Source organism: Silene latifolia, chromosome 11, assembly GCF_048544455.1.
Source record: "Silene latifolia isolate original U9 population chromosome 11, ASM4854445v1, whole genome shotgun sequence".
Classification (NCBI taxonomy): Eukaryota; Viridiplantae; Streptophyta; class Magnoliopsida; order Caryophyllales; family Caryophyllaceae; genus Silene; species Silene latifolia.
The window spans coordinates 21336126-21408214 of NC_133536.1; the positions used below are offsets into that span (position 1 = coordinate 21336126).

General features: G+C 36.9%; 5 protein-coding genes across 8 annotated transcripts; all 5 read left to right on the forward strand.

The window, feature by feature from the left end:
- Window positions 1-19407: 19407 nt before the first annotated feature.
- Window positions 19408-25976, forward strand: LOC141611350 (toMV susceptible protein tm-1(GCR26)-like). The gene is made up of 10 exons (XM_074429875.1): window positions 19408-19701; window positions 20350-21003; window positions 21373-21579; window positions 22245-22460; window positions 22780-23002; window positions 23323-23570; window positions 23920-24098; window positions 24218-24471; window positions 24772-24991; window positions 25853-25976. The coding sequence occupies exons 1-9, from the start codon at window positions 19570-19572 to the stop codon at window positions 24921-24923; spliced, it is 2265 nt and encodes a 754-aa protein (XP_074285976.1). The 5' UTR covers window positions 19408-19569; the 3' UTR covers window positions 24924-24991; window positions 25853-25976.
- Window positions 25977-30133: 4157 nt separating this feature from the next.
- LOC141611351 (ATP-dependent Clp protease proteolytic subunit 6, chloroplastic-like) lies at window positions 30134-38457 on the forward strand. Of its 4 annotated transcripts, XM_074429877.1 has the most exons (5): window positions 30134-30716; window positions 32238-33016; window positions 33135-33199; window positions 33617-33676; window positions 38235-38457. In XM_074429877.1, the coding sequence occupies exons 2-4, from the start codon at window positions 32741-32743 to the stop codon at window positions 33648-33650; spliced, it is 375 nt and encodes a 124-aa protein (XP_074285978.1). In that variant the 5' UTR covers window positions 30134-30716; window positions 32238-32740; the 3' UTR covers window positions 33651-33676; window positions 38235-38457. The 4 variants fall into 4 exon arrangements, 2 of the variants coding, with proteins under 2 accessions (XP_074285978.1, XP_074285977.1); XM_074429876.1 differs by lacking the exon at window positions 38235-38457 and having other exon boundaries at window positions 30135-30716; window positions 33617-33861; XR_012528597.1 differs by lacking the exon at window positions 38235-38457 and having other exon boundaries at window positions 30144-30716; window positions 32238-32302; window positions 32874-33199; window positions 33617-33861.
- Window positions 38458-48972: 10515 nt separating this feature from the next.
- LOC141611352 (elongation factor 1-alpha-like) lies at window positions 48973-51813 on the forward strand. Its single transcript, XM_074429878.1, has 3 exons — window positions 48973-49061; window positions 50001-50484; window positions 50587-51813. The coding sequence occupies exons 2-3, from the start codon at window positions 50023-50025 to the stop codon at window positions 51466-51468; spliced, it is 1344 nt and encodes a 447-aa protein (XP_074285979.1). The 5' UTR covers window positions 48973-49061; window positions 50001-50022; the 3' UTR covers window positions 51469-51813.
- A 5731-nt stretch (window positions 51814-57544) lies between these two features.
- LOC141611353 (elongation factor 1-alpha-like) lies at window positions 57545-60512 on the forward strand. The gene is made up of 3 exons (XM_074429879.1): window positions 57545-57634; window positions 58864-59345; window positions 59448-60512. Exons 2-3 carry the CDS (start codon window positions 58884-58886, stop codon window positions 60327-60329), a joined length of 1344 nt encoding a protein of 447 aa, XP_074285980.1. The 5' UTR covers window positions 57545-57634; window positions 58864-58883; the 3' UTR covers window positions 60330-60512.
- Window positions 60513-67690: 7178 nt separating this feature from the next.
- LOC141611354 (elongation factor 1-alpha-like) lies at window positions 67691-71114 on the forward strand. The gene is made up of 3 exons (XM_074429881.1): window positions 67691-67894; window positions 69338-69820; window positions 69923-71114. Exons 2-3 carry the CDS (start codon window positions 69359-69361, stop codon window positions 70802-70804), a joined length of 1344 nt encoding a protein of 447 aa, XP_074285982.1. The 5' UTR covers window positions 67691-67894; window positions 69338-69358; the 3' UTR covers window positions 70805-71114.
- The last annotated feature ends 975 nt before the right edge of the window (window positions 71115-72089 follow it).

Sequence of the window (72089 nt, forward strand, 5' to 3'; positions counted from 1 at the left end):
GCAGGTGACCAGGGCCCCATAAAGTGACCCCGAACAACTTGTCCGGGGCAATGCAAGGAGTGGAGCATACTAGGACGCCGGCGGTGCCCGTGGTGTCAGTGGCCGACCAAAGTCCTTCCCCCACGCGAGGGAGGACAGCGTCGCCGCGGCATCAAAGAGGCCACCCCCGAAGAAATGAAGACAGAAGTCCGACTCTCCAAAGTCGGACAACAAGAAGCCCTTCCCGTCACGGGGAGAGAAGCCGGACTAGGGCCACGAGGAGCCGATCGCCACGTGCTACTCGGCACGTGGTCAGACGGCCCCTCAAAGACCTATGTCCTCGAGGTCCCGGTGCCGACTAAACTAAAGCTGCCACCCCTATTCTACAAAGGGGATAGCGACCCGACCGACCACGCCGAGGCTTTCGAGTCTTACATGTCAGTGTGGGAGCAACCTGATGAGGTTTGGTGCCGAATATTCCCAACAAACCTTCATGGGATGGCCCAAAGTTGGTACAAGGGGCTACCCAATGGCTCAGTATATTACTACGCCGACCTAAGAGACAACTTCATAGCCCAGTACTCTTGCAACAAGAGAAGGGCCGTGGAGACATCCGATCTCCTCACTATCCGACAGGGGGAGGACGAGTCCCTCCGGAGCTATGTGAAGAGGTTCGACGCGAAAGCTCAGTAGATCCGTGAGCTGAATGCCGAGCTGGCGGCTTCGCACTGATGAAGGGCCTCCCGAAAGGCGAGCTCAAAGATGAGCTGATCAAATGCGAGGACCTCAACCTGGACTCCGCCAGAAGGATGGCCGACCAAGCCATAAAGGTGGAGGACTACCACAAGACCTGGGTAAGCCACAGTGAATATGGGCACTCAGGAAGGAGGAGCCGCCGAGACAACGAGGATGAAGGACGCCGTGATGCAATAATAGGCCACGGCGGAAAGATCCAACAGAAGCAAAACTCGGCGGGCGCGGGGAGTTTGGGACCATACACCCATAAGCGGTACAAATGGTCCCACCCCTCTGGTCAAATCACCGGCAGAGGTCTTCGCCCTGAGCAAGAGCGAAGGGCAGAAGTGGACAAGACCCCCCAAGATGAAGAGGGAAGGCGACGCAAGCCAATTTTGCGATTACCACGGCCAGCCCGACCATAAGACCGACGACTGTCGGCAACTGAAGAACGCCATTGAGGAGCTGATCCAAAAGGGGGCCCTCAGCAAGTACGTAGCTGGGAACCCAGAATCCAGCTCCGGCGGGGAGAAGAGAAAATCAGTATTCCACAGGATGGGAGTGATCCAAGTTGTCATCGGAGGGAACGAGAACGGTGGGTCGGCTAATGGGCACAAACGGCACCTAAATGAGCTTTACCAAGCCATCAACTTTGTGCCCACCACAGCGATCCCCGCTCACACCGTCCCCGATATAACCATCGGAAGGAAAGACTACGAAGGAGTCGTAGCCCCACACAGCGACCCGCTGGTGGTCCACCTGGACATAGCCAACCACTTAGTCAAGAGGTGCCTAATTGATACAGGCGCCTATACAAACATCATGTTCGGGAATGCTTTCTCAATCTCGGTGCAAGATTGAGGACCCGAGCCCCCGCGCCAACCCACCGTACGGCTTCTCCGGGGCCGGCTGGTACCCCGGGGTCTATCGATCACGGTGATGTTTGGTCAAGCCGATGCGGCCAAGAATGTTTTATCTGAGTTCGTGGTCATTGATGGTTCGTCTGCCTACAACGTCCTCATAGACCGAGTCACCGTGAGCGAGGCCGATGCTGTGATGTCCATCCGGGCCCTGACATTGATGTATGTCTCGGACCGGGGGGAGGCGCAAAAGCTCGTCTCAAAGGACGAAAGGGACGAGATTGTCAATGTCCAAGTATCTGCCAGAGGGTGCAACATGCAGTCCCTCAAAGTGGCGAAAAAGTCAGAGAAAGGGAAGAGCCCATCCTTACGACAGGAGGGTGATCCGATGAGCACCAACCACATCGGCGTGGTCGAAGGTGCCGAGACCGAGCAGATAGAGATTGACCCAGGGCACACCGTAACTATCGGTGTCGGCCTGGAGCCAAAGTTCAGAGCCAATCTCCTAGACCTGCTGAGGAAGAACAAAGACGGCTTCGCGTACTCGGCCGAGATGCCAGTGTGAGCCGAGAGGTTATCGTTCACAAGTGAACGTACTCCCAGCGCTTGCCCCGTGAAGCGAAGAAGATGAGAACTCCTCGGCGAGAAAGATGATGCCATCAAGGCCGAGGTAGATAAATTATTAGAGGCGGGCTTTATCATGCCTTGTACTTACCCTGAGTGGCTAGCAAATGTTGTAATGGTGAAGAAGTCATCAGGGGGTGGAGGATGTGTGTTGATTTTACAAATCTTAATAAAGCATGCCCCAAAGATTGCTATCCCTTGCCTCGAATAGATAGCTTAATAGACGCAACGGCAGGCTACTACACTATCTTTGAGCCTCGCTCGACGCCTTTTCAGGGTACCATCAGGTATTCATGGCCGAAGAAGACATGCCTAAGTGCGCATTCATCACCATACACGGCACGTACATGTACAAAATGATGCCGTTCGAATTGAAAAACGCTGGCGCAACTTACACTAGGCCGGTGGACAAAGTGTTTCAAGACCAAAAAGGGCGAAATATCGAGGCTTACGTCGACGATGCTATTGTAAAAAGCAAGTCTGACGGCGAGCACTTGGCCGACTTGAGCGAAACATTTTGTTCGCTAAGAAAATACAAGATGAAGCTTAACCCAATGAAATGCAACTTCGGTGTCCGGGCCGGCAAGTTCCTCGGCGTGCTTGTCAGCGCCAGGGGAATTGATGCCAATCCAGAGAAAATCAAAGCAATTCTAGACCTGCCGGAGCCGAGGAATCGAAAAGAGGTTATGATGCTGACCGGGAGGATGGCGGCTCTCGCCCGCTTCATTTCTCGGTCAGCCGACAAGAGCACCCCATTCTTCAAAGTGTTGAAGGGGAATAAAGACTTTTGCTGGGGGGAGGAACAGAGCACGCTTTCGTGCAACTGAAAGCTCATCTACAAACTCTCCCGACCCTGTCCAGACCGACGCTGGGGGAAACTCTATATCTATACTTAGCAGTTACCTCGGCCACGGTCAGTGCCGTAATCGTCAGAGAAGAAAACAAGCAGCAACACCCAATCTACTTTATCAGCCATACACTGTTGCCCGCCGAAAGAAATTACCCACTGATTGAAAAAGCAGCCTTTGCTGTCGTCGTTGCCGCAAGGAAACTAAAACCTTACTTCGACGCGCATCCCGTAACGGTCTTAACCGACCAGCCATTGGAGAAAGCATTGGAAAAATTTGAACAATCCGGCAGGCTCATCAAATGGGCAGTAGAGCTATCCGGCTTCGGCATTCAATACAAGCCGAGGCCCTCGATAAAGAGGCAGGCACTTGCAGACTTCCTTGCCGAATGCACTTACCAAGAAGAATCACACCCCGGTGTATGGGAAGTATACACCGACGGGTCCTCCACGACGAACAGCTCAGGAGCCGGCATCCTTATCATCAGCCCAAACGGGGACGAATTTGAGTACGCCTTGAAGTTTACCTTCTCGGCCTCAAACAACGAATCCGAATACGAGGCGGTGATAACCGGAGTCGAGTTAGCTAGAGCCGCCGGGGCAGAACACATTGTGTTGAAGACAGACTCACTATTGGTTACTAACCAAATCAGAGGAGAGTTTGAGGCTCGAGATGACGGGATGGTAAGATACCTGGAAAAGGTAGAAGCTGACACAGCAAAATTGGAATCTTTCCAAATCCAATGCATCCCCAGGTCCGAGAACAACCGAGCCGACGCTCTCTCAAAACTTGCCAGTTCAACCATCAAGAATGTCAGTCGAACCGTGCTGGTGGATATCAGGAATGCTAAAAGCATCACTGAGACCGTTGGCATGGTGGGCGACATAGAAGCCGAGATGACGTGGATGACTCCGATAAAGAAATATAAACTTACGTGGTAAACAAATCTGCTTACGTGGTAAACAAATCTGCTCTGGAATTACACTCGGAACAATAATTAAAACATTTTCCTGCTATATATAGGGAATTTGAGACACATATCAAACTCACATTTCCTGATGTCACGTCCTCTGATGATGTTTGGAGCAAACATGACAAAAGTTATCCGAAATGGTTCCGAAATGAAGTAAGTAATACGTTTGACTCATACTATCATATACCAATCCATTTATTTTGTTTGTCCATATCATTAGTTATGGAGATTATTAATATATATATATATATATATAACACCTTAACTAACATATTTTTTATTGATAGTCTTATAGATTAAATGACCCTTTAATAATAGCTCTAGCATTAGGTCCTAGTAGCAAGGTGAAGACATGGAGACGATATTCTATCAATGGCTATAAATTTCGAGCTTATAAGGAGGGAGTTGATCTTTCGAAAGCTACCTCAAGTAATGGGGTTTGTGTGAATTCTACAGAAGATTTGGACTATTATGGAATCCTAAATGAAGTAATTGAGCTTGCTTATTATACCGAGAAAAGGGTTTATAGGGTGATATTGTTTAAATGTGATTGGTTTGATAATTCCCAACTAGGACTTAATATCCATAAGGTGTACGGACTTGTTGATGTAAATGAGAAAAAGAAGTTTCGTGGACATAACCCATTCGTGGCAGCTTTTCAAGTCTTTCAAGTTTGTTATGCTCCTTATCCAACCACTAAGAAAGGTAATCAGCAATGATCCGCGGTTTTTAAAATCAAAGCAATATCACATGTTGATTCTCCTGTTGACACAATTGTCTTCCAAGAGGATGTGGTTGTCAATGATCACGCATCTTCACCAATTTTGGTGAAAGAGTCAGAAACTGAAGATGAATATGAAGTGGTTGTGGAAATGGGTGAAAGGGAATATGACGGGGATGTCGGAGAAGAAGAGGATAATGAAGTTGAAGTTGAAGAAAATAGAATAGAGGAAAATGGGGAAGAAGTCGGAATGCTTTTTTCAGATGATGAACCTTTTTTGATTCATAGTGATAGTGATAGTGATGAGTGATGAGAGTTGTTGTAATTCTACTATTTTAATGTACGAATTTTAATGAAATCATTTTTATGTATGAATTTTAATCATTGAATCAAATTGAAGCATTTTAATCACGACACTTCATTTTTGTTTTCATTTTTGTTGGACTACCAATTTGCGGTGTTAAATTATTTATTTATTATATTGTTCATGACACTCCAATTTTTTTGGACTAACAATTTGTACTAACGATTTTTATTGGACTGACAATTTCTGTTGTTTATAATTAGTATATGGCAGGTTTCATTCGAAAGTTGATAGGGAGCAGTAGTGGGAGAAGTCGCTGTAACGAGGAGAACAATGAGATTAATAATGATGATGACGAGGGTGTTGAGAATATAACACCGGAACATGATAATATGCCGATCATTCTCTCACAACAACAAGAAGGTGGTAAATGGTAAGTGTTCTAAAATTTATTTTTAGCTTTATGAAATATATATCATTCAAATCATTTTATTTGAATTTTCAATATATGTTTGTTTTAATTTTCAGGTGGAGTGACAAGTGTGTAAAACAATATGTCAGTTGGTCGTTCACAAATAACATTTCAGATGAAGAGTACTTCACCAAATGGAGTGAGGCGAGCCACGCGCAGCGCTTGAAGATGTGGAATTGGTTTAGGGTAATTTAAAAGTTACCTATTATTTACTTTACGTTAATAATTTTGATTTTATTTTTTTAAATTAAAGTCATCTCTTCTATTACTAATTAAACACTTGTTTTTGAAATAGAAACATGTGAGGTCCTTCGATAAAGAGTATGACCCTAAGCATGAATGGCAAAGGGCGGTCACGAGGCGGATTACCAAGTTTATTAATGGACTCAAGTATTTAAAGAACAAACCCGATTGGGTCCCGCTCTCTTGGTGGGTGAATCTGAAGGCTATAGAAGAAAAAGACGTTGAATTTGCAAAAAGTTCTAAGATAAATACGCAGATAGAATGTCGGGTGCTAAGGACGGGAAAGCACTAGGCACTCATACTCTAGGCTGTAAGAGTTGCTCCGATGCTTTCAAGGAATTGGTAAGTATTGTATTTATTATTTTTCACAAATTGGTTACAATTATTGATTGCCGAATATAATCAATTTACGTTTTTATGCTACTTTCAGGGTGAGTCGGCCACACCATACAAGTTGTTTACAAAGACCAAGAAAAACAAGAAGGGGGAGTGGGTTAATCCTCGAGCTGCTAAGACCGACGTAAGTTAATATTTATTGTATTTCTCTAATTCATAATGTTGATATTTATTATATTTTCCTCATTTTTAAATATAACATCATTTTTTCCTTATTTGTTTTTATTTTAGGTCGTTTATCAAGAAGAGATGAGTCGACCAACGCCCCCTGGAGAGGCTCCAGACGAGTACCGTTCGTTCTACACCCCTGTCGATGGTTTTGACCATCGTGGAAGATTTTTCGGGAACGGTGATGTAGCGGCCGAAATGTGGTATGAACGTCCGTCTAACAAAGGTACTCGTCGATCATTCTCTTACACTCCTACCCAACTTACTCAATTTGCCAGCCAAATAAACAATGAGCGAGCCGCACGACAAAGTCTTGAGGAAGAAATGTGCGCCACTCAAGAAACAGTCCGTCTCCAAGCTGAGCAAATGGCAGAAATGCAAAAAGCTTTGGCTGAGATGCGCCAATCTCAACCCCCTCCCTCGTGCTCAGGTTTCGCCCGCCCTTTCCGTAGAGACGATAATGCGGATGACGGGCATGGCTTTGGTAGTGACTATATTGAGCCTCTAGGTAATTATTAGTATCGTCGTCCTTATGTTAGTGGTTTAGTTAAGGCTACCTTAGGACACTTATGATTATGGATTAGTAGTTTAGTTGGTATGTAAAAGACATTATTTTATGAGACATGTAAAAATTTGACCTTTAGTTTTTATGTAACAACTTCGTTCTTCCAATCGTGTTCGGTTTTCTATCGATAATTTCGTTGTCTACTCTTGATTCCCGCTCATGCGGTCGACATGATAATGGATTCCCGCTTGACGGTCGACGGTTGTATTTGGTTTTTGCAGGTTTGGTGCGTAAAAACAATGCAAAATCCGCATTGTGTCTGGGCAGCAAGCTGCTGTTTCCAGCCACTGCCCAGATGAGTCCTGACGGAAATTCCGTCAGGAAAGTCAACAAAATGTTGACCATACTGACGGAAAAACCGTCAGGAATTTGCGATTTCTGACGGAAATTCCGTCAGGATAGTCAACAAGATGTTGACTATGTTGACGGATTTTCCGTCAGAAATTCCATATTCCTGACGGTTTTTCCGTCAGTATGGTCAACAAAATATTGACTTAAGTGACGGAATTTCCGTCAGAAAGGCCAAATTCCTGACGGTTTTTCCGTCACTATGGTCAACATCAGGTTGACTTGCTACGTCACCCTAAATGCTAATTTAGACGGAAGAACCGTAAGGATTTTACCTTCTGACGGAAAAACCGTCAGGAAATTATTTCTGTGACCAATTGTAGTGACGCTTTATTCCTGACGGTTTTTCCGTCAAGAATGCCTATTCCTGACGGAAAATAGGCCTTTCTGACGGGTTTTTTCCGTCAGTTTCCCGTGTTTTTTTGTAGTGATAGTTGTGGAAACAAAGCCTTTATTATGTTATCATTTCAAGAACAACATGTAACCATTTCAATAAGCAAACATTCAAATTTGTATGACCTCGTCCTTGTTTAATTATTTATTTTTGAGGAAAAGAAGCCGTAAACTTATTTCAATAATGATAAATCAAAGTTTACAGCAGTGTTCGCATCCGCCAGAGGGAGTAAATCTGACCACTCCACACGACCAAAACCATTAACCAAAACACGAGCTAAAGCATGAGCGACAGAATTGTTCACTCTATTAGTGTACGACCAAACAAACAAAATAAACGAAGAACATAAAGGAAAAATGTCATTTAAGACCAAATTAAAAATGCTCCTGCCATGCACATTCTTCCGAAGCGTGCTAATAACTTGCAAACAATCGCTCTCAATAATAACCTTGTCGTGCCCCTTTCGATCCGCCTCCTTCAAAGCTGCCACCGCTTCAGCAATATGAGGTTTCAACGTTTGCTCTTGCAAAATAAAAAGCCCCCACAGAACACGACCCCCTTCATCCCTACATACCCCGCCAATCCCTACACCGGAATCCTCCTTTACCCCTGCATCTACATTAATTTTGACAAAGCCTTCACGCGCTCCTTTCCAACCCTCCGCACCACTACGACCCTACCCCTTCCCTCCCTTCTCCCTCGGCTGCCCCTTGGAACCCACATAACCTTCACTCTCTATCTCATCCAAGGCATCATAGCTCCGTTGGATAACTCTCCTCGGGTCCACATCCCTCTCTTCAAAGATGACTTTATTTCGATGTTCCCGTAAAGCCCAACACCCGACCATAAACTTCTCGTGCTCCATTCCTCCCAAGACTCTCCATTTCGCCTCCACCCAATCACGCAGTCGTCCCCCATCTTCTTCCTCCTCTCTCTCTCTCTAGCCCCAACCCTTCCCACACCCGATGAGCAATCCAACAATCTCTAAATAAATGAAGACTCGATTCAAAACAGGAATTAAAAAAAGGACATAAAGAATTCTCACATCGAACTCAAGAAGCAATGTTCGCACTTGTAGCCAATGCTTCACTGAAAAGTTGCCAAAAGAACAGCTTGACACGGGGCCAAACCGGAACCTTCCACAGCCGATTCCACAACCATTTCTCCCTTTCCCACTCCGACATATCACCATAATTGACTGTCACCTGCAAGTAGTCGATATGACGTCCGCACCGAGTATAGACCATCACGCTCCGCCTTCCAGTACCACAAATCCCGAGGCCTACTTTCGCCAAGCCGAATATTCCAAATTTACACCCTTTCGAAAGGTAGGAAAGTAGCTGCCAAAAGATCATAATTCCAGCCCCTCCCATCTTCGCTCAAAAGATCCGACACTCTCATTTCCTCCTGCCCATGATGACACGGTGAAAGGACCCGCCCCAATTGTGTGCCCAGGATCCAGGCATCCCTCCAAACACTCGTATCGAGCCCGTTACCAATGCGACGCCTCAACCCATAATCCAACACCTTTCTCGCCTCGACAATACCTAGCCAAGTATAGCTAGGATTATGTCCCAAATTAGCCGATAGAAAAGTGCTTGTTCCCAAGTAACGCAAGATTGAAGAGCTTGAAATCACGAAACCCCATTCCTCCCACGCACTTCGGTTGACACAACTTCCTCCAAGCAACCCAAGAAATGCCTTTCTTTCCCTCTTCATGACTCCACCAGAAACGAGACACTATTGATTTAAGCTCGTCGCAAAAATTCGCCGAATTTTAAACACACTCATCACATAGGCAGGGAGTGAATTGGCTACCGCCTTTACAAGGACCTCCTTACCCGCTCTAGACAACATTTTCCCGCGCCAACCATTTAGTCTTTTGCTAAGCTTATCACGAATAATATCTGTCAGTCCCTTCTTCGATCTACCCACCACTGTAGGTAACCATAGGTACCTCGCCTTCTCTTGAACCTCGACAATGTCCAACCTAGTCGCCAAATTACTCCTCTTGTTTCGTGGTACACCCTTGCTAAAAGAAATAGTGGTCTTATCTAAATTTACCAGCTGACCCGACACACTTTTATATCTCCTAAGAATATTGTTAATCACATCAGCCTCAGCCTCTGTAGCTTTTGCGAAAAATAACTGTCATCATCAAATAAGAGATGAGAAACAGAAGGTGTAACAGCCGAAACCCGCACTGTGACACCCTTAAAAATAGCATTAAATAAACACGTAAAATCTACGGAAAAACTGACAGGATATGTTTGTAATTGGTTCAACTAGACAAAACCTGTAATTTTTAAAAATTTTCCTAAACCATTCACAAACATCTCCAACTTAAGAGTGCCAAAAACCTGCAAGAGCTAATAAACTAATTTACATAACCACGCTAAAGACACGGGGATATAATGATACAAACCAAAATAGAAGAGGGAGACATATGTCCCTTCAAAATATATACAAAACCAAAAGTTAAAGGTTTCTACAAAATAAAAACCAAACTAAGTCCAAGGTTCTCTTGCTCACTAGCTCGTCCGTGAACCCCAACTAAGCATCAAGTACCTGTCAATCGCATTTTATACAAACACGAAAGCCACAATTCAGTGGGGAGTAACTCCGAGTTCTCCCAGCCACGAAATGTCATAATTAATATAACATGTAAACATAAGAATATGAATACGAATCACACATAGCCTTAGCATATAGATGCTAGACAATCGTGCTTATCATGTGAACAACAATATAACAACACATAGTCCTAGCCTGTGAATACTAGACCGACTCATACTACACTATCATGTGAATCACATAACATCCAGGAATCCAAACTCTATCAACCATAGCCGGCTTGCATCTCACCTTCTATGATTCATAGAATCATCAAACAAGAAAGGGCAATATATCAAAGACAGGCATAAGTTCTTAGCACCGTCAATAGTCACTCTGTAACTCGAGTCTATACCACGAGGTACGGAAGGTAATCGAACCGGTATCTTGGCTCAGAGGTTCTATCAAAACATGGCCAAGACACAACACAACCCTAGCCTAAAATCTGCGCAGACCTAGACATGCGGATACACACCACCGCACCCAAGACCCACAATTTTTCTAAAACAAAGTGAGTACCCTAAGGAGTCCACCAAAGGGTTGGCTAGTACTTAAGCTGACCACTTACTATCAAAATAAGTAACGAGGTCATGCCCCAACTTGGATATAAACCCACTAGTCGAACACAAAGGCTATTAAGCGGTGAACATATACTCGTCGAGACTATAAAGACCTATCTATGACAAACACAACAACCTGCAAGAAGTATTCAATACCAATTCTAGCAATATTAACAATATTAAAGGCTTCAGGGAATCTAGGGCCATTTCTACAATATAAGAAACTATTAAATTCAACCAACTATACATGTGAACTTAAAAACTTGATAAATGGCCTAAAACAAGAAAAAGGCCGATTATCCAATTCATATAAAATTTCATCCAACCGAATTTTTACCCGCAACCCCAGTCCTGCGACAGGTACGGGTTAAATTGCGGCTGACCAATCACTCAATTAACTGACATCGAATCAGTCAAAGGGACTAAGGCTCAGTTTTCGGCACAATCATTAAAACATTACAATTATCGCTATAAAATTCATTTTGAGCCTAATCATTACATTTTCATTTTATAATCTACCCTATCATGTGATAACTATCAATATGAACATAATTTTACCAACCTCATTATCTTTACTACTAACATTATTCATTTCAAAGGTTTAACCATATGATCCTTATTCTAACTAGAACATTAATGAACCTAAAATGATGAACATAGCATGAAAAACCGCGAAACAAGCGACGATCGACCCGGCCAGCCGTGGCCTCGCCATGGGCTCGCCGCTTCGCCGCCGCCACCCCCACACCTCCATTTCTCCATTTTTGTTCAGTTTAACACCGTCTGAAACATAATTAATCGTTCCCAAAACTAACATGTTATCTTAAACTAACAAAAGACATGCATGCAACCCATTTTAAACATGTGAAAATTTACTACTCAACCAAAAATCACAAAAACATACAAAAAGCAAAGAATGTGACGATTATTCGTCGAGTAACTCGAAATATGTTACCTTAAGCTAGAAAATGAGCAATTAGCACCTTAAAAACCAAACCCTAACAAGCAACTAGCCGCTATCTTCGACAATATACGAGTCCCCAAACTCGTCTTCCAATTCTTCACCTAAATAAACAATAAAAACACAATAATAAGTATAAATACCGAAATTATGCCAAAATTCGTCTTAAAACAACTTCAAGAAAACTGAAATTAAAATATACCAGGAGGTAGATCTCGAAGAGAGGATTCCGAAAATATAAATTATGTGAAAATCCGTCAAGAAATGAAGAAATTATGGCGAAAACTAGCTTGGATTCTTAAGTTTTAATGGTGTTTTGGTTTTGGAAAGATAAAGAATGTAAAGGAAGGTGAGAAAATCAGAAAAAAGGAAGGGGGGAGGAGGTGTCCGCGGGAAAGGAAAGGAGGAAGGAAAGGAGCGGGTTTAAGTCGGGATTTTACGAGTCGGTTTTGGCTCGTCTCGATGATAATTAAAACCGTTTGTCAAACGCAAATTCCGACAAGACCAAAGTTCTTAAACACGAGATTACAAGAAAATTGAATACTCATACGACCCATTTCCAAAATCGTTTGCCCAATTTTCAATAGAATTGTCATTTTCCCCGATATGCCCTTATTTCGAAATAAAAAGTTTTTACACGGTTTAAACTATTTTTAAACATTTCGAAACTATCAAAATAAATACTTTTCTTCAAAATATAATAAAATTATATTTCTTTGAATTATTATTACTTCAAATACATTAATATCAAATTTTATTTGATTAATAAATTACTTCCGCAAAATATTAATGGTTCGAAATTACGGGGTGTTACACGCACCCCCATGTAGGACGCCATCCTCTACCACCCGTCGCATAAGATTAGATAACGCTTCCGCACAGAGAATGAACAAGTAAGGTTATAACGGGTCTCCTTGTCGCAAACCCCTCGACGGCCTAAACTCTCGTGATGGAGTCCCATTAATTAAGACCGAGAAGGACACCGTCGTAACACACTCCATCACTCTATCAATCCAAGCCCGGTCGAAACACATCGTATCCGGTACCTGCTCCAAAAACGTCCATTCGACTCTGTCATAGGCCTTGGCCATATCAATTTTGATGGCCATATGTCCCTCAGAGGATTTCGAATTTTTCATATAATGAAAAATTTCGAAAGCAATTAAAACATTATCAGAAATGATTCTTCCCAGTGTAAAGGCACTCTGGTTCACGGACACAATCGCGGTGATTTCTCCCCTCGTAAAATAGCAAGAACTGCGGCCACTACTTCCGACCCAATAATGTCCCAATAAGATTGATAAAATATCCCATTCATTTCATCCGGTCCCGGAGCTTTCAAGGGGTGCATTTGGTTTAAAGCCTCGACAATCTCCTCTTCCCCATAATCTCGCCTTAAGACCGTGTTCATGTGAGCCGTAATTTGATCCCCAAATCCGTGTAAAACATCATCGAAATCAACCGGATTAGACGAGGTGAATAAAGCTTGAAAATAGACATTAGCCACGGCCGAAATATCTTCCTCACCCAAATGTACAGTCCCATTATCATCAACAAGGTTTGCAATAAAATTCTTCCTTTTTCGATCACCGGCTCGTGAATGAAAGAAAATAGTATTTCTGTCACCATCTTTAAGCCATAATGCCCGAGACCGTTGTCGCCACTACTGCTCCTCTTGTTTCCTTAAACTCGCCAGTTCCGCAACCAATTTCTTTCTCTTCTTCACATTTTCCTCACGACGGTCTCCCTCATTTAGTTGTGCTAACCTTCTCATCTTACGTTCCATGTTTTTACCAATTTTATTAATATTAGTCTTATTTCATGCCCGTAGCTCACCCGCACAAGCCTGCAACATAGCCACCAAATCACCCCTTCCTCTATTAAAACCACGCTCAACAGCTTCCCCACAACCCTCATCTTCGGTCCAAATCTGTTCAATACGAAATTGATGATGCTTTGCTCCCTCTAACTCCCTTCTATTAAGGACAAGCTTCAGTGGAGAATGGTCTAACCACTCGCGATCAAAGTAAAATAATTTTTCAAACGGAAACAAGTCTAACCAAGGCCCCATACACATAGCTCTGTCAATCATGCTCTGTCTATTAGCATTCCCGGATTGCCCATTATCAAAAGAAAAATTATATCCTTCCCAAGAGACATCCCATAGCCCACATTCATCAACCGCTGCTTGGAAATTGTTCATCTGCCATTGAGGTTGACTCCCCCCCTTTCATCTCATTAGAGAACAAAATTTCATTGAAATCTCCAATACACACCCAAGGCAAAGAAGATTTCCTATTAACGACTCGTAACAGCTCCCAAGACAAGTGTCGGTCAGTAATAGCAGACCAGCCATAGAAACCCCTAAGTCTCCGCTCTCCTCTCTCCCCTTTAATAGTGAAATCCATATGATGTACAGTAGCCGACATAAACACACAATCAATCTCCTTCCTCCACATAAAAGCTAAACCTCCCCCCTTCCCCGACCTTCCCACATTATCCACTTCCATCCTGTAATAGCCATTCAGCTTCTCCCTCACCCTTCTCATTTCACGATCACTAAGTTTCATCTCACATAAAAACAAAATGGCTGGGGCCTCCCTCCGCACAAGATCACGGAGCGCAGATACCGTATCGGGGTTGCCCAAGCCCCGACAGTTAAAACTTAGAATATTCATTGGGCCCGGCGAGGTTAATCTCTGAGATCAACCTCCGCCTCAGGTATTAAGACGCCCCCGTCTAGTATCAACTTCAACCACATTAGCCCATCCTCTTCATCATTATCCTCCCTCCCACGCTTTCTAGTACTCCTCTCCAAACCGCCCGACGCCAGCTCTGGTGCACTCCTCCCAATCAGTTCCTCCCTCGCCACCCTCCTCTAACTCTTCCCTTTATAAGCAGACACCTCCCAATCCCTGCCCTTACCCAAACTCTCCGCTAGTCCAGCAGACCCTCTACCCTTCTCCTCCATATCCATCCCGCACCTTCCTTCTGCAACTGTAGCATCATCCATCAACTTACTTTCTCCACCCCTAACTAGCACACCCACTTCCCCTCCTCTCCCCCCCCTCTCACGTCACCATCCATCTGCCCAAGAACCCCATCACGTTCCTTCTGCCCTTCTCCCGCTACCCTTTCTCTTCCCTCCCCGTCCTTTTCAAAAAACTTCCCGCTACTATCTTTAGGAAGACTTGTCAAGTTGTCCGCAATAGCTTTCTTGCTACGAAGATTAAGAGCAATGCCCTGTAATTTCTCAATCATAATCGAAATGTCATCATTAGATTTTTCATTCCTCGCAGCATCGAAACTCGCCCTAAGGTCCCTAGCAGCCATCCCCGAGCCTTCATTTACTGTCTTGAAAACTTTCCAAGGAGAAGCACGAAGCCATTCACCGAATTTTAAATCCTCCTCCTCGTACGGCCCCTCCTCACAATCTTTTTCACTGTCTCCTGTAAGTCCACAGCCATAGCAATAGGTTGGGAGCCTTTCGTATTTGACATTAAATTCAGTTATAGAGCCCTCATGCATTCGAATTGGAACCACAACTTTAAGAGGTACCCTCACATCATAGAGATATCGGATACGAATAGCTCTGTCAACTTCGACATTAGGTCTTGTCTCCACACTAATAAAGGTCCCCAAACAATTTCCTATTCTCTGCGCATTCGAAGCACTTTGACGTCCCACAACAGAAAGATCATAAACCCTAGCCCAAATCGGAACATGAAAAAGCGGTACATCAGTGATTTTACCTGATTGGTTCGGTTCATTGAAGCACCACACAAACTTGTCGAAATGCCATGGTTGCCCTTCCAAAACCTTAGCTTTATCGCGCTCAAACCCGAAACGAAATACGAAGGTTTATCACGAGCATCGACCACGTTCCCCATCAAAGGTGTTGAAGGATTCCATAACTTAGTCATAGAATCGATAGCCGCTTTGACGTTAATTGCCCTAGATGCCCAAAGCTTCCCAACAAGCATTAACTCATTCTTATTTATCCCCTCCCCTTCCTTCCTCATCCCATTCAAGAGCCTGCACCCCTACATCATCATCCAGACTCACGACCTCTTTCCCCTTCCGGTGTTGGCCCCTTGTCGAACTATCCATTGGCACCTGCAAAGAGAAAACAGAAGCATACAAGAAACAAAACAAAGAAAGTCCCAACTCACGATCGAGATCGTGATAGAGAAGAGCCTCGAGAAAGAGGAGAAAACCAAGACAATTGGACGAAAAACCCTAGGAGACTCTAGACTATACTGACCTGTAAACATCATTAATTCGTCCTTGTTTATTAATTGTACACAAATAAGGTAAAAATGACAATAAAATACACAAACCATTTTTAAAATAGAAATAAAAAAGGAATAATCAAAGAAACTAAACAACAATAACATATCCATTATATGTCGACATGGATAATTTGTATGTGTCCATTATTAAATCCATTTGTGACCATTTAAAACCAAAAAAAACATAAACCCTAAGCCAATTTAAAAATCAGAATATTTAATTGCATGTGTCCCTCAACTAAACCCTAAACCAATTTAAAACAAAAAACTAATACAACAAAACAAATCAACTAAAAACACAAAAATAAGCGCCAGTAATCACTTGCATGTGCCCCTCTATTAAACCATCAACCAAAACTCACAAATACTAACTGAAAAATTACAAATATTTGGAAATGATAATACATGTCCCGACATCGTCACTTGCATTTATCCGACAAGTATTCTTCCTACTTTGCGCCTTTTTTTTACTAAAATGTTTTCTTTGACATGTTACCAATTTTTTTTGTTAATATATGAGTTTTTGGTTAATTTGTATAAAGTAGAAGAAAGATTATAATTAATGATTTTTGGAATATTAATATTTGAAATAAGAGAGAGAATTTAAAAAGAAGAAAATAAGAATGAGGTAGATGATACGTGAATTAGGTTCAATTTTGATTTTTGAGTTGTGTTATAAAAAACTGCCTTAGGAAAACAACAATAGTACTTCCCTATTTTTTTAATTCCAAAAGGTTTCATCTCCTCTTAAATGCGCGCACAGTAAAAAAGGTCTTCTCAGTTCTCTGCCGTTCTGCATGGAAGCGGCACTATTCGACCCGTCTTAAGCTTGCAACGGATCACCCTGTTACAAGCATGACTAATTATTTTTATTTAGGGAAACATTTTGAATATTATAGTAAGCTCTTTACAAATATTCTAACCTTTTATTTCTGTTTGTAAAATGATGTCGGCAAAGTTACCGTAATATCGTATTGCAAGAAACATATTGCTATTCACTATTCGTATTATTTTTTGAAAAAAATTCCATCACATATAAGTGTTATAAAATGACTTTTTTTTTTTTTTAAATAAAACAATTATTTTATAATTCAATATTTGAAAATAAAATAAATTGTAATCTTCATATATTAGTTTAAAAATGTCCGCCTCGATAAATAAACTCGAATAAATATTAAAAACGCTAAAATAGTGATGTAATAAACTCCGTTAGATTTTTGGTAACAAAAAATGCTATCATTAGAGTATAGATTTGCTCATTACTTGTATTAATCAATACATATATATATAAAGCAGAAACTTTTCAAGCGATATTAGAGAGTCCAATTTTTTTAGAAATCCTATAATTTAAAGAAAACTTTAATAAATTGTCCTAGCAAGAGCAGATTTCTAAAAAAATAATAATAATAAAATTAACCTAATAAGAGTAGATTTTTAAAAACAAGTAAATTTTATTTAATTTTATATCCTAATATAAGTAGATTAAAATTATTAAATTACACACATGTATATAGAATGTAGTGAGTATAAATTTCCAAGTAATTGTAAGTTTAACATCTCATTCTATCTACTTCTCATTCTATCTTAAGTTGAAAATGAACTAAAATGTTATCAAATGTATCATAACAATAGTAGATTTCTAAAAAAATGCGATATTAGAGAGTCCAACTTTTTTAGAAATCCTATAATTTAAACAAAAATTTAATAAATTGTCCTAACAAGAGCAGATTTCTAAAAAAAAAAAAATTAATAAAATTAACCTAATAAGAGTAGATTTTTAAAAACAAGTAAATTTTATTTAATTTTATATCCTAATATAAGTAGATTAAAATTATTAAATTCCACACATAAATATAGAGTGTAGTGAGTATAAATTTTCAAGTAATTGTAAGTTTAACTTCTCATTCTATTTTAAGTTGAAAATGAACTAAAATGTTGTTAAATGTATCCTAACAATAGTAGATTTCTAAAAAAAATTAAAAAATTATCCTAATAAAAGTAGGGGAAAATGCACGCGGTGCCCTTCAACTTTGATGTTTTGCCCGAAATATCCAATTTTTTGATCTAGAGAACTTTAAGAGACTATAACTCGTGTTTACGAACTCAGAAAATGACGATTTTTTTTTTCAAATTGATTATCATTTCGAGAACTACGACTTGAAAAAAAAAATTGTCGAGTTTGGAATTCGTGACCGAGAGATATGGTCACTCAAAGTTTGTTCATTAAAAAAAACTTTCACGTACAAAAACTCCTAGCCACGGGATCCAAATACGATAATTTTTTTTTTCAAATCGTAATTCTCGAAAAGATAATCGATTTGAAAAAAAAAATTATCATTTTCTGAACTCGTAGACACGAATTATAGCCTCTTAAAGATTTCCGGAACATAAAATTGGGTATTTCGGGCAAAAATCGAAACTTCAAGGGCACCACGTGCATTTTCCCTAAAAGTAGATTTCTTAAAAACAAAACAAATTTTATTTAATTTTATCGTAATATAAGTAGATTAAGTTTATTAAATCACACGCATATTAACTAGACCTGATGGGTCGGGTTCGGGTCGGGTCTCTCATATTATCAGGTTATTTCGAGTCGGGTCGTCTCGGGTGTTTTTCGGGTATGTTGGTTGGGGCATTTTCGAGTTAAAACGGGTCGGGTTATTTCAGGTTCGGGTCTATTTCAGGTCAACTATTAAGACAAAAAAAAGTACGTTTAGTATTATTAGCTATTTTTAGTTCATTTTTTATAATTGATTCTTTTTTTTTAACATTAATAATATTAAGTGTTATTTTAAATTAGTGATTTTAAGTTTTTTTTTATTTAATTAGAGTTGTATTTTGTCGGGTCATTTTCAGGTCGAGTGGTTTCCGATCAGGTCATTTCAGGCGGGTCAGTTCCGGGTTAACAAAGTTCGGGTCAGATTAATTCGGGTTTCGAGTCAAAGTCGAGAGTTGAAATTCCGGTCAGTTTCGAGTCTCAGATCAGCCTTGTCGGGTTGGGTCAATTAGATCGGTTTAGTTTTGCCAAATGTAATTACAACTTTTCTTTGCTAAACTTAAAAATGGATAAATTTTGAGAACGACCATATAAAAAGGGGCCTCATAACTCCACGACTAAAGTTACTTGCCACGAAAATCTGTAAGGCAAATTGTCACATCAGTCATCAGTGTATTCCCACTACACTGAATATTCGTGGCATTAGTAAAAGTTGGTGTGGCATTATCATTGCCCTATAAAAAGGATGGAAGGGGAATTATATTCTTTGTACATAAAACGTAATACCGTCGTTGGTAAGAAAAAGTTGGTGACTAGAATGATTCATGAGTCATGACTATCATTCACATATCGGCAGCTGGCGAACTTTTGCAAAAGAAAAGCAAAATTCAACTAATCTTCATTAAAAAAACTAGAATCGGATCAAATTAATAGGGAGTCAAAATTCCCAATTGCAAAATTGTACTAGAAAAAGAAGAGATCTTCTTGCAACAAATTTGTCAAACATACTAATAAAAATGGGAGAAAACCCAGTTGAACAAGTGTTTTGTATAGGCACTGCAGATACCAAGCTTGAAGAACTTACCTTTTTGTCAAAATCTGTTGATTCTTACCTCAATTCATTTTCTCCCGATTCCTCTAAGTCCAAGGTAACCCACATTTTGATTGTATTGTATGCCAAGTATTAGAATTATTTGTTTGTGGGTCTTGGAAAATTTGGTCAAAGTTTCCATCTTTGTTAATAAGTATTACGGTTTTTCTAACGTGTGTCCGGAGTGAAAATGAGTTCACACTTGAATTTAGATGGTGAAGCAGCCTAAAACTGGGAACCTTTTATGAATGTTGTGCTATTTTAATTTGCACTATTGCCATGTAATCTTGGATATTAGGATACACAATTTTCATTTTGGGTCATCTGGATACGACCAATGCGTGTGAATTGACTGGGGCGTACAATGACATGATACATTCGGTGTATCCAATAATTTCTCATAATGCGATTGCAATTTTTTCTTTGTTAAAATTTTGGGTTATTCAGAAACATAAAATTTGTTATTCTTAACATAGAGGGAAAATTGCGAATATCCAACTACCTATTCGGCCATTGTTTTAGTCACATCTTTGGATTACTAAATGATAATCTTACGGAGATGAACATCTTTTTGTTTTAGTCACATCTTTGTTACGTCTTTTTGTTGGCATGCTGATTTGGCTGTCTAACAGATGAACATCAGATGGCTAATAATGCTATGAAGAGGCTCTTCCAAGTTACCTTCAACTGTCTCTTTAATTTTCAGGTGCAAGTCACAATTGTTGATGTATCCACCGGCCAAAAGGGGATCCAGAACATGGAGGAACTTCATTTCATCCCGAGAAAGGATGTCTTATCTAGCTATCTTGGGCCTGGAAACCAAGATTATCTGCTTCCTGATGATAGAGGTCGAGCAGTGGCTATAATGAGCAAGGCTCTGGCACATTTTCTGAAGAAAGCTTACAGTGATCATGTAGTTGTGGGGGCCGTTGGCCTTGGAGGCAGTGGAGGAACTTCTTTACTGTCTTCTGCTTTCAGAAGCCTACCCATTGGAGTCCCTAAATATATTGTCTCTACGGTTGCTAGTGGCCAAACACAACCTTATGTCGGAACATCAGATCTGGTTTTGATTCCATCTGTTGTTGATATTTGCGGAATCAACAGAGTGAGCCGGGTTATCTTGTCAAATGCTGGAGCTGCTTTTGCTGGAGCCATCCTTGGAAGCCGTGAGCGATCATTAACTTCTGCAAGTATCAAGGAAAAACCTATTGTTGGCATTACAATGTTTGGTGTCACAACCTCATGTGTGGACGCTGTTAAAAACAGGCTTCTCGACGAGGGTTATGAACCTTTGATTTTCCATGCGACTGGGGTGGGAGGTCGGGCAATGGAAGATCTTGTCAAAGGTGGGCTTATACAGGTCAGTTTTGCATTTTTATCATATTTTAAGCTATTCATGAGAGCTCAATGTATGTCTTGCATGAATGTGCTTTTTTACTTTCCAGCATAATGTACGGCCAGTTGAACTATTCAAGAACTCTTCGTTTAAGCCGCCTACCACTGTTGTTTTGTAGTTCCTAGGTTCTCCACTGATCTTTTTATGCACTAATCCATACGGGGTATTTTTTATTACTCAACTCATTAATCAGTGAATTTTCTTATAAAGTCTGCTTTCAGCTACAATAGTAATGAGACTCTAAGAGTGCACTTGTCACCTATATGTTCACTTTTATTTGCTGTTCTTATCCGTTCTTCTGTTCACCTATTTTGTTTCAATACATTAATCTAGGGTGTCTTGGATATCACAACAACAGAAGTTGCTGATCATGTTGTTGGTGGCGTTATGGCTTGTGATAACTCCCGCTTTGAAGCGATCATAGAGCAGAAAATTCCTTTTGTCCTGAGTGTTGGAGCCTTGGATATGGTGAATTTTGGAGCAAAAGTGAGCATACCTTCCGAGTTTCAGGATAGAAACATCCATGTGCATAATGAGCAGGTATTTCTCCTTTTCAAATTTTCTACAACGCTGATCAATCAAGTTTAAAACAGATGCCCCTCTCTATCATCATTTATCGAGATTTTATTTAGCTTATCAGCCAAGACCGTGTATTATGTGCTTTGATATTATCTGTTATTATAAAAAGTTGTGAGCTGATTGACGTCTCTTATGTGATCTTAGTGAAGTATGCTTGATCTTTATTGTTTCTATCTGACCTAGCCACTTTTGACCTTTAACTATTGACATCACCCGTTTGATGACACTCATTGGTATGTGGATGAGATCCTTATCTGACACTTACCTACCTGACAGTTGTCCTGGCGTAGACAAAAGGAAGGCAAAGTACAGGAAAAGATCATGATGTGAATCATACTATATGGTTTTTGACAATTTGAAGCCTCATGTTTCAAACATCTCTGTTTTTCAATTTTAAACACGAAGTATTTCATATCTCAAACTTTTGTTTTGAAGACGTGTCTCGTTCCCAAATTCTAATTTAAGGACAAATCTGTCTCTGAAGATTTGGGTCATGATGTGGCCAGCACTTGGATATGTATAGCTGTGTCCGAATAACAATGCTTCTGATTTGGAAGCTCTTTCTCTGAAAATGTGATGTTTCATAAATATCTGAGGCCGGAAAAACCCATTGTGATTGTGTACAGGTGTCACTTATGCGAACCACTGTAGATGAAAACAAGAAATTTGCGGAGTTCATAGCACACAAACTGAACAATGCATCTGCAGGATTCAAAGTCTGCTTGCCGCAAAAGGGGGTGTCTGCTTTGGACGCGCCAGGAAACCCTTTCTATGACCCTGAAGCTACTGCCACCCTGTTAGATGAACTTCAGAAATTGATACAGACAAATGAAGATAAGAAGGTTCTCTGCTTAACCTATCTGATTGTTTCTACTTTCTAGTTTCTTTTGACCATGCACAAATTTTCTGGAAATTATTTACTTTGACACACTTCAGTCTGAGCTAAATTCTACATTGGCTCTCTAAAGTTTTACTAATTTCAGTTTGGTGGCTAAAAGTTTGAGCTATATCTCATTTTGTGATAAACCACAAGTCACCAATACGGAATTGGTGAAACCTTAGGACACCAAAGTAGAATTAGCCCATCTAAGGGAACTAAAGTGTAAATTATGGACACTTTTATGTCACTTGTAAACATCATTGTTTGGTATTTTATCACAGGTAGAAGTATACCCTTTCCATATCAATGATCCTGAATTTGTAAATGCATTAGTTGACTCATTTTTGGAGGTTAGCAATAAGCATGAACCGGACTCAAGGAGCAAAAGACATTCTGCTGATATACATGACCAAGAGCCTTCTGAAGCTCCGAAATCTAAACAGAAGTCATTGCGTTACTCATCTTTGCAGTATAGCTTGAGTGACTTTCCTGACGCCAACAAAGGTTCTTATACTTTTCATTGATTTGACGTGTTAAGTTGTCTCCTTGAAAATTTTCAAATATCGTCTCACTAACTTATTTATAAAAGCTGATAAATTTATGATTACTGTAGTGACATATCACGTTGCTCCTAATATGCAATATACTCGATGTTGTGGCAGCACAATTTAATTTCAAAAAGTGATGCTTCTACACTGGGGATAGTGCAGTAGTTTGGGAGCTGTTCTGTTATATGGGTATTGCTCATGTAGTGGTATAGGAATATAACAGCTATTGCTCATGTAGTGGTATAGGAATATAACAGCTCTTATGTATTTATGCAGAAACTTTACAAAGAACACAGACGATTCTGCAGACACTGAATGACCAAATAAGCCAAGGGATTCCAATAATAGGGGCGGGTGCAGGGACTGGAATATCAGCAAAGTTTGAGGAAGCAGGTGGTGTTGATTTGATCGTCATATACAATTCAGGAAGGTTTCGAATGGCTGGAAGGGGCTCATTAGCTGGCCTATTGCCTTTTGCTGATGCAAATGCAGTTGTTCTTGAAATGGCCAATGAAGTATTACCAGTAAGTTTCAGTCATTATTGTACAATTATACTAATACATTGTTTAAGTCTATGGGAATTTTTGATCACATCTACATAATATTTGCCGCATAACATTATAGAGGTTTTGGACCTGTGCTTGTCTTCACTCAAATATACAACCACCTCAACACTATGCCATACAGAGAGTCTGAGATACATGATTCTCATACACGCAACAGATAAATATAATGCAACGCATAATTGGAGGACCAAACCCCAAGGACTCTATTCTAAGAACTAATGGAACCCGGCCTTAGATGGCCGTACCTATCAAATTGTTATTTCCTGCCAACTTTTGATGCTTAAATGCAAGAATAATTGCTGTTCAGGTGGTAAAGAAAGTACCAGTTTTGGCTGGAGTATGCGGAACTGACCCTTTTCGCAGAATGGACTACTTCTTGAAGCAGTTAGAGGCGATTGGATTTTCCGGTGTTCAAAACTTTCCAACTGTGGGTCTCTTTGATGGTAATTTTAGGAAGAATCTGGAGGAAACTGGAATGGGATACGGGTAATGTCTGATAAACATTTTCTTTTATTTATATTTATATTTATATTTATATAAACTCCTCCACAAGAATATTTTTCATGCTGCTGGGCCGCAAACTTCCAATACATGTATGTTAACAGCTTGGAAGTTGAGATGATTGGCAAGGCACACAGAATGGGATTTTTAACTACTCCATATGCTTTCAACGAAGATGAAGCTGTAGGAATGGCAAAAGCTGGTGCTGACATTATAGTTGCACACATGGGCCTTACAACTTCGGGGTCCATTGGTGCATCAACTGCTGTTTCACTTGAAGAAAGCGTCACTCGTGTCCAAGCCATTGCAGATGCTGCTCACACGGTCAGACCAGATGTTATTATGCTCTGCCATGGAGGTACTTAATTTTATAACTGAGCCCCGCTTTTAAGTTTTGGTAAATTGTAGGAGTAATTGCTTATACTGAGAGAGATCATGAAAATAATTTGGCCTAGTCCTGTACTTCTCTGTTACTCATACTCATCCAGGAGTATGCGTAACAGAGAAGTGTCAGACTCTAGCCAATGGAAAGTCTACATGTTTTTGACTTGAAATGAGGTGGTCCAGCATTACCAGTGTTGAGTGTCGAGTGTTGACTGTTAGAAAACATGTGTCGAGTACCACATGAGTAATAACATACATGTGTTGGATGTTACAGGTCCCGTATCAGGGCCTGAAGAGGCAGAATTTGTATTGAAGAGAACCAAAGGAGTTCATGGATTTTACGGAGCTTCGAGCATGGAGAGACTACCTGTCGAGAAAGCTATTACCAGCACTATCCAACAGTACAAATTGATCTCGCTAAACTGATACTCACTCATGGTGTCATGGCTGTCGAATAATGTACATACGTACTTGGTCGGTATGAGTGTATGACGGTATGTTGCCTGTTTAGTCCCCCTTATTCTTCCTACTTCACATGAGAAATAATACTTACGGAGCATGTTTTTGTGAAGAATGTTTACTAGGAAAATATGAAATGTTAATTTTGCATGCTAATTTTTAGATGCTCCGTAAGTATTATTTCTCATGTGAAGTATATAGCATGTTCTTTACAAATAAATGAACATGCTATATACTTCTTATTCCACTTTTAGTCCCTCCATGTTTCACTAATTTCTCTTTGGTTAAGTCATTGCTCCAAATATATAATAACTCGGGGCACTAAAAGTTGAATCTACCGAATCTCAGGGTACCATACTTGATAGTCTTGATACATACGGAGTATAACTTAATACTAGAAGTTCTTGTATGAGATCGTCTTCCAATACGGAAAAGTTGTAAATCCCCAATATCGCCCTAGATAATTACCTACCACCATCTTCGTCCCAATAATATTGTCCCCATTCTCTTCAATTCAAAGAGTAAGATTGATGTTTCATCATCTTTTCTTAAATCATTCAAAAATGGAAAGGGGGACAATAAAGCCGATATGATGGAGGGAGTAATATATTGTAAGACCAATATAATGCATCTAAAATACCTATTATCGTCGGAGATGAAGAGTATGATTGATTATCAAGGATTTTGAGTTATTTTTAAGTCGAGGGGAGTTTTATTTACTGACTATGATACGAGTAGTTGGTTTCTCTTGTTACCGGTCGTCAATAACATTATAAGAAGGTTTTATGTATTAACAACTCATGCAGATGATATGCAGTATAAATTGCGTTGAGATCAAGTAGAGCTGGTAACTAATTAATTATAACTAAGTATCTATCTTCACTAATTAATGGCAGATAACACTCTCGGGTTTGTTGAACTCAATTGACGGGTTATGGTCAAGTTGTGGGACGGAAAGAATCATCATATTCACCAAAAACAATAAAGACAAGCTAGACCCTGCATTGCTGCGTCCAGGAAGAATGGACGTCCACATACACACACGTCTTATTGCTCGCCTCAAGCCTTCAAAATCCTAGCCAACAACTATCTTGATATTTGTTTTTGTTTTTTTTTTTTTTTTTTTTTTTTTTTTTGGTATTGTTCATGAATGCGTTATTCGGCTTGTTTGTCTTCTTGCTTATTATCTTGGAGATATGTTGGTAGGATACCTAATCATGGTAACAAAATAAAGTGCACGAAAGCGTGTACGACAATTTAGTAATTTAAAAAAATAGTTGTTAATTAATATATATTCCAAGGGTTAGAATATATAATGTAACATGTCAACAATAATTAGAGATTCATAATACAATTTGATATTGCGATACATCATAATAATAATTAAAAAAAATGAAAAACCCAACAAAAAAAAAATATTCAAGTTAAAAGAAAATTGCAAAGAAGTTCCATAACCATTATTTCCAGATTTCATGCAATGTGATTGATATGTGAGTATGTCATCCTCCTGCAATTTCAATACAAGCACAAAAATAATAATTAAATAAAATTATAACTATTAATTAATTTAAAACATAATAAGAATAAAAAAGTTAAATAACTCATTTGGTTATATATGCATACTTTACCTACCAACTTTTTGGATAAAAATGTAAAATAGAATTGTTGTAATATTTATATAAGGAAATTTTTGTAATAAATTATCTAATTAATTTCAAGAATTTATTTGAGAGAAGAAGAATGGATTGTGAACTAAGGGGGAGATACAAAATTATGGTAAAATAAATACAAAGTATAATAATTATGAGGAAAAACAAAAGACAATCTCTTAAATAAATGAAATAAAAGTTAATTAAATTTAGTAGGTAGATTGATACCAAATTTATGAGAGGAAAATAAAGAGTTTATATTAATTTATTTTTTGTGTTTGCAACTAATATTTTTTATTTTGTTTTTATTTATAAGCATGTAACACATTGTATTTAGAGATTACCTCTATTTAGATAATCAAGTAATTAATATAAGTGAATTATTATTAATCAATAGCAAAATTATACGTGGATTAAAATTAAATGCTTTAAGTGGTCTTTTAACTATATTGTATAGAAATGAATATAAAGTATAATAATTGTGAGGAAAAACAAAAAGACAAACTATTAAATAAATGAAATAAAAGTTAAATAAATACACTAGGTAGATTGATAGCAAATTTATGAGAGCAAAATAAAGATTTTATATTAATTTATTTTTTGTGTTTACAACTAATATTTTTTATTTTGTTTTTATTTATAAGCGTATCACACATTGTGTTTAGAGATTATTTCTAGTTAGATAATCAAGTAATTAATATAAGTAAATTATTATTAACCAATAGCAAAATTACACGTGGATTAAAATTAAATGCTTTAAGTTGCCTTTTAACTATATTGTATAGATAGTATAATTGTCCCACAATAAATAATATAAGTGTGGTTAATATATATAATGTATAAATAGTAGAATTGTCCCACGATGGACAATTATAAGGTTGAGTGATGTATGTTTTTATCTTTTATTTTCGTTGAAAAAAATATTTTAATCATATGTAAATAAATGGTTAGATATAACCATTAAAACCTTATAACATTTGTTTTTTCCAATTATAGGTAAGTTAATTACCTCACTGATTTTAATGAAAAAATCATAACTATGAATTTAATTAGAAGATTATAGTTTAACTAAATGAATATTTAAATTGAAAAGATAATAATTTAGTGAAAGAAAGTTTTAATTATTTTGTTTATTTAAATAAATGTTTTTTTTGGAGGGAAAGTAGTAGGGAGATTTCAGATTTGAATCCGACACATAACCCTGGGATTCTGGGAATTTGTCAATTGGTATCGCACTATCGCATACCTTTCTTCTCTGTCTGTATTTTTTCTCTCTAATTTAACCATATCCCCAAAGTGTTTTAGGATGGCGATGATGGTTCGATTCATTACAGGTAACCTTGTTCGGATTTACTCTTCTCAATCTCATTTTCATTTTCATTTTCAATCTCAATCTGGGTTTTACTCCACTTTTGTTAATTCTGCTAATCGTGTTGTTGACAATCCCCAATTATTTCTCGATTCTGTTAGAGAACAATGTCGATCCGGGTTTTCTAGCATTGATGTTCCTGTTTCGATATTTCATCAATTGAACTCTCTTCGTCCTCGCCCTTCTATTATCGTCTTTACTCAGCTCTTTACTGCCATGTCTAAGATTCAACCCAACCCCCCTTTCTCTACTGTCATTACTCTCTCTAATCACCTTGAACTGTCCGGTCTCCGCCCCGATTGCCATTCCATTGGTATTCTCGCCAAGTGTTATTGCTCCTTGGACTGTCTTGATTTTGCCTTCTCTCTTTTGGGTAGGAACCTTAAGCTTGGATATCCACCTAATAGATGGACTTATTGATTCTCATAAGTTGGACCATCCTAGTTAACATGTACTGCAAAGAAGGAAATGTCGATGAAGCAAGGGCTATTTTCGGACTCATGACTAAGAGAGGTGTGCACCCTGACATTTTTACTTACTCTACTTTGTTGGATGGGTACTGTTTGCGCGGAGAGATGGATGCGGCAGAAAAGCTCCTTGATATCATGGTGAAAGATAGTGTTGTGCCTAATGTTGTGACTTTCAATAGCTTACTCAATGGATATTACAAGTCTAAAAACTCTGACAAAGCATTGGAGATGCTCCGGGACATGCATCTTAAAGGAACCCATATAACCCCAGATGTGTTCACTTATAACACCATTATAGTTGCCTTGTGCAAGGATGAGAGACTCCAGCTTGCACTCAAGCTTTTTAAAGATATGCAAGATGGAGGGGTGAAACCCAGTGTGGTCACATACAATTTATTGCTTGACAGACTTTTAAAGGATACACAGATTAATACGGCGATCTCCTTACGTAAAGAGATGGAGAAAAATGGAGTGGCCCCTGATATTTTTACATATAATATTATAATTAATGGTCTTTGTGAATCTGGGGACCTACTTGAAGCAGTAGGGGTGTTCTCTTATCTTGTAGCCAAGGGGCTGCGGCCAGATGTAACTACTTACACTACAATGATCAAAGGGTTATGTAGGCAAGGATTGTTAGGTGGTGCAACAAAATTATTAAAGGAGATGGTGGACAATGGATGTCCTCCAAATGTACACACTTACATTACAATTGTTACAGGATTTCTCAAAGCTAATGATATCGCCACCGCTTTGTATCATCATCATGTTATGAGGAGGCAAGGATTTGCTAATGATGCCAACACTGCTTCTTTATTTCTCGGCTTGCTCACTGCTCGTAATGTTAGTGATAAAGACAAAGCTTTGCTTCAAAAGTATTTGCTGGAGTATGTAGGTAGGTGGCTCTTTGTTGTTTTGATAGTCAAGTTTTTGAACGGACTAATGGAGGCTATGGCATATCCGCATATGTTCCATTCAACTTTGCTTAGTATTTATGAAGTTGCCGAGACTGCTCTTTATAATCCTAAATCTATGCCATTACTTTGTTTCTAAATTGTGTACTTAATGTTCATATCATTTGGTGAATTTGAAGGTTTTTTTTTTCCAAGAAAAATGCATAATGAAGTTCAACAGTGGTGAATTTTTATTGAACCTTGCTTGTTTACTGATCTTCAGGGGAAGAGAAGGGAATGGATGAAGCAAATTGTGATTGGAAATCAAGAAATAGACTGAATTCCAAACAAAAGTGTAATTAGGTAAGATGAGTGCTATTGTGCTACACAAATCGATGATCAATTTTCTGTTAAGCTTGGTGGATTAAAAGAGCTCTCAAGCTGCTCTTTTTCATTGTAGCCACAGCCCACAGGGTTGCTGGGTCAGAATTGTTTAGAAGTATCCGACACGGGTATGTATCCAAGCATCGGACTAGGCTATTTTATGAAAAATATGCATATTAGGTTTAAAATGAGGTGTCCAAGTGTCATACCCATGTCCGAGTGTCGAGTGTTGGCACGGGTATGCGAGGGAATTAGAAGAGTCAGAGTAACATAGGCTGGGCCTTGGCGGAATTGATAAATAAAATACATAATGATCAAAAGGCTATGCTGTCTTAATGGTAGATCCATGTCCATTCTTTTTTTTTTTTTTTTTTTTTTTTTACAATATTTGTTCTTTTAATTGAATTGAATGCAACATTGACATGGATTTTCGCTTTTAAGTAAATTTTTATTACGGCGTGTAATGTTACATTGCAGCTCTGCGGAGATATCTATAATATAGTTTTTATGGGGATTCTTCTATGACAAATAGCTTTAAGTTAACTGTTGTTATGCCCCTTTGCTACATTTTTTAGCCTCTTATGTGGATGTTGAAGGTTTTGGTGCGAAAATGTAGCAACCTCTCTTTTCTTAATTAATTTTATAGATTGTCCTATTGTTTTAGAGTTTGTTGGTTTTGTTTTGTTTGGTTATGTTGGAGGCAAACAAGAGAAGGGTAGCCTCAATTACATGGAACTATAATAAGGGGTGGGTCACTCACTGTGAAAAAAAAAAAGTAAGTACTGATAATTTCCCCAAAAAAGAATACCGACAAGGCAGGCGGAGACGACACTGTATTTCTCATCGTTTCATCGTCTCAGAAGACTCGACTTCCACTCTCTTTCGACACATTATGTTTCTCAGCAATCTGAAAATGGCGGGCTTCGACATTTTCAACCATCATTCAACTACTCCTCAATTCCTTACACCACCAAAACGACATCGTTTCGCTGAAGGTAAAACTTCTCTCTACACTTCTCGGCCTTCTTAATCACTCGTTTATTCATTAATTGTTTTAATTATTGCAGAACCTTGATTGTTTCTGTTTCAAATAATCCTTGCAACGAGTCTTCTTCATCTTGTTAGTCGTAATCTTTCTCGTTTACGTAGTACGGAGTACTAATTATTAATTGCTCAATTTTGTTACATTTTCCCTATTAGTGAAGACTGGATTGAATTTGATAATTGTTTTGTACGCATTTATATAGATTTGATGTTAGTAATGTGAAGGACTTAAGTAGACTAAGGCCGTATTCTTTTGGGCTATATTTAATTTAATTTCGGTTCAGTTCGTTTTATTCTTACTTCACTATCGGTTAGGTTAGTTCAGTTCAGATAGTTTCGGTCGAAAAGGATGGAGATTACTCTTGATAGTGCTGAGAATCAAAGAAGTTGCTTAGTGATTATATATTTACATTACTACTCTATTAGATTAACATCAAGTAGCTTATTTTGGTACTCCTACTCACTTAAATAGGTGTTATAATGTAGGCGTAGTCGGGAGATTTGTGATGTTGAATTAGTCTTGTTTTATATCGTATTTGTGTTACAACAGTCATTTTAGCTAGCATGAAATGAGCCACATAGCATATATAGAGCTTGTCTTAAGCTTAAGACGGTATCAAATGAGATTTTGTGTGTGATGTTAGTAATTTGAGTGGCTAAGGTAGCCTCATCTTGATTTAGCTGAGAATGAATTAGTTTAGCACAATTTGGATATTAGTGCTAGATAGCGTCATTTAAAATTGGCTTATCTTAAATTTTAACTTTTAAGTTAGCTTAGTTTTGTTCGAGGAATGTGGGACATATAACTCCTTTTGGAGTTTCTGTCGAAGCACGTTCCTTTTCAATCCGACAGCAGTCCTTCAGAACTGACTTGACATCCAGAGAAGAGAGTCCTTAGGTCCCAGCCTTGAAAAACACTCTAAGCTACCTATTTGAATCGAGGTCGTTGGTCGTGGTTGACCACTTCTAAATAGTTAGGTTGAAATCATCAATTTAGTGAAATCGTGTGGCATCTTGTTTCAGTTGTCGGTTCTTCCTGTTCCGGAGAGCCCTCCCTCGCTTTGGTAAATAATGTTTGGTTGAACTAATCGAGATTGTGTACATTTAATGGACCGTTTTATGGACAAATGGTGGATGAATGGCGAAATATGATCTTCGAAGGTCTTTATGAAAAAGCTCACTGTTTATTGAGTATGTGTTTTTGGCATTTGTGTTGTATAGATTGGTAAAGCGTACATAAAGTTGTGATAAGCATAAGTACTTTCTGCATTTATCATTTTGGACCAAGGCTATATTCTTCTTGTTACAATTTGCTCGTGCCTGTTATTTGAGTCGCCGATGTATGTCACCTCATTTTGGTATTGATCAACCTTTCGAAAAGTAAAGCGAGAGGAAGCTAACTTTTAAACTACTTACCTAGTTGTTGAGCTGCATTGTTCTGGTTATTGCTTTATTTATTTTCTTTGTTACAGGTTTATCAAGTAAAATTAACGGGTTGTCTCCAAAGCTTGATCAGTCTATTGGATTCTGGTCTTAGGTAAGTTTCTGTCCTTAAAAATTTCTCTCGTTGATGGAGTAGATTTACGTTAACCCTGCCATTTGTCTTTTACAATAAACATGTTTTATTTTTTTGAGAGAGAAGCTCAGGGAAAAAGAATCGAAGAATTCACATACTTGTAATTTGCTGGCAACTTTTGTTCACAAGTTGTAGGCGTATATTGTCACTTAGACTCTCTGATGGTAATTTGGACACACGGACACACACTAGCAGAAATTTGTTTGTAGTGCATGTGTATTACTTGCTGCAGTATGACGAGATATGGTTCACTTTCACAGTTTTACCTCGTCACCCTCAGTTATGTTTTTTTTGCTGTCTGGCTGCTTTACTTCGTCTCATCTCATGTTTTCTGTCACGTGGTTGTGTTTCATTCGTCTCAAATTACGTTTCTGGCTGTTTTAGTTCAGATGTATAAAAATGGTGGGTGGTATGTGCGTGCTGTACACAGTACACCACTATGGTTGGTTGTTTTTGAGATTTCGACTTGTGGGTTGTAGATTACTCTTACACCTTTATCTTCCATTGTGCTCCACTAATAAACCTATCGAAGCCAAAAAGGGTAATCCACCCATGATGCCAGTTGTAATTACTCCAGGAGGGCCTCTGGACCTGTCTAGTGTATTAGTCAGAAATCGTATTATATTCATCGGGCAGCCAATTAATTCTCAGGTGGCGCAACGGGTATACCGGCTGGTATCTTTTTAGCTGCTACTATCTTTCATTTGCCTTTCGTTATGCGTTCCAAAAATTTCCGTCTAACTTAAGGCGGCCATAATATGTGGCTGATGACTTCATCCTCTATTTTACTCAGGTCTATTTGAACTGCCCTGATGGAAGCACATATTCTGTCTTAGCAATATCTGATTGCATGTCTTGGTAAGCTTTTTTTAAAAAAAACCATAGAACAAATCCACGCACTTCCTCCTTTCCTTTCGGTTTTCTTCACACTTATTAAATTCTTACTCGCATAAAATTCAGATAAAGTGGATGTGGGGTACGGACCTATTTTACGATGCATATTTAACTGACTAATACCTTCAGCTATACTGCTTTGAGTTGCATGTTATATGTGAGATGTTACAAATTTTCTTTTTTTTTTTTTTTTTCGTCTGGAGTCGAAAAATTTCTTAATATCTTCAAAGATCAAAATTGTGTAATGATTTGCTTTGTGAGTTAATTTTTTTTTTTTTTTTTTGTTTTATTATTCTTCTCCACTGTTTTATTGAATGGCCTTCAGTTGATAGCAGCCGTGATGGTATAATTGGTCTGGTTTATTCTACATAATTTTTGTAGGGTCATGTTGAGGATGTCAGATATCTCAAGTTAATGAGTGAGGCAAATCAAACTCGACATGTTAGTACCAGCTCTTCCTATTAAATTGTTTATGAAGTATGATTATCTGCATACACTTCACTTGAATTTTTCTGCACCCAAGGACCTTTGTATTATAAGCTATTGTTGGCTTGGTTAGCCAGCTAGCTATAAAGCGCACTTGATGGGGTAAGACATGTATACCATGTTGGCCGGATTCACAATTTTATCAAAACTATTATCAATGTGGGGAATGAAAGTATTACATTGTGGTGGTACGGCTCACGAAGCCATACCTATAAAAAACAACATAAAACAAAGAACTACTAGTAGCATAAGCTTAAAAGACAAAGTAATTGCATCGGTTAAAAGCAACGTGTTGATGTCGTTCGACGGAAGTCTGGACACTGCCTTCAAAATCAACTCCTCCTATAATCTTTAATGGACGAGCATCGCTGATCAAAGAAACCACCCATCTTTGTTTGACTTAATTGATGAAGCTTCGGAGAAATACCTGCAACAAGACCCCGGAGAAGGTCTCGGAGATTCATCTCCTTGGCTATGATAAACTTCGTCAGAAAACCAACGAGCCCCCATAAACTCATCTATACTCGTCTTCATCGATATAGCTTCAGAGAAATACCTGCAACAAGACCCAAGAAAGCGTCTCGGAGATTCATCTCCTTGGCTGTGGTACACGTCATTAGAAAACCAACGAGCCCTTGACCCAACGAGAGAGAACAAAGTGCACTTACGCCCCAAGGACGTAGAAAGAAAAGGCGGATAACTGACCACAAAAATCTGTCTCCAAAGGAGAGAACAATCCTACACTTTGGACCATAACCCCCACTGACCCGGACCTCGTAGCTTTGAAAAGCAAGTAAAAAACTGGGTAACAGTGGAGAAAACCACTTGAAAATCTCCCTGACAACACGACCCGCATGCAATGTACCATTCGTCCTACATGACCCATGGATAAGGCGACAGGACACCCCAAACCAACAGGAGCTTATTATTTGAAATAACAAAAAACATGCTAAAATGGAAATGACCATTAGTTATAGGAGGATCCACCGCATCCACCCAACCAGCAAGCCGACTCCACACTACCCATCACGCCTCCACGACCTCACAACCAAAACCACACTCCAACCAAAGAACGGAAACGGACCGCACAAGTCCTCCACAAAACACAGCACCCCCAACGAACACCCACCCCGAAAAGACACTGAGACTCCAAATTCCGACCGACTCCCCCAGGACCATTGGCTACATGCAACAATACCACCCAAGACGACGATACAGCCCGACACAACCCAAAGAGCCAAGTTCATAAACCATCATAACAAGAAGTATTCATTCAAATGAATCGGAATGATCTTGGCAAATGAATACTTTTTCTTGGAAATTCATTGGTTTTGCAAGAGGGGTTAAGTGTACAAGAAGGACCCCGATTATGCAAATTAGCGATAAGGACCTAAAGTATGAGAGTTTAGTGATGGGGATCTCTTCTCATTTTGCCGTTAACATTTCCATTATCTCACTAACTTAATTTTGAAACAATATTTATAAACAACTGCATAAATTAAGAGAACAAAATTTTAATTGGTGGTGGAATTATGGTAAAGTAGTGGTGAAATGAACAACGAAGGACTCCGTAAATGGGTACGAGCTCCAACCGATTGAATAAAATTTGAAGATTTCGTAAATAGGAATTGCTTAGACCGGGTTCGAGGTCCGAGAACAAACGAATAACACTAAACCTATCAAAATCTGACACGACTCGAAAGTCGCAACCTATTCAACCCGAAGTGGCCTGCTAATTTAGGCTTGACACTCGATCCAAATGGGTCAAAGATAAATCAATAATTTTCTAAAAATATTAATATTAATATTAATATACTCCATTCATTCAACTTCAAATGTCACTTTTATTTTTCACATTTGCCAACACATGTTTTAAAGCGTAAATTTCTTTGCTTAAACATTTGTAAAATTTATAAAAGTTTGATAATTTTAATGTACTCTTAAAGACAAATAAAATCAGTACCACACTAATATATTTTATCTTATATATTGGGTAGAAATGGAAAGATTCTTCTTGTTAATGGAATAGAATGTAGGGAGTATTACGTTTAAATAATAATTTAAAAAAAATATTAGTTTTAGTAATAAAAACTACAAACATAATTAAAAAATCTATTTATATAGTAACTTTTATTACCTTTAATAATAAAATAAGGGTAATGCTAAATACAACCCAGTGGATTGTATTTAAATACAACCTAGTGGGTTGTATTTAAATAAAATAAGGGTAATGCTAAATACAATTAAGTTAATTGTTAAATAACTTAATTTATATTATTGTTTCAATATGGAGTAATTAATGTAAGCATTGAATATATTTCAAAATACGTATATGCTAAATCTCGCACACTTGTTTGCTAAATCCGACACATTTTACCCTAATTTTCCATATTTGCCCTTTGGTAAAAAAAACAGAATTAAAAATACTAGATAAGAATAAAAAAGACTTCTCTTTTAATCTAATCAATCCCTTCATGGTTAGACTATTATGGATCGTAATGCTGATCTTGCACAACCATAGTGACATCTGATCCAAAAAGCATCTACACTCAAGGAAGAGAATCAGTCTGTGCGTACAGCTATACAAGTACCTATTGAAACTTGTATAGAAAATATGACAATGCATAAGCTTGTTGACCTTGCACAAAGTTAAAATAGTTCATTATCATGTGATTTTAGAGCACGCCTTTTCTCTTACAATTTTGCACAAAACTCAAAACCTGACCGTATGAGCATAAGGCTTTGACCTCACGATCAGATGGGGAAATGGAAATAGATTAATAAAATAATTTCTGTCCTGATACAAAAAGCTTCGTTTATAATGTGTCTAGAAAAAGCTTAATCAGTCGTGGATTAAGAAAATCGCGCTTGGGGATGGTCGGCTGCGGGGAGGGGCTGTTGAATCCGGATGGTCAGATGCGGGGAGGGGGCTGTCGGCGCGAGGATAGGGGTGTGAAGGGATGGTCGTCGCGTGGATGGGGTGTGGTGGGGTGGTCGGCGGCGCAGGGACGAGCGGTGAAGGAGGAGGGTGCCGGTGAAAATTATTTGAGTTTTTTTTAATTTCTCTTGTTTCTCATTTGATGAGGAGGAGAAATGAGAGGGGTAATATTGGAATCACAAATTCTCATTGAAGACATGACATATCCGTCACAAGCTGAAGACGGATACCATTTTACCTCACAATGTACCCACTTTTTCTCTCTCTGCAACACTATTCATGTGGTCCCCTTTCTCCACTAACCCATTTTGTTACCATTTTATCTCACAAAATATCCGTCACAAATGGTAACCCGTCACAAGGGAGACCAATTGTATTGGAATAAGGCGTAATTAAGTGCAGAATTGAGTAAAATGATGTGCGGGATTTAGCACATTCCTTAAAATATTCATAATAGATATTATGTAGTATGTTTTAATTTTGAATTTTTTTTCGATTTAAAAAGTGATAAAAAAAAGACTTCTATAACAATCCGACCCGCCAGCGTCGTAATAGAACCACAATAAGATGGAACCCATATTTGCCCTCACTTAAGCCCAAAATCACAAGACCTTGTTACTAGAGTGGATAAGAGTGGTGGATAACAAGACCTTGTTACTAGAGTGGCGGATAGAGCCTCTTATAAAGATATCACAAGCTCCATATTTTCCCGATGTGGGATCGAACTTGACCGCAGCCAAGTCCCACAATCCTCTCCCGCTAGGTGGGTGACCGGAGTAATCCTGACCACAAGCTCACCACACGGTTGCAGGGTTGCTCTGATACCATTTATAACAATCCGACCCGCCATCGTCGTAACAGAACTGCAATAAGATGGAATGTGCACCTTTAGGCCCATATTTGTCCTCACTTAAGCCCAAAATCACAAGGTCTTGTTACTAGAGTAGTGGATAGAGCCTCTTATAAATATATCACAAGCTCCATATTTTCCCGATGTGAGACAACTTTACTCTCAACTGTTGGGGATTACAACTTCTGAATTTTTTAATTTAAAATATTCATAATAGATATAAAACTTTTTTTTCTTTCATTTATTTCCCTCTCTTCTTTTTTCTCTCTTTATATGACCACCTATTTTTAAAACTTTCGCGATTATCTTTCTTTTTTGTCCCCCCCCCCCCTCCCCCCCAAAAAAAAAAAATTGTTTTTCCGCTTATTTTTTTTTTGGGATCAATGGCGAAAAGAAGGGGGAAAGTTGCTAAAGAAAGGACGACAATTGATTCCACCATGGAAAGCGATTCAAAAGGTACAAGAATCTCTGGAAATGGTGTTGATTTGGTGGGCAAGGCTGCGGTCCTCCACTGCCGATGTGTGTTTCCCGTTGCGATGGGAATCTGGCAGGGCTACACACTTCGGTGTGTAATCGGTTACTGGTTACTCTTGGAGTTTGGAGGATTGATTGGTCTCAATTGATTGGATTGTGCTTATTGTGAATCCTTATTCTTAATTGTGCAGTTGACTGACCCCGTTTATTGTTTTCAAAACTGTGGTGATTCATTTGGGGATGGTGAGCAGTTAGCTTAGCAGGTTTTGGACGTTGATGTAGCTCGCGGGATATGGACGTGCAGAGTCATCACATGTTTTGTAGCTTAGCTTCCGCTGAGTTAAGATATTATCACTACTTTGGTTTTGTTGTATGCCATTCGGATTTTTGAGACTTGTATTTTCCTTTTTTCTTAATAGTATGTTTGGGAACCTAGAATTGGAATTGAATTCCGCAATTGAAACATTTCGAGCGTTTGACAACCCCTAGAATTTTGATTGGAATTGAAGTCAATTCTTCATCAATTCCTACCTAGTTAATATTTGAGGCTCTCAAATCCTACCATATAGTAGGCATTTCAATTCCATCACTATTTATGTTTTTTTGTTACGCAAATTTGTAACGCCCCGTAAACAACAAGAATACAATATGGTATATTTTATTAATAGCTGCGGAAATTACAGAGCGTTACCGCCATATTTCCCCATACAGAGAAATACAAGGCTTACATTATTTTTCCGTACAACCAAATAACTAGTAGCAGGTTTTATTGATTATATTTTAATATTATGATACATTATTCTTATTCCATTTTCTTGCGTCAACCTCACTCGTGCCCTTCCCTGTTTCCTGTACCTGAAAAAAATTAATTAAATAAAGGGTCAACCAACCACAGGTTGAGTATATTTCCCATAACCTCTAACTCAAATTAATATAATTTGGGTCATTATTATTGAACAGGGCCACATTACGGAGCCGGGACTCCCTTAGGCTATGCCCTCCTCCGTGTACACAGGATAACCATCTTTTTTTCTTTTTCTTTTTTCTCTTTTTCTTTCTTTCTTTTTATCCGGATAAACGGGGCGGAGCCAATTGCCAAGCCCACTTCAGAGCTAACATCCATGTACACGGGATAAAATAATAATGTGGTCCGGTCCCTTCCAATAATAATGTCCCGGATGATACATTGACCAAATGTACATCTTAGCAATGGTATTCCGACATTAACATTATCATGTGAGCATTATAACGTCAATTATTATCTCAAACAGTACCACAGTCATATCTCACGTAAACCACATTACGTAAAATATACAAGTATAACATAACTTTATCACATAAACAATAATTCACGTACATTATAATATCAGTTGAGTAATTATAACGATAACATACTTACTCATTATATTAACTTAAGACGAAGGGGTAGGAAATATACCTCATACATGTATTCCCCTTACCGAACCTTAGCTACCATATTGACTATGAACTAACTAGTAATGATCTTCATTTTTTTGTTTCGCGCCCCAAATGTGTGTCAAATGAGCTTATACCATTGCCTATTTATAGTTTTGCAATGTCGGTTTATTAGCCTAGCTAATTCATACGTGGTGATCTTCCTCACCATGTAAAATGTAACAATTGCCATGCTACAACATAGCTTAACACGTGGGACCTTTGCCACCATAAAACATTTTCCTCAAACATTTTTGCCATGTGCTTAATTTCATTAAATTATGTAAAAATTGTAAAATATCTTAGATATTTTATCTTCCGCGTTATTTTCTTTGAGATAGGTCTAGTAAAAATTTTACGGGTAAAGTTATTATTGAGTCGGATTCCAACCGAAATATTTTATTCTTATTCTAAGGTCTTACCTATACTAGGTTACTACGCCTTTCGAATTTTATTAAGTTACTATCTCCCTCTAGGATGGATTCCTTTCATTTGCGTATCTTTTTCGACTCTACTTGATAAAAAAAATTCTTTCCCTTTTCAAATAAAGAATTTACTTAAATCTACTGAATAGTAGATATTTACTCAGGGTATCACATTCTATCTCCCTTAAAATAAGTTTCGTCCTCGAAACTTGGAGTATTACTTTATTGGAACAAATAAGGATATCAACTTTGCATCATGTCCTGTCTCCCAAGTCGCCTCTGTCTCACTTTTACAAGTGGAATAACTTTGTAATGTAGAGCCTTCTCTTTATAGTTTAAAATTTGAACCGGTTTCTCTTCTTAAGTTAGGTCCTCTCTAATTCGCACTGAGGTAAGTTAATGATGTGATTAAGGTAGGGAATATACTTTATTAAGAGTACAAGTACACGTTAAAACATCATGGATTCTAGAAAATTCTATTGGAAGGGATAGTCTATAGGCAACATTTCCAACTCGCTCCACTATCTCAAATGGTCCTATATATCTTGGACTCAATTTTCTCTATTGCTCGAATTTACTAAACCCCTTTGTAGGTGAGACCTCAAGGAAAACCAAATCACCTACTTGAAATTCCACTAGTCGTCTCTTAAGTCCAGCATAACTCTTTTGACAACTTTGAGCAACTCTCATTTTCTATGGCATGGTTTTCATTTTATCCATGGGTTATCGAATCAAATATGGTACAATGACCCTTGATTCATCAATATCACTCCAATATTTTGGAGATATACAGTTTCTCCCATACAAAACCTCAAAATGAGTCATTTCAATACTAGCATGATAATTATTATATGAAACTTGATCAAGGGCAAATGTTGTTTTCAAGACTCCTACAATTTTCAGAACACATACTCCTAACAAATATAGGTTACTTCTCCAATTAATCTTGTTACTTACACACTAACAAATATGGGTTAGGTTTTTTGTTCCATAAAGAGCTTATTTGGTGGTATTCACGGAAACCATAAACCTTGCCAAATTTGTAAAAGTAATCAACCCATTTTTGGTAATAAGTGTCTTTTTGTATGAGAAAACTCTTTTCCAAAGAAATCAAAAGCTTCCTTCTCAATTTAAATGAGTAAACCATTTTTTTTTCTGAAGTGTATAAGGTTTGTTGAAAGTTTGGAAAGCCATTTTCAAGAGTTAAAATATTTTCGAAATGTTTCTTTCAAAGACGGTTCTTCTTAAGTCACAGTGAACTACACGGTTGTTTTTTTGTACTTAGACAATAACCCAAATTTAAATGATCTCTTATAACACCATGACTCAATCTATGACTTTTTTCATCTTTGATCATCCTTGTGCAATCTTCTTTGACAATTAGAGCTCTTAAGCTATAAGATTAAAACTTAAGAGGCACTTAATTAAATAATAAGATTAATTTTAATTAAGGCATCATCAACACTTAAATAATTAACTTGGGTCTCAACATCTCTGTTTGTCCATCGGTTTGTGGGTGAAAAGCAGTGCTAAAGTTCAAACGAGTTCCTAGGGCATTCTAGAAACTTTTCCAAAATTTCGCTAAGGAGTTTGTGTCACGATCTGACACAATGGTTTTGGGAACTCTGTGTAATCCAACAATTTCTTTTATATATTTCTTTGCCAACTGTTTCGAGTTCCACGTGGTTTTGATTGCTAAAAAAAAGAGTGCCTTCTTGGTTAGTCGGAATAAATCACTCATATCTCATTCATTCCTTTTAGTGTCAAAGGCAACATTGTCACAAAGTTCACTCTTAGCGAATCCCATTTCCATGATGGAATGTCCAAAGGCTGTAAACTTCCTCCTGGCCTTTAATGTTCATTTTCACTTGCTGACAGGTTAGATATTTTGTGACAAATTCTAACATCTCGTACCTTTCTATGATGTCATCACATATGTCAAATGTGTTTATACAACTAATTTCCTTAAAAGGTGAACTAATATAGGGTACATGTGTACTATTTTTTCCTTCTTTCAAAATTTCCACTATTAGGTACACTCATTGCTCTCACAATCATAGTATCCATCATCATACATAATAAGTCAAACTAATTTTTTTTCTGTTCTCATATCTTTTAAAATCTTCAAAACATTCAATACTAATTAACTAAATCTAATTCCTTTTATCATCATTTTGAATCCCGGATTGTCTAACTATGGGTAGGTAAACAATAAAACAGTTACCACTAAGTATCTCTACTATCACATATGTCTTACAAAAGTGTGATTGAATATCTATATCACAATCCATGGGAAACAACAACCATTTCACCTTGCCTCATGTTTACCTCGTCTCATATGAACCTCCATTTTCTTTTGTCTAAATAAATATTCAATCACATTTCCTAGTTTGTCCAAGAATAAACTCACTTCTGGTTAGAGGCGTCACTGAATAGCTTAGCTTCTATGCCTAGGTCTAGGAATAGGCGCACTGAATATTAACTTCAAACCAATTTCCTCTCCCTTTTCTTAACTTATACATTATCACTCTATATAACTTAATTTATTGACTATATAAATAGATTGTCTACTTATTTACGGTTTCACCGACTCTTACTGTTGACTGACGCTACAGTAGTACAGTGCCTACCGACATTTTTTTTTAAATATCTTTTTTTTCTATGAAAACCACAAAAATTAACCATTTTATCCACCCACTTAATTTACTTCTTATCCATAATCTCAAAAAATCTCTCTAAATTATGGATAAATCATCCGATAATTCATCCAATAAATCACCCGACATCTCCTCCGATGAGCTTTATAATTCCGCTACAAAGTCTCTTAATGAAGTGAAGACACTCATTAGCTTGCTAATGATACTAATATGTGTATTAGTAGCGGTATTTGCAATAATTATAGTTTATATTATGAAATAAATAGTTATTGCTTGTAATCCTCTCTTGATATTATTAATCATGTTACTAATCTAGTGATTTGTATATTCTTAGAAGTTTTATTATCGCCTTAACAACTTTTTAAATAAACTACACTTGTTAATCATGTTTAAAAAGATAAAAATTGGGTAACCTTTTTTTTGTTGGCTTTTATTAGAAATCGAACCTCGGACTTATTAAACGTTATGAGATTCTCGGACCACTTAGGTTCCATTCCCAAGTTGACATCTCAACTACAAAATATTACGATATTGTCTTATGCTAATACTGTTTCAACACCGATACTTTAAAACAGTAAATGACCGTCTCATCTCAACTGGGCTCTTTCAATTTGGGCTTCATGAAATATTCAAATGTTCCCCAATTAAAACATCATAAATCTAATACTCAATATTCCACTAATCCACAATTATTTAGTAACCCATATTAATAATGCCTAATACATCCCTAATCCCACAAGATACCTTCAATCATGTCTATTATTCCATCTATAGATCCATGAAATAATGTAATCACTTGATATCATGAGCTTATCATCTTAATCACAAATAACTTATAAAAAAAAAGTGCATTCACTAATCTAATACTTTCTTTAAATCAAAACTCTATAATCCAAATTTCACCATCACCAGCATATTACCTAATTACTATCAACAACCAACAACTTCCAAATTTCAATCCATAAAAAAAACTTAAGATTATTCACCAAATACAAATTATCAAAGACATGAAAATAATTTTTTTTTCCTTTCTTTTACTCTCTAATTAACCTAATATCAATCTCATTAGCATAACCCAAACGACTTAAGTATAACTCTATTAGTCACAAATCCCTTTATAATATCATCCAAGTCCTCAACCCATAATATATTCAAAACTCTAATAAGACTTTGTGATGCTCACTAATGACCTCCAAAGACATTAATCCAACATTCTCCATAACTGAAATAATTATTCACTTCAACATTTACAAGTCCCTAAAACTTTATATCTTCAAGCCTCCAAATACTTTTTTTTCCTAACATCCTCAATATATAGGATTGAAACCAAAATATTTTTGATCCAAACTTTAAAATTCTCCCTCCTTCACTCCTTGTGTCTACTATATAGAAATGATTCTAAAATTCTAACTTCATAAATTTACTCAACTTAAGTTCCAACTCGCTTCTTATTTGTTTTCTCCCCTTTTCCTATATGCCTCCAATGATAAGCTTGTCCCCGGGCCGTAAATAAAATTCGCGTTATTCACTTTCTTTCTATACTCTTAACGTCTGCCTGTCATTCCTCCACAAAGTTAGGCATAACCTTCTTCTTCCATAACAAATATGACAAACCCCTTTCTTTTCTTTTACCAGCCAGGATTTCGATAATCATGATAGTCACTTAACTTAGTTAATCTATATTCTACATATATCACACCTCCTTAGTTAACGTAAACTACAAAATTCATAATCTTCTCGAACTCGCTCGGACATAATACTTCACCATTCCTCTATTGAAAAACATTGACATTTCCTACGTCGTTGTTAAGTGAATCTAGTGCACTCTACTTTGGAGTATATCCATTAATGTTGGACACTTAAATAAATTTATTATACCTCTATAATATTGTATTTTTCATGGTTCGGGAGTCTAAATGACTAAAGTATAGTATCTCCATTTCACCCTGCATTTGTGGAATTCGACTCTGTTTCTCACGCATCCTCTAATATCTCTAACCTTGTGACATGGCAGTAAGACTGAACCTATTAATTCTGTATACTTGCTTTTTTTCTTTTGTAAGCTATGATCTTAAAAGTGTGCACATACATAAAAAGATATGTCCACAAGGACCGTATCAAATAATGCACTAACAATAAATATTAAAAGGACACATAAACAATATCATTAAGTCAAATAAGATAATCACATAAGTTAAAAACAAATAAATAAGATAAAATCCTATAAGTTACCCATGATTCCTAGGATGTCTACCCATCTCTCGGTCAATTTATGTTTTTTTTTATCCATATAATTTATTAATTAATTGTTTTCTCATTCTTTAGCCTAAGCTCTGATACCACTTTTGTAACGCCCCGTAAACAACAGGAATACAAAATGGTATATTTTATTAATAGCTGCGGAAATTACAGAGCGTTACCGCCATATTTCCCCATACAGAGAAATACAAGGCTTACATTATTTTTCCATACAACCAAATAACTAGTAGCAGGTCTTATTGATTATATTTTAATATTATGATACATTATTCTTATTCCATTTTCTTGCGTCAATCTCATTCGTGCCCTTCCCTATTTCCTGTACCTGAAAAAGATTAATTAAATAAAGGGTCAACCAACCACAGGTTGAGTATATTTCCCATAACCTCCAACTCAAATTAATATAATTTGGGTCATTATTATTGAACATGGCCACATTGCGGAGTAGAGACTCCCTTAGGCTATGCCCTCCTCCGTGTACACAGGATAACCATCTTTTTCTCTTTTTTTCTTTTTCTTTTTCTCTTTTTCTTTTTTTCTTTTTATTCGGATAAACGGGGCGGAGCCAATTGCCGAGCCCCCTGCTGAGCCCATTTCAAAGCTCACATCCATGTACACGGGATAAAATAATAATGTGGTCCGGTCCTTTCCAATAATAATGTCCCGGATGATACATTGGCCAAATGTACATCTTAGCAATGGTATTCCAACATTAACATTATCATGTGAGCATTATAACGTCAATTATTATCTCAAACAGTACCACAGTCATATCTCACGTAAACCACATTACGTAAAATATACAAGTATAACATAACTTTATCACATAAACAATAATTCACGTACATTATAATATCAGTTGAGTAATTATAACGATAACATACTTACTCATTATATTAACTTAAGACGAAGGGGTAGGAAATATACCTCATACATGTATTCCCCTTACCGAACCTTAGCTACCATATCGACTATGAACTAACTAGTAATGATCTTCATTTTTTTGTTTCGCGCCCCGAATGTATGTCAAATGAGCTTATACCATTGCCTATTTATAGTTTTGCAATGTCGGTTTATTAGCCTAGCTAATTCATACGTGGTGATCTTCCTCACCATGTAAAATGTAACAATTGCCATGCTACAACATAGCTTAACACGTAGCTGCCAAAAAAAAAAAAAAAAAAACATAGCTTAACACGTGGGACCTTTGCCACCATAAAACCACAAAATCTCATTGAAGACGGCACATATCCGTCACTTTGGAGTGACGGATACCATATACTCTCACAAATGACCCAAATAGAGGAGAGAGGAAAGTACATGGGGGTGCCCCCACCTTGTTCCCCTATCCGTTTTGTGAGTGACATTATCCGTCAATTGCTCCGACCCGTCTTCAGCAAGACTAACTGCCATAAAACATTTTCCTCAAACAATTTTGCCATGTGCTTAATTTCATTAAATTATGTAAAAATTGTAAAATATCTTAGATATTTTATCTTCCGCGTTATTTTCTTTGAGATAGGTCTAGTAAAAATTTTACGGGTAAAGTTATTATTGAGTCGGATTCCAACCGAAATATTTTATTCTTATTCTAAGGTCTTACCTATACTAGGTTACTACGCCTTTCGAATTTTATTAAGTTACTATCTCCCTCTAGGATGGATTCCTTTCATTTGTGTATCTTTTTCGACTCTACTTAATAAAAAAATTCTTTTCCTTTTCAAATAAAGAATTTACTTAAATCTACTGAGGACCTGCTTGGATTGAGGGTAAAAGGCAATTAGTAGATTATACAACTGGTTGTATGTAGTTTATGTACAACCTTTTCAATGTTGTCGAGTTTTGTTATAAAGTTGTCGAGCTTTACTAACAAAATTGTCGAGTTACAATACAAAGTTATTGAGCTTAAGAGGAATAATTATTAAACTCAATAACTTTTTAAATTAGCTCAATAACTTATAAAATAGCTCGACAACTTTGTGTAAAGAACTCAACAACTTTGAGGCGGTTGTACAATGCTAATATACAACTGGTTGTAAGATAGTATTTGTGGGTAAAAGGAGGGTAATGAATATAGGAGTAATAATTAAGGTGCATTTTTCATGTTTGGCATGAGAGTAATTATTCACCTCCTGAATCTATTACCCTCATGAAAGGGTAATACATTACCCACCCTCCCCCCTGGGTAATGATTAAGGGAGTAAAACATCTACTCAGTAATTATTACCCTTATGCCAAACCTATCATCAATGAACTCATTACCCAAGTAATTAACTTCCCCGATAATTATCACCCAATTAAAATTTATCCCCGAATTATTCCTTGGATTCCAGGCAAACCCTGAATAGTAGATATTTACTCATGGTATCACAAAATTCCATCACGATATTTTTATTTATAATATTTTTGACAATCGCAAATATTTTTCGTGACAATATTTATTTATTTTCAAATAAAAAAAAAACTCATGACCTCGAGTCATATTCGTCCCGCCCAATTCCAAAACCAATTCCATGGGTTCCCAAACGAACTTTTGGAATTGGATTTGGAATTGAATTCAAACATTTTGATTTTTACAATTGAAATCATGAAAATTGAAGCGATTTCGTGTTTCCAAACACTGCCTGAAGTTAATTATTAAACTTGTTTCATTATGGTAACTATGATGCGTACTTTCTCGGGAAACCGAGTTGGTAGTACCTCTATGTGCTAATAAGGTGGTACTTATAAGGCACTTTGGTATATGAGGGTGTTACAAATAGGGTTGACTATTTCTTGGAGGAAAGCGTATCTAGTACGTGAATCTACAAAATATCCAAGTTGTATATTTTTCCGGATATCGGATTATTGTCTTATCGCGGGTTTCGATCATCCTATTGCCTCAAAGTATCAACACCTATTATACTATTTCCTCTCATTTCTATCTCCAACCTCCATTACTTTCCTCTCTTTCTTAGTTCATTTAATATAGGGACGTGCTAATTCCGCACACAATTTTATTTAATCCTATGCAAATAGTCAAAATTTTCCGACTTTGCCCCTCTCACTTTATACCCACAATTCTAAACAAAAAATTAAGAGAAGAAAAAGAGAGAAGAAAACCCACCGCCACCTGCTAACCAACAACCAGTCAACCACCCTTCACCCACTACAGTCGGCCACCCTGCCCTAGCCTCACCCTTACACCACTTTATGCTGTGATCGTCGCTCCCTAACCGCCTCCTACCCTCTTTCCCTCCTCACGAGCCCCACCTCCGCCATTATCGGGGCCCTCACCGCCCTTTTCTTGCAATCCTTCGCCGGCTCTCTAGCCTGCCGCCGCCAAATCCATTACCACTATGTTCAATTAACAACCTCAATTGGAGAAAACCCTAATTGAAAATATTAAATTTAATCAATAAAATGAAACAATTACTTGTTTGATTGCTAATCAGATTTTCATAATTGAAAATAATGAGACAATTTTAATTTTAATTAGGGTTTGAAATAGGGAATGACATATCGACGTCAGAGGCACGACGACAACGACGACGACGGCTGAAGGTTGGGTTGGCGCCGTTAGTGAGTGAATGAGATGGGATAGTGTTAGGTCCACGGCGGTGCTGGAAATGAAATGAAGGTCTCGACGAGGGGCAAGTGGTCGGCGCTGGCGGAGGGTGGTCGGGCTGCGAGAGGGGGAGGGTGGGTTGGGAGTGTCGGGGGTTCGGAGTTGTGGGGATTTGTTCTTTTTTTTTCTTTTTTTTTTTCTTTTTTTTAATGAAGGATAGTTATGGAAAAAAGCGATAAAATGTACGGGATTGAGTAAATAGGTGTGCGGGATTTAACAATTGCGTTAATATATACCTAAGTAATAATTAGGATAAATTACAAATAACCACCTTGAATTTACGTATTTTTACAATTTACCACCTTATATTTGTTTTTTTACAAATAACACCCAATCTTTATGTATACTCGTATTATCTAATCACCACCATATTCTAGGATATTATTAGATCAGAAAATTACACGACACGGCAATTTATAACATAAAATTTATTAAAATAATTAATTACTCCGTACTAATCAAGACTTGGACAAGAGATCCTCCTTGGAGGCCAAGTTATAGACTTTTCAACAATTGGTTGATTTTGTAAAAAAAATAGATATTCCGTAAATGTTGCCATTTTGACGTCATCTTTGTGTCCACTATATAAACCCTTTACGCCCCCCTCTTCACCTAAACCACACACTATTGCCCTCTATTCTCCTTGCCTTTTCTCCATTCCTTCATTTTTTTCAGGTACAATCTCTCTTCCCCTTTTGTATTCTTTACGCCCTCCGTCCCGATTATTTGTTTACCAAAAGAATATAAAATGTTAACAAATGATTGGGACGGAGGGATTATTATTTTTAATAACGATTTCGACTGTTCCATCCTCTAATTTCTTCTGTTATATCGCTAATTTCATCGATTTATGAGACGTCATGTTTTTCTAGTCTTCTTTTTACTAGTATTTCAATTGTCTATTGCCCGTGTCGGTTTAGGTTAATTAATATTTATTTTTTGATCATTTCTCTGCTGAATATTGTGATTTTAGGAGTGTTTAATTTATGTGATGATCTGAGTGTTTCTGGTATTATAGAAACAAAAATTCTCGTGTAAGAAGATTTTATACAAATTTATTGTAAAACGAGATCTTTTAATAGGGCCTTATGGGAGACTAACTGTTGCAAAAAATCTGTTCACATATGATTCAATTACGATGTTACGAAGGCGGTTCACAGCCATGTTTTGGAATTTGTATCTATTGTTTTGATTTGCATAAGATGTATGGAGGGTGTAATTTTCGTTGCTGTTGCGATTGTGGTAGTTGCTACAAAACCACTTTCACAGCCAAGGTTTCATTCTCTTGTTCATTTGTGACGGAACTGTAGCCAATCGTGTTAAGGCGAAGAGTCTCCACGACTTTTTATTTGTTGGTTCAAATCCGACCAGTTCCTATCTTATTGAGGTTTCTACACCTTTGTGTTTACATTTATTGACTCTTTAGTTCGATTGATTTATCAATATGGGTTTCCAACAAATGATTTTGTAACCTTCTATCGATTTTTTTCTCTCAAGACTGTTGTGTTCTTTTGTACTGGCTGATGGCTGATATTGTCATGATAAATGATAGTAGTTGTTGATGAACATATCCAATTCATTGATTAAAGGCTTTGTTATTTTTTCCCAATTCAGTCTTATTCTATAAGAATTCATCATGGGAAAGGAAAAGGTTCACATCAGTCTTGTTGTTATCGGGCATGTGGACTCTGGGAAGTCCACCACTACTGGTCATTTGATCTACAAGCTTGGTGGTATTGACAAGCGTGTTATTGAGAGATTTGAGAAGGAAGCTGCTGAGATGAACAAGAGGTCTTTCAAGTATGCTTGGGTGCTTGACAAACTCAAGGCTGAGCGTGAGCGTGGTATTACCATTGATATTGCCTTGTGGAAGTTTGAAACCACCAAGTACTACTGCACTGTCATTGATGCCCCTGGTCACCGCGACTTTATCAAGAACATGATTACCGGTACCTCTCAAGCTGATTGTGCCATCCTCATTATTGACTCCACCACTGGAGGTTTTGAGGCTGGTATCTCTAAGGACGGTCAGACCCGTGAGCATGCTCTTCTTGCTTTCACCCTTGGTGTCAGGCAAATGATCTGTTGCCTGAACAAGGTATATTTGCCGTGCTTCTTGGTAGTTGGTGTCAAATCAATATACGAGAGTATATATTACTTGTTTTCTTGTTTCTGACTGTTGGTTTATTTTATGATACAGATGGATGCTACCACCCCCAAGTACTCAAAATCTAGGTACGAGGAAATTGTGAAAGAAGTCAGTTCATACCTCAAGAAGGTCGGGTACAACCCTGACAAGGTCCCCTTTGTTCCCATCTCTGGTTTTGAGGGTGACAATATGATTGAGAGGTCCTCCAACCTTGACTGGTACAAGGGACCAACTCTTCTTGAGGCCCTTGACCAAGTCCAGGAGCCAAAGAGGCCATCAGACAAGCCCCTGCGTCTTCCGCTTCAGGATGTCTACAAGATTGGAGGTATTGGAACAGTTCCCGTAGGTCGTGTTGAGACTGGTGTCATCAAACCAGGTATGCTTGTGACCTTTGGTCCCACTGGGTTGACTACTGAAGTCAAGTCAGTTGAGATGCACCATGAGTCTATGCCAGAGGCCCTCCCAGGTGACAATGTCGGATTCAACGTGAAGAACGTTGCTGTCAAGGATCTGAAGCGTGGTTACGTGGCCTCAGACTCGAAGAACGACCCAGCCAAGGAGGCAGCCAACTTCACTGCACAGGTCATCATCATGAACCACCCTGGCCAGATTGGAAATGGCTATGCTCCTGTGCTCGACTGCCACACCTCTCACATTGCTGTCAAGTTTGCTGAGCTCGTCACCAAAATCGACAGGCGATCAGGAAAGGAGCTAGAGAAGGAGCCCAAGTTCTTAAAGAATGGTGATGCTGGTATGGTTAAGATGATTCCTACCAAACCCATGGTCGTTGAGACCTTCTCAGAGTACCCACCACTTGGTCGGTTTGCCGTGAGGGACATGAGGCAGACAGTTGCAGTGGGTGTCATTAAGAATGTTGAGAAGAAGGATCCCACCGGAGCCAAGGTTACCAAGGCTGCCCTGAAGAAGAAATGAACCGTGCTGTTATCGATCACAGGATATAAATATAAGCATTACAATGGCTATAAAGACTTGATTTACAATGTGTTTGTTTTGTGTATTGGTTTTATTTTAATGGTTTGTGGTCAAGGGTTGTCTCCAACATCTGCCACCTATTCTCAGAATTGGGTGCTTGATCGTCGATGGCAAGATTTTGATTCACAGCCTCTGTTATCTTTCGTCTTAACCTACCTTTAAAGATTCTCGTACCTATGTCGTGTCGCGTGAGTTGTGAGACATTAAAAGCTATATTTCATGCAACACTAGATACTCTAGTAGAGCTTACCATTATGAGTTATATTAAAAAATGTATTATGTATACTTCCTTCCTTCCCTTTTTAAACATCTTCTACCTTCTTACAGGGCCAAACTTTTCTTCTTACCGGGCCAAACTTTTCTAACTTTGACCATTAAAATGTCGAAAATCATGGTCAAACTATTGCATTGGTGACTGTGTAAAAGCAATATAAAAGATCATTGTGAAGAGGATGGAGTACTTTGCCAAGCCTCGCATAACGAAAACAAAAAACGATTGCTAAAGCCTAAAAGCAAGGATGTCATACGGGAGAAGGGACGTGACGATTGTAGGTCTTCTCATATCCGTATTTAATAGAAAAATTACATGCTCTTTAGTTTTCGTATTTCCTGTCGCGGGTAAAAAGTTTCAAAACTATAACCGACTCAACTTGTGAAGTTCTTAAAATATTTTTATACTCGTTTATTCTATAACATTCTCAATAATTCTCATAATATTTTTACCCGTGTCTAATACTTCTGGTTGGCATGATTTAAATTCAATTTGAGCCTAAAAATTTATTTCTTTCGCTGCATTCAAGACAAATGCGGCATAATTGGACATAAATAGAGTAAATTAGTGAAATAAAATAGTACTCCTTCCAACTCGATCAATAGTTTACACTTTCCTATTTTAGGTGAATCAATCAATAGTTTACACTTTTCTTTTCTAGTAAATAAACAAACTCATCTGGGTGGGGACCATTTTATTTCCTCCTCATTTCGAGTATATACCATATAATTATTTACATTGTGGATTTAGAGTACCATCTACTATTATTCTATTAATCTTTCCAACTAGTATGGATCCCGTGCATGCATGTCCGGTATTATTATAGATCTTTTATTTTATAAATTTATAGTATAGTGTATTATTTATAGATTTTTAATTCATAAATCATTAATTTTTCATATTCATATGAGAATAAAAAATTTAAGTAGAAAACTAATCAAAAGAATGGAATAAAGTCATAAAATGTGTATATTAATAAATATTTTTACCATAAAACTAATGATTTCAATTTATAATTTTTCTTAAATAATTATAATGAATTTTTTTGGTCATGAAATTAATAATTTCAGTTCATAATTTTTTTATATGGATTAAGTACGTGATAAGTTTTTTTTTTTTTTTTTTTTTTTATGTGAAACTAAAAATATCAGTTATGGGGTTTTCATATTCGAATTCTTAGATTTATACCAATTTTGTGTTATTTTAGTTAAATTATTATAATTTAGTTCAAAAATATTATAGTGATTAAAAGTTTTAACTTTAATTAAAAGATAATAATTTTACAAAAAAATCATATATTGTTTCCTTATTTAATCAGATTCCTTTTGGAGTGGAAATGTTTGAGAAGTTTTATTCTCTTATATATATGAGATTTTTTATGAGTCCAACACTTAAACTCCAAATGGTTAAAAAAGTTTTGATTTTCTGCATTGTAATTAGTTTTTTTGTTCTCCGTGTTTAAGTTAAGAAGAATTGTGCACTAAGTATAATTTTATCCTTGGAAAATGAATCTGAGAAGAAATCAATATTGTGCAATGGTTAGATTACAATTGATCATTGGTTCATCATATATGAATAATACTATACTATGAGTTGCTGCAAGCTTTAAATTGAAACAACCAAATTTTACTTCAGTTATTCTCGATTTCATTGCTCTACGATATAATAATCTACACGTTCTTATATAGAGTAAATTAATAAAACAAAATAGTATTCCCTCTAACCCGATCAATAGTTTACACTTTCCTAGTTAAGGTGAATCAATCAATAGTTTACACTTTTCTTTTTTACTAAATAAACAAACTCATGTGGGTGGGGACCATTTTATTTCCTCCTCATTTCGAGTTGCTTTTGATTTTTTTAATAATTATAAACGCATTTATCTCTCGATCATTACCTTAATAATCGTGTATAAAGTAATTATAAACTATTGATGAGGACGGAGGGAGTAACATATATAGATCGATGAATTATTTTATATGTATTGATCACTTTAATGTATATCGAGGCATGTATGATTTATATAGACACCCTAATGATTATTTGTGATTATATTTTGATGGAATAACCGTAGTTTATAATTCGTGTAACCACGTACTACATCATCTTAATATTACAGTTTAATCAAATAAATTCATTATTTATCCCTCAGCTTCTTGAATTTTGATGCAGGAATACAAACAACAAATGTATGAGACCATAAGTGTGAGAAAAATAAAAGGATAACTTGACCCATTATAAATGTTTGTTATCTGTTTGATAATTTTGATCTACTTATATTAGGATAATTTTATTAAATTATGTTTGATCTACCTATATTAGGATAATTTTATTAAATTTTGTCTTAAATACTAATAAATTTAGTAAGTTTGTTTTCAAATATACTCTTATTAGAATTTCTAAAAAAGTTGAACTCTCTAATATGCTCGAAAAGTTTCTGCTTAATATTTATGTATTGATTGATTGATTAGTCTTATAGAAAAATTTATGGTACCATTAAGTTAAGTTGGGATTATCGCGAAAGTGGTAATTAGGCCCCTTTACTTTGTTCAATTGTGAAATTAGGCCCCATAAATTTTATCTGGACCAATCAAGCCCCTTAAGTTTCACCAAAAGTGAAATTCAACCCCATTTTCATAATTTTCACCAAATTCTTATATTAATATCACTTTTAATGCAATTTATCAAATATAATTTTTTTTTTATAATTTTAGAACTTTAATATTTATATTAAATATTGAGAATTGTTTTATTTTGAATTTTATAGTATATAGACAATTTATTATATATGTATGAATATTATATAAATTATAAACAATTTACTAAATTTGTATAAAAAGTGTTCTTCAATGATTAATAAATTATGTAAAAATTCCTAAAGTTGCAATTAGTCATTTTTAGTTATTTAATAATTTTTTTAATAATAATATAAAATATTTTTAATTAAAATTCTTGTGTAAATTTAAAAATGGGGTTGAATTTCACTTTAAGTAAAACTTAAGGGGCTTGATTGCTCCAAATAAAAGTTATGGGGACTAATTTCACAATTGAACAGAGTTAAGGGGTTTAATTACCACTTTCGCGATTAGAAATAAAGGGAGTATTTAGAGTTGTACAACAGCACGGGCCAGCTTAGCCTAGCCCGACCCAGCCCGCATATATAGGCCACAAAACTCCAACCCGCGCCCATTGCACAACTCGGTATTCCCCTTAGGTCAGGCTAGTGCTCACATTTTTTTTTTTGGGCGGCCCCGATTTCGACACTAAAAAAATTAAAAGCAAATCAAAGGAGGCACAACTCGGCCCGGCCCATTACTCAATGAGTTGGGCTTGGACGGGAAGAAGTTGGCATAGTATTGGCTCGCCCAAGCATAGTCTCATGTTCAGGCCGTGCCTGGGTTGCAGCCTCCCATTCCTGTTCGCACACCAACCCGGCCCGGCTCGCCCCAGCCCAACCCACGGAACACCTCTAAAAGTATTACTTAGTTTCTAGAAACTTGAGTGGTTGAAACATCTTCTCTAATCATTATTACATATGTTAAGTAGGCAAATCTATTTATTTATGTCTTACTATTTTTAGGTGAATTACTTTGAATAAGCAAGCCTCCACGGCTCCATCAGTATACAATATAACACAATTTTAGTGATTCTCTGCTGTTTTTGATAAAAATTTAGAAACTAAGATCATCGCAAAATATATAACCATATGACATTGAAAAGATCTTCATTTTTGGTAAGATGAAATGATCTCACTATAATCTAGAAAATAATTGATAACTAATTAGTGTAGTTTCCGTGCTAAAACACAACAATTTTTAAATTTATTTTATAAAGAGACGTTTTCAAATAAATTATTTGCATAAATGAACGGTAGTTTTAATTAAATGTTATAATTTACTAAATATAATATTAATAAAAGGTAGAAGAAAAAGTTTACTACCATCATAAAGTAAGTTATTTTATTACTACTAAAAATCACAAATTCTCGTTGAAGACGGGCACTATACGTCACAAGCTGAAAACGGATAGTGCCCCTCTCACAATATGTAAGTGGCACTATCCATAGAGTGCTCAATTTCCCTCCTACTTGCCTTATTGTAAGAAGGATACTATCCGTCTTCAACTTGTGACAGATAGTGTTCGTTACAAGCAAGACTTATTGATTAAAAATAATATTATATCATTACATGCAACTAATTTATGACATTACTAATACAATTAAGTTAGGTATATAATCTAATTAAAACACATATTGACCTTCAAACGAAAATCGATAAAAACAGTGGGCTAATTCAAAATTGTGGGATATTAATAGATTTACTTTAACAGGTGGGATAGATAAAAAGTGGGCTATTTATAGGGTCCATAATTTAAAATCCATCTAATATTGTGGTATCAGGATCCAGGAAAATAGGCCCAATTGAGTAGAAGTTCTTTAGGCGAAAAAATTAAGAGAATTTTATTCTCTCAATAGGGGGAATTGTATACAATTTTAATTCATCTAAGAGTAATTGTCACAATAGACTTTTTGTTTCATAAAACTATTATCTATTCACAAAAATATAAATTTATTAATTAAATTATAATCTTTTCAATAAACTCTAAATTATACTCCATAATCTTTTAATTTAAATTAAATAAAATTAATATAAAATTATACGAGTAAACTGTGAATTGTAAAATTGATTAGAGCAATAGTTATTACTCCGTAGTACCAACTATAAAATGACTTGACACACGCCTTTCCATAAAACAAAATTATAAACTGGTTTTATTAAAGTTATGTTAAAAAAATGGATTTTTTGTAAAACACAACCTTTAAAAAAACCTTTTTGTGAAACACTACCTTTAAAAACAAAAATTGTAGAACACAACTTTTAAAAACCAAAAAGTTGCGAAACACTACTTTTTAGTCGGATTCCGGCAGCTATGTTCATTTCCGGTGTCATAATAGCTCGCACGTGTCATGTTTATTTGACTTTTTATGTTTTTTTGTTCCCCCCAATTAATCCCCCTCTTTCTTAATTTCCCCGGTAAAAGCTTCATCCCTCTTTATCTCACTGTCATCTACTTCACCACTTCTCTGCCTCAATTTTTCTAAATAGCCCCCTCTTTCTTTTCACAATGTTCAGTGACTGTTCAGAATCTTCGTCAACACCGCTTCTCAAATGTCGTTATGACATCCCTGTCGCCTTAAAACTTTCATGATGGAAAAAAAATCAAGAAAGAAGGTTTCTAACATGTAAAAATTTGGGATTGTTTAAGGTGATTTCAGATCTAAATTTAAGTGAAATAAAATTGAAGGAAGACTTTGGACATCACACATTCACACATGATAGAGTAATTGATTTTTTTGGTGCACTTATAGCGTATTTAGTGGCGAGTTATCACCGGATTTTTATTAATTTGGTCAAACTCCGGCCTAAAAGTAATGTTTTGCAACTTTTTTTGTTTTCAAAGGTTGTGTTTTACAATTTTTGGTTTTAAAGGTAGTATTTCACAAAGAATTTTTTTTAAAGGTTGCGTTTTACAAAAAATCCTAAAAAATTTCATTAAAATAATACGAGACAATTTATAACTTAAAAAATTCATTAAAATAATTAATTATAAATAAACTACTCAAGACTTGGAGAAGAGATCCTCCTTGGAGGCCAAGGTATAGACTTTTCAACAATTGGTTGATTTTTCAAAAAAATAGATATTCCGTAAATGTTGCCATTTTGACGTCATCTTTGTGCCCACTATATAAACCCTACACCCCTCCTCACCAAAACCACACACTCTCGCCCTCTATTCTCCTCGCCTTTTCTCCCATTCCTTCATTCTGTTTGTCAGGTACAATCTTTCTTCCCTTTTGTATTCGTTTTGAATTACCCCTCCGTCTCTATCATTTGTTTACCAAAAGAATATAAAATGTTAACAAATGATTGAGACGGAGTAAGTATGATTTTTAATAATGATTTTGACTGTGCACATACTCTAATTTCTGCTGTTATATCACATATTTCATTGATTTATTAGACGTCATGTTTTTCTATCTATTGTCTTTTTACTAGTATTTCAATCGGTCTCATTTAATACTGTTACGTCTGGACTGGTGTGCAACACGATCTTATTTGATTTTTTGTGCGGTTTGATTAGTACACATCTGTTGCCCGTGTCGGTTTAGGTTAATTAATAGTAATATTTATCTTTTGATCATGTCTTTGCTGAATTTTGTGATTTTAGCAGTGTTTGATTTATGTGATGATTTGAGGTCTTTTACGGGTTTCACAAATTTATCGTACAACTAGATCTTTTAATAGGGCCTTACGCAAGACTAACTCTTCTAGAAATCTGTTCACATAAATTGTTATGATTCAATTTCGATGTTCTGAAGGCGGTTCGCAGCCATGTTTTGGAATTTGTAACAATTGTTTTCATTGCATAAGATGGAGGATGTAATTTTCGTTGCTGTTTCGATTGTGGTAGTTGCTACAAAACCACTTTCACAGCCGATGTTTCATTCTCTTTTTCATTTGTGACGGAACTGTAGCCAATCGTGTAAGGCGAAGAGTCTCCACGACTTTTTATTTGTTGGTTCAAATCCAACCAGTTCCGATCTTATTAAGGTTTCTACACCTTTGTGTTTACACTTTTTGATTCTTTAGTTCGGTTGGTTGAGAATTGGTATATCAACCTTCTATCGTTTTTTTTTTCTAAGGCTGTTCTGTTCTTTTATACTGGATGATGGCTGACATTGTCATGATAAATGATATTAGTAGTTGATGAACATATTCATATCATCTTTGCACATGTACCTTTAATGCATAACCTAGATTTGAAGGTCACAATTCTGTTTTCAATGAGTTACGGTATGTTATGACTTTTCATGTATGCGAAATTGGTGTGTTTCCTAGGACATGGAATCGTACTTCTTCTGTTGATGATCAATGCCAATTTATTGTGGATGTGTGTTACTAGTTTCATTGGCAGACGACGCTTTTAATGTTAAATTTGTTGTGCGTTTTGCTAGATTGTATTGTCCGATTCATCATTGATTAAAAAGTCTGTTTTTTTTACAGTTTTTTGATAAGAATTCATCATGGGAAAGGAAAAGGTTCACATCAGTCTTGTTGTTATCGGGCATGTGGACTCTGGCAAGTCCACGACTACTGGTCATTTGATCTACAAGCTTGGTGGTATTGACAAGCGTGTTATTGAGAGATTTGAGAAGGAAGCTGCTGAGATGAACAAGAGGTCTTTCAAGTATGCTTGGGTGCTTGACAAGCTCAAGGCCGAGCGTGAGCGTGGTATTACCATTGATATTGCCTTGTGGAAGTTTGAGACTACCAAGTACTACTGCACTGTCATTGATGCCCCAGGTCACCGTGACTTTATCAAGAACATGATTACCGGTACCTCTCAAGCTGATTGTGCCATCCTCATTATTGACTCCACCACTGGAGGCTTTGAGGCTGGTATCTCTAAGGACGGTCAGACCCGTGAGCATGCTCTTCTTGCTTTCACCCTTGGTGTCAGGCAAATGATCTGTTGCCTGAACAAGGTATAATTGCTGTGCTTCTTGGTAGTTGGTGTCAAATCAATATACGAGAGTATATATTACTTGTTTTCTTGTTTCTGACTGTTGGTTTATTTTATGATACAGATGGATGCTACCACTCCCAAGTACTCAAAATCTAGGTACGAGGAAATTGTGAAAGAAGTCAGTTCATACCTCAAGAAGGTCGGGTACAACCCTGACAAGGTTCCCTTTGTTCCCATCTCTGGTTTTGAGGGTGACAATATGATTGAGAGGTCCTCCAACCTTGACTGGTACAAGGGGCCAACCCTTCTCGAGGCCCTTGACCAAGTCCAGGAGCCAAAGAGGCCATCAGACAAGCCCCTGCGTCTTCCGCTTCAGGATGTCTACAAGATTGGAGGTATTGGAACAGTTCCCGTAGGTCGTGTTGAGACTGGTGTCATCAAACCTGGTATGCTTGTGACCTTTGGTCCCACTGGGTTGACTACTGAAGTCAAGTCTGTTGAGATGCATCACGAGTCTATGCCAGAGGCCCTCCCAGGTGACAATGTCGGGTTCAATGTTAAGAACGTTGCTGTCAAGGATCTGAAGCGTGGATACGTGGCCTCAGACTCTAAGAACGACCCAGCCAAGGAGGCAGGCAACTTCACAGCACAGGTCATCATCATGAACCACCCTGGCCAGATTGGAAACGGCTATGCCCCAGTGCTCGACTGCCACACCTCTCACATTGCTGTCAAGTTTGCTGAGCTCGTCACCAAAATCGACAGGCGATCAGGAAAGGAGCTAGAGAAAGAGCCCAAGTTCTTAAAGAATGGCGATGCTGGTATGGTTAAGATGATTCCTACCAAACCCATGGTCGTTGAGACCTTCTCAGAGTACCCACCACTTGGTCGGTTTGCCGTGAGGGACATGAGGCAGACAGTTGCAGTGGGTGTCATTAAGAATGTTGAGAAGAAGGATCCCACCGGAGCCAAGGTTACCAAGGCTGCCCAGAAGAAGAAATGAACCGTGCTGTCGTCTATCACAGGATATAAGCATTACAATGGCTTTAAAGACTTGATTTACAGTGTGTTTGTTTTATGTATTAGTTTTATTTTCATGGTTTGTGGTCAAGAGTTGTCTCCAACATCTGGCACCTATTCTCAGAATTGGGTGCTTGATCGTCGATGGCAAGATTTTGATTCACAACCTCTGTTATCTTTCGTCTTAACCTACCTTTTAATACCTGTGTTGTGTGAGTTGTGAGACATTTAAAAGATATATTTCTTGGTAGAGCTTACCATCATGAGTTATTTATTAAAAAAATGTATTATATATACTCCTTCTCTTCTTAAAACATTTTCCACCTTATTTTTTAAGGGGGCCAAACTTTTATAACTTTGACCATTAAAATGTCGAAAATCATAGTCAAACTACTGCATTGACGACCGTGTAAAAGCAATACAAAAGATCATTGCGAAACCTTACTTTTTAAGGGAGCCAAACTTTTATAACTTTGACCAGTAAAATGTCGAAAATCATGGTCAAACTACTGCATTGACGACCGTGTAAAAGCAATACAAAAGATCATTGCGAAGAGGATGAAGTACATTTAGTGTGTGAAATTACCAAAAGTTAATGAATTTTGCTCCTTTAAGTCTAACCCTACTAAAGTACTCTGCCAAGTCTCGCATAACGAAAACAAAAAACGACTGCTAAAATCAAGGATGTCATACGGGAGAAGGGCAAGTCTCGCATAACAAAAACAAAAAACGACTACTAAAAGTAAGGATGTCATGCGGGGAGAAGGGACGTGACGGTTGTAGATCTTCTCATACCCGTATTTAATAGAAAAATTACATGTTCCCTAGTTGTCGTATTTCCTGTTGCGGGTAAAAAGTTTCAAAACTATAACCGACTCAACTTGTGAAAATCTTAAAATAGTTTTATACTCGTTTATTCTATAACTTTTTCTCAAATAATTCTCATAATATTTTTACCCATGTCTAACACTCCTGGTTGGCATGATTTAAATTCAGTTTGAGCCTAAAACTTTAATTGTATTCGCTACATTCCAGATAAATGTGACATAATTGGACATAAGTAGAGTAAATTAGTGAAACAAAATAGTACTCATTCCAACTCGATAAGTAGTTTACACTTTCCTATTTAAGGTGAATCAATCAATAGTTTACACTTTTCTTTTAGTAAATAAACACTCATGTGAGTGGGGACCATTTTATTTCCTCCTCATTTCAAGTATATACCATAGAATTATTTACATTGTGGATTTAGAGTACCACCTACTATTATTCTATTAATCTTTCTAATTAGTATGGATCCTGCGCATATATGCGCGATATTATTTGTATATCTTTTATTTTATAAATTTATAGGATAGTGTATTATTTATAGATTTTAAATTCATAAATCATTAATTTTTCATATTCATATGAGAATAAAAAATTTAAATAGAAAACTAATCAAAAGAATGGAATAAAGTCATGAAATGTGTTTATTAATGAATATTTTTACCATAAAACTAATGATTTCAATTTATAATTTCTCTTAAATAATTATAATGAATTTTTTTTGTCATGAAATTAATAATTTCAGTTCATAATTTTTTTATATGAATTAAGTACGTGTTAAGTTTTTTTTTATGTGAAACCAATAATATCAGTTATGGGGTTTTCATATTCGAATTCTTAGATTTATACCAATTTTGCTTTATTTTAATTAAATGATTATAATTTAGTTCAAAAATATTATAGTGATTAAAAGATTAAATCTTAATTAAAAGATAATAATTTAAAAAAAATTCATATATTATTTCCTAATTTAATCAGATTCCTTTTGGAGTGAATGATAGACTATCACACACCTATGCAAAGATAAATTCCCTAAACACAAATAAATGTAGTAATAGGGGTCGAACCACAAGGAGACGGGAGTTTGCTAAACAAGTTACTATGGATTGAATTCTATCGAGGTCGGTTTATCGGTTGTTGGTTGGTTGGTTGGTTATGCAAATAAAATAAAATCAATAATAAAGAAAGCGTCTAGGGAAATCAGGTCACACATGCAAATTACTAATTAGTCATGTTAATTTAGAAATGCATTGATACTGATAAACTGTTTAGGCTTAGAGACACCCACCTATCGATATTAGTGTCAACCATAGACCGGGTCCTAGAGAAACTCTCGTTTATGACTAGGTCGTCCTACTACACATGTTTAGTCTAATTCAGTTCCGTGCCTCTCGACTTATAGAATGAATTAACAAACTTAATCTACGATTACGGCCAATAACCAAAGATTAAACAATATAATGCAAACATGTTATAGAAACTATTTTAATATCGTGACATCTCATTTTAACACATGTGATTAGTTATTTAGCATGACTTCCTTTATCCCCTAAACAAGATATATTACTCTTGCATTATGTAAATTAAGCTAATGATGAACAAAATGATAAACATAATGATAAGGAAATACTCTCTCCGGCTTGCTGTTTTCTTCCCATTTCATTATAATACTCCTCACATATATTAGATAAACGAGAAGAAAAATAAAAGTCAGAGGGAGTAATACTAGAAATAAATTACCTCAACAATGGAAATTGAATTGGAATTGAAGAACAATGCTTAAATAGAAATTGTAATATAATACAATATTGAAATGCTAAAGGAAATGTAAATAACATAAAGGAAATCTAACCTACATTTTATTCTAAAACTAAGATTAAAACATATATGAAAATGTGTGTAAAGGTGTAAAAGAAGATATCCCTAATGACGGATTAAGGCTCCTATTTATAATAAAATAGGGGCAAAATGTAAAAGTCCAACAAGAGGTCAACCCCGATCGGGGGCGTGGGTTCCGGGTTTATCTTCTTAACTGCTTGATTAAATGCTCGAGGAATCTCATGCAAATCCTTAATGCATCTTTAATCACCCGGTTAAATGTGATAATTAGCACCTTAAGACCTTCCAAAGAGCATCCAAAGTTGAACATCTTATGTAGAATTTTGTGGACTTGTAATGTGGGCTTTATTTTGTGATTTAATTAGCATTCTACATTTCACATTTCTTCATGCTTGGCCTTGTAATTTCTTCCATGGTCCATTTAGCTTTCATACTTAGCCATATATTCTAGTGCTTGCAAATGTGATAGGAAAAAGTTTCTAAATGCTTAGATTCCTACAAAATCTAACAAATACAAACAATACACCTAGAACACAAGATTAGCTCACAAATATACTAATTAAAGTATGATATGCAATCAAAACCGAGCTAAAATGAGAAGTAAAAGTATATATAAAATGAACACATCAGTGAAAATGTTTGAGAAGTATTCTCTTAGTATATATGAGATTTTTTACGAGTCCAACAATTAAACTCTAAATGTTTAAAAAAGTTTTGATTTTCTGCATTGTAATTAGTTTTTTTGTTCTTCGTGTTTAAGTTAAGAAGAATTGTGCTTTAAGTATAATTTTATCCTTGAAAAATGAATCTGAGAAGAAATCAATATTATGTAATGGTTAGATTACAATTGATCATCGGTTCATCATATGCGAATAATACTATGAGTTGCTGCAAGCTTTAAATTGTTCAAACCAACCAAATTTTACTTCAGTTATTCTCGGTTTCGTTCCTCTACGATCTAATGATCTACACATTCTTATATAGAGTAAATTAATGAAACAAAATAGTACTCCCTCCAACCCGATCAATAATTAACACTTTTCTATTTAAGGTGAATCAATCAATAGTTTACACTTTTCTTTTCTAGTAAATAAACAAACTCATGTGGGTAGGGACCATTTTATTTCCTCCTCATTTCGAGTTGCTTTTGATTTTTTTAATAATTATAAACGCATTTCTCTCTCGATCATTACCTTAATAATCGTGTATACATTAATTATAAACTATTGATGGGGGAGGGAGTAACATATATAGATCGGTGAATTATTTTATATGTATTGATCATTTTAATGTGTATCGAGGCATATATGATTTATATAGACACCCTAATGATTATTTTGTGATTATATTTTGATGGAATAACCGTAATTTATAATTCGTGTAACTACGTACTACATCATCTTAACATAACACTTTAATCAAATAAATTCATTATTTATCCGCCTACTTCTTGAATTTTGATGCGGGAATACAAACTACAAATGTATAAGACTATAAGTGTGAGAAAAATAAAAATGATAACTTGACCCATTATAAATGTTTGTTATCTATTTGATAATTGTAATCTACTTATATTAGGATAATTTTATTAAAATATGTTTGATCTACCTATATTAGGATAATTTTATTAAATTTTGTCTTAAATATTAAGAAATCTACTTTTATTAGGATAATTTTAGTAAATTTGTTTCGAAATATACTCTTGTTAGGATTTCTAAAAAAGTTGAACTCTCTGATATCGCTCGAAAAGTTCCTGTTTTATATATATGTATTGATTGATTAGTCTTATAGAAACATTTATGGCAATTTTACGTTAAATTATAAATAAAGGGAGTATTTAGAGTTGTACAACGGCAAGAGACAGCTTAGCGTAGCCCGACCCAGCCCGCATATATGGGCCACAAAACTCCAACCCACGCCTATTGCACAACTCGGTATTCCCCTTAGGTCGGGCTAGTGCTCACATTTTTTTTGGGCCGCCCCGATTCCGACACTAAAAAATTAAAAAGCAAATTAAAGGAGGCACAACTCGGCCTGACCCATTACTCAATGAGTTGGGCTTGGACGGGAATAAATTGACATAGTGTTGGACCGACTAAGCATAGTCTCATGTTCAGGCCGTGCCTAGGCTGCAGTCTCCCATTCCTGTTCGCACACCAACCCGGTCCGGCTCTGTAATACTACGGTTTTCTAAGTGGGTTACTCGGCCGAGTAAGTGTGTCGTATGTTTCTGGACAGTTTACTGCCCAGGAATACTCGGCCGAGTATGAGAATACTCGACCGAGTATACTCTATAGTCGACCGTGTATCTAGTCTGACGGAGATTATTTCCGTGGTTTGATTAGAGACGGTTAGAGTTATAAATTAAGATTCACTGTTTCACTTGTTACGTTTGACAAAACCTAAAACATTCTACGTAACTCTAATCCTCTCTAATCTCTCCCAAGAGCGTTGATGGTTCGTGAGTCCTTGTTCTTTTCTCTCTTGCGTCGATTTCTTTGGTAAGTCTCTAATACTTTGTAATCAGTTAATAGGTTGTCTGTTAGGGTTTTGCCTAATTATTGTTTTGGGTTAATTTGGGGGTTTAGGGTTTGGTCATCATATGTGTATTGATTGTTGATTATCATTGTTGTAGGTGACGATGTGATATTTGTTATGTATATTGCATGATTGATTGCAGCACAGCGGATTGCGAAAATGTAGGATTTCCTACTCAGTTCCTGTTTAATTGATTTGAGATTATGTTGTATTGTATACGATTGTTTGTCTGCTGATCATCGTTGGAGTGTTGGTGCGGTGTTGGTGTGGTGATAATGATGGTATTGTGATGATTGTGGTGGAGTCACTTGCGGGAGTGGCTTCACACCCTAGTTCGCCCTTCATGGAACCCGCCACGGGAGGGGATGTGCACATTAAGGGACAGGAATATCGCTCGTTGATGAGCGGGACTTAGGTGGGGATTGGCTGCGGTCCCCCACTGGCGGCGAGGATTACCTGTTGCGATGAGTAATCTGGCAGGGCTACACACTTCGATGTGTAGTCGGTTACTGTGTGAGATCGGGAGACTGAAGGAGGAGGATGATCAGCTGGTTGCTTATTGTATCTGTCTTACTTTGATTATTCAGTAACTGACCCCGTTGTTTTGTAAAATCTGTGGTGATCCATTCGGGGATGGTGAGCAGATTGTGACAGGTGATACAGGTGTTTAGCTATGAGACAGTTATGGGGAGTCATCACTCGAGTCTAGCTTCCGTCGTCAAGATTTGCTTGCATTCTTTGTAGTTGTTAGACATTTCACAGTTATACTTTGGTTTGGTTTTGGAAACATGTAATCGCTAACTCTTTATACTTTAATAAAGGTTGTTTGGAATTGGTAACTTTGATATACTAACCTCGGGAAATCGAGATGGTAACAGTCTTTCATGTTAGGGTAGTCCTTGGTAAGGTACCTTGGTATGAGGGGGTGTTACAGGCTCGCCCTAGCCCAACCCACGGAACACCCCTAAAAATATAGCTTAGTTTCTAGAAACTTGAGTGGTTGAAACATCTTCTCTGATCATTATTACATATGTTAAGTAGGCAAATCTATTTATTTATGTCTTACTATTTTTAGGCGAATTACTTTGAATAAGCAAGCCTCCAACACTATACAATATAACACAATTTTAGTGATTCTCTACTGTTTTTGATAAAAATTTAGAAACTAAGATCATCCCAAAGTATATAACCATATGACATTGAAAAGATCTTCATTTTTGGTAAGATGAAATGATCTCACTATAATCTAGAAAATAATCGATAATTAATTAGTGTAGTTCCCGTGCTAAAGCACAACATTTTTTAGATTTATTTTATAAAGAGACGTTTTCAAATAAATTATTTGCATAAATGAACGGTAGAATTAAATGTTATAATTTAATAAATATAATATTAGTAAAAGGTAGAAGAAAAAAGTTTACTACCATCAAAAGACACTTTAAGTAAGTTATTTTATTACTATTAAAAATAATGTTATATCATTACATGCAACTAATTTATGACATTACTAATATAATTAAGTTAGTTGTATAATCTAATTAAAACGCGTATTGACCTTCAAACAAAAATCGTTAAAACAGTGGGCTAATAATAGATTTTACTTTGACAGGTGGGATAGAAAAAAGGTGGGCTACTTATAGGGTCCATAATTTATAATCCATCTAATATTGTGGTATCAGTATCCAGAAAAATAGACACAACTGCGTAGAAGTTCTTTAAGCGGGAAAATTAAGAGCATTTTTATTTTCTCAGTAGGGTAATTGTACACAATTTTAATTCATCTAGGGTTAATTGTCACAATAGATTTTTTTTCCATAAAACTATTATTTGTGCACAAAAATATAAATTTTTTAATTAAATTATAATCTTTTCAATAAATTCTAAATTATACTCCGTAATCTTTTAATTTAAATTAAATAAAATTGATATAAAATTATACGAGTAAACTGTAAATTGTAAAATTCTTAGAGCAATAGTTATTACTCCGTAGTACCAACTATAAAATGACTTAACACACGCCGCCTTTCCATAAAACAAAATTATAAACTGGGATTATTAAAATTGTGATAAAAAAATTCACTAAAATAATACGAGACAATTTATAACTTAAAAAATTCATTAAAATAATTAATTATAAATAAACTAATCAAGACTTGGAGAAGAGATCCTCCTTGGAGGCCAAGGTATAGAATTTGTTAAGAAAATAGATATTCCGTAAATGTTGCCATTTTGACGTCATCTTTGTGCCCACTATATAAACCCTACACCCCTCCTCACCTAAACCATAGACTCGCGCCCTCTATTCTCCTCGCCTTTTCTCCATTCCTTCATTCTCTTTGTCAGGTTCAATTTTTCTTCCCTTTTGTATTCGTTTTGAATTACCCCTCCGTCCCTATCATTTGTTTACCAAACGAATATGAAATGTTAATAAATGATTGAGACGGAGGAATTATGATTTTTAATAATGATTTCGACTGTGCACATACTCTAATTTCTGCTGTTCTATCACATATTTCATTGATTTATGAGACGTCATGTTTTTCTATCTATTGTCTTTTTACTAGTATTTCAATCGGTCTCATTTAATACTGTTACGTCTGGACTGGTGTGCAACACGATCTTATTTGAGTTTTTGTGCGGTTTGATTTATTACCCATCTATTGCCGGTGTCGGTTTAGGTTACTTCTGAAAGTACTCATCTTTTGATCATGTATTTGCTGAATATTGTGATTTTAGTAGTGTTTGATTCATCTGAGGTCTTCTGGTATTATAGAAACAAAAATTCTGTGTAGGACGGTTTTACACAAATTTATCTATCCACATAAATACTTATGATTCAATTACTGTTTTGGAATTTGTATCCCGTTGTTTTGATTGCATAAGATGGAGGATGTAATTTTCGTTGCTGTTTCGATTGTGGTAGTTGCTACAAAACCACTTTCACAGCCGAGGTTTCATTCTCTTGTTCATTTGTGACGGAACTGTAGCCAATCGTGTAAGGCGAAGAGTCTCCATGACTTTTTATTTGTTGGTTCAAATCCGACCAGTTCCTATCTTATTGAGGTTTCTACACCTTTGTGTTTACACTATCTGTCTGTTTAGTTCGGTTGGTTGAGAATTGGTATATCAATCCGGGTATCCAACAAACGATTTTGTAACCTTCTATCGTTTTTTTACTAAGGCTGTTCTGTTCTTTTATACTGGATGTTGGCTGACATTGTCATGATAAATGATACTCCCTCCTATTCTTAATAACCCTCCCTTTCATGGAGGGCACGGGAATTAAGGGAGGAGAGTATTATATGGTAAAGTATTGTAGTTGAGTAGGAGATTGGAGAGAGGGAAGGTATTGTCTGATTAAAATAAGTATTGTTGTGGGGTAAAGTGATTAAAATAAGATAAAGTATGAGTATTGTAGGGTATTGTTGTGGGATTGGGTAATTAAAATAAGTATAAAAGTTTGCCAAATAAGGAAATAGGGAGAGTATTGTGAATAGACGAAAAAGGAAATAGGGAGAGTTATTTAGAATAGGAGGGAGTACTCCGTAGTAGTAGTTGATGAACATATTCATATCATCTTTGCACATGTAACTTTAATGCAAACCCTAAATGAGAAGGTCACAATTCTGTTTCCAATGAGTTACGATATGTTACGACTTTTCAAGTATGCAAAATTGGTGTGTTTCTTAGGACATGGAGATGACTCTTTTAATGTTAACTTTCTTGTGCATATTTGTTAGATTGTATTGTCCGATTCATTGATTAAAAAGTCGTTTTTTTTTACAGTTTTTTTGATAAGAATTCATCATGGGAAAGGAAAAGGTTCACATCAGTCTTGTTGTTATCGGGCATGTGGACTCTGGCAAGTCCACGACTACTGGTCATTTGATCTACAAGCTTGGAGGTATTGACAAGCGTGTTATTGAGAGATTTGAGAAGGAAGCTGCTGAGATGAACAAGAGGTCTTTCAAGTATGCTTGGGTGCTTGACAAGCTCAAGGCTGAGCGTGAGCGTGGTATTACCATTGATATTGCCTTGTGGAAGTTTGAGACCACCAAGTACTACTGCACTGTCATTGATGCCCCTGGTCACCGTGACTTTATCAAGAACATGATTACCGGTACCTCTCAAGCTGATTGTGCCATCCTCATTATTGACTCCACCACTGGAGGCTTTGAGGCTGGTATCTCTAAGGACGGTCAGACCCGTGAGCATGCTCTTCTTGCTTTCACCCTTGGTGTCAGGCAAATGATCTGTTGCCTGAACAAGGTATAATTGCTGTGCTTCTTGGTAGTTGGTGTCAAATCAATATACGAGAGTATATATTACTTGTTTTCTTGTTTCTGACGGTTGGTTTATTTTATGATACAGATGGATGCTACCACTCCCAAGTACTCAAAATCTAGGTACGAGGAAATTGTGAAAGAAGTCAGTTCATACCTCAAGAAGGTCGGGTACAACCCTGACAAGGTTCCCTTTGTTCCCATCTCTGGTTTTGAGGGTGACAATATGATTGAGAGGTCCTCCAACCTTGACTGGTACAAGGGACCAACCCTTCTTGAGGCCCTTGACCAAGTCCAGGAGCCTAAGAGGCCCTCAGACAAGCCCCTGCGTCTTCCACTCCAGGATGTCTACAAGATTGGAGGTATTGGAACAGTTCCCGTAGGTCGTGTTGAGACTGGTGTCATCAAACCTGGTATGCTTGTGACCTTTGGTCCCACTGGGTTGACTACTGAAGTCAAGTCAGTTGAGATGCACCATGAGTCTATGCCAGAGGCCCTCCCAGGTGACAATGTCGGGTTCAATGTGAAGAACGTTGCTGTCAAGGATCTGAAGCGTGGTTACGTGGCCTCAGACTCTAAGAACGACCCAGCCAAGGAGGCAGCCAACTTCACAGCACAGGTCATCATCATGAACCACCCTGGCCAGATTGGAAATGGCTATGCTCCTGTGCTCGACTGCCACACCTCTCACATTGCTGTCAAGTTTGCTGAGCTCGTCACCAAAATCGACAGGCGATCAGGAAAGGAGCTAGAGAAGGAGCCCAAGTTCTTAAAGAATGGCGATGCTGGTATGGTTAAGATGATTCCTACCAAACCCATGGTCGTTGAGACCTTCTCAGAGTACCCACCACTTGGTCGGTTTGCCGTGAGGGACATGAGGCAGACAGTTGCAGTGGGTGTCATTAAGAATGTTGAGAAGAAGGATCCCACCGGAGCCAAGGTTACCAAGGCTGCCCTGAAGAAGAAATGAACCGTGCTGTCATCTATCACAGGATATAAGCATTACAATGGCTATAAAGACTTGATTTACAGTGTGTTTGTTTTATGTATTGGTTTTATTTTAATGGTTTGTGGTCAAGGGTTGTCTCCAACATCTGGCACCTATTCCCAGAATTGGGTGCTTGATCGTCGATGGCAAGATTTTGAATCACAGCCTCTGTTATCTTTTCTCGTAACCTTCCTTTTAAGATTGTCGTACCTATGTCGTGTCTTGTGAGTTGTGAGACAGTTAAAAGTTACCTATATTTCATGTTTGAAGCGTACTTGAGTTTTACAGTGAATTCTGTTTTGTTTTCATCTTTTTTTTTTTCTTTTTTTTTGGGTGATTCAGTTACTCAAAAGGGTAATGGTGTTAGGCTCTGTTTGGTAAAACTATCTGAAAAGATAATTTGAAACACGAAAAGGTATTTTAAAAACCTAAAAGCTAATCAAAACATGAAAACGTAATCGATAAGGTAGCTGAAAATTAGGAGGCGATATAAGGTAATCGATTATATAAAAATGTGTTTGGCAAACTAGCTGAAAAGGTAGCTGATTTTGGTAAAATGACGTAAAAGGATATGAAAATTATTTAATATTATAGAATAAAGGGGTACAAAATGGAAAATAAGTTATTTCAGGTACCTGATTTTCCAAATGCTACCTGAGGTAGCATTTCATTTCAGGTACCTTATTTGACCAAATAAGTTATTTGCCAAACACTTGCAAACAAATCAGGTAGCTGAAATTTTGGTCAAATAAGCTACTTTAGTCAAATAAGCTACCTGAAGTGTCGTGCCAAACAGAGCCTTAGAAGGAGTTGAAGAGACGGTATTGGTTTATCCCCATAAGTGGCGGTGGCAGCGTCAGTGTTGGTAGTGCACTTGCGATCTCTGTATTTTCAATTTTACTTTTGTTCTAGCCTTCTTACAATCTTACCTCCAATTCTCTTATCTTGGCCTGTGGTTTTCGCTCTAGTTGACCTGGCATCAATGGTGTTTTTAGGTGACTACGTTCATGTAGTGCCCTACTTTCATTGTAAATTTGTAATCGAATCATTTGGTAACATATTGCACTCATATAAAGTGATAGTTAATCCGCCACCCCTTCATGGCCTATTCATCACCCATTTATTTTCGTTTCATTATCGACTTTATTGTCATCTTTGGGGTTCTCTTTAGTAGTTCTTCAGGTAACAAGTATGTTCATTCTATGCTAGCATTCAAGTTCAATATCCCGAGATACTGTCAATGTTCCTTTACAGGTATGTCTTTCTG

Excerpts from the sequence above, each read along its gene's own strand:
- LOC141611350 (XM_074429875.1), top strand. The coding sequence starts at position 19,570 with ATGGGAGAAAACCCAGTTGAACAAGTGTTTTGTATAGGCACTGCAGAT. Across the intron at positions 22,461-22,779 it reads AGACAAATGAAGATAAGAAG|GTAGAAGTATACCCTTTCCA; the intron begins GTTCTCTGCTTA and ends ATTTTATCACAG. Across the intron at positions 24,472-24,771 it reads TATTATGCTCTGCCATGGAG|GTCCCGTATCAGGGCCTGAA; the intron begins GTACTTAATTTT and ends TGGATGTTACAG.
- LOC141611351 (XM_074429877.1), top strand. The coding sequence starts at position 32,741 with ATGGTGGGTGGTATGTGCGTGCTGTACACAGTACACCACTATGGTTGG. Across the intron at positions 33,017-33,134 it reads CGCAACGGGTATACCGGCTG|GTCTATTTGAACTGCCCTGA; the intron begins GTATCTTTTTAG and ends TATTTTACTCAG. Across the intron at positions 33,200-33,616 it reads ATATCTGATTGCATGTCTTG|GGTCATGTTGAGGATGTCAG; the intron begins GTAAGCTTTTTT and ends TAATTTTTGTAG.
- LOC141611352 (XM_074429878.1), top strand. The coding sequence starts at position 50,023 with ATGGGAAAGGAAAAGGTTCACATCAGTCTTGTTGTTATCGGGCATGTG. Across the intron at positions 50,485-50,586 it reads TGATCTGTTGCCTGAACAAG|ATGGATGCTACCACCCCCAA; the intron begins GTATATTTGCCG and ends TTTATGATACAG.
- LOC141611353 (XM_074429879.1), top strand. The coding sequence starts at position 58,884 with ATGGGAAAGGAAAAGGTTCACATCAGTCTTGTTGTTATCGGGCATGTG. Across the intron at positions 59,346-59,447 it reads TGATCTGTTGCCTGAACAAG|ATGGATGCTACCACTCCCAA; the intron begins GTATAATTGCTG and ends TTTATGATACAG.
- LOC141611354 (XM_074429881.1), top strand. The coding sequence starts at position 69,359 with ATGGGAAAGGAAAAGGTTCACATCAGTCTTGTTGTTATCGGGCATGTG. Across the intron at positions 69,821-69,922 it reads TGATCTGTTGCCTGAACAAG|ATGGATGCTACCACTCCCAA; the intron begins GTATAATTGCTG and ends TTTATGATACAG.